Genomic DNA, 72,089 nt, shown 5'->3' with positions numbered 1-72,089 from the left:
ACCGATAAGGGAAGACTCAACCTACGATAACCCTAACCGTGAGGCCGATTCCTTTGGAGCGACCACAGTAGGACTGAGTCAACCAACGTCCATGGGTGTAAATATGGGTTTGGCAGATGAACTTAAGGGCATGTTCCAAACATTGCTGCATAGAGTTGACGCAATGCAGAATGATCATAATGCTTTAAAATAATATGTTATGAATTGATCGGCTTCGTTATCTCCACGACGATGATCGGTACCTCAAGAAGGACCAACGGTGGGACCACACTGTACTGATACCCTACAGGTTCATGTGCGACATGTTAGTGTCAATGATCCTCTTTTACCTATGCCTACACATCATCCCCCACCTTTTTACAAAACCTAAGACCGACGGTGGAGGAACCCGATAGGCAAGCAACACCAGTGCGCTTCATCAAAAAGGAGGATTGACACTTTAAGGATGAGGTTGATCCCTTCGGAGATGGTGATGGACATGCTCGAGGATTTAGAGAAGGAGATCAATATGCACAAAGGTTCAGACCTGAACCAAGGATCTTTCTCGAACCCGACGATGCTATTCGGGGTAGAACTACATGCTTGGACTTTCCAAAATTCCAAGGTGGTAATCCAACGGATTAGGTGTTTTAAGTTGAACAATAATTTGATTGTTAAGGGAGAGCAGAGGACGCAAAGGTCCAGATGGCAAGTTTTCACCTCCAAGGAATGACATTGCATTGGTATAGATTGGTTATTCATGGTGGAGGATTTACTAGTTGGGTTGACTTTTATAGGAAGATTGCACGTAGATTTGGATCAGCAGCATATAAAGATTTTACTGCTACATTAAGTAAGATGGTTCAGAGGATGACCGTATTGAAGTACCAAGCTGAATTTGAAAGAATTAGTAGTCGTTGTGAGCCACTTTGGTCCGAACCGACATTGATGAGCACATTCATTTTAGGGCTACGGGATGAGATACAAGCAGATGTTCGTGCTCTTTGTCTTACCACTCTTGAGGAGGCCTTTGAGAAGGCCGTGAGGATGGAGCAAAAGTATAAGGCTCTCAAGATGGCGGTAAAAATAAGTTGGGGCAACCGTGATGGATGGTTTGCACCTAGAACTCCAGCTGGAAATTCTACGGGTTCAATAATAGCGGTTGCGAGTGCTAGACCATGACCACCTTTGGGACCTTCTTCCGATAATAGAGGAGGCACTAGACCCCCCATTCGAACTCTCACACCTGCCCAGGTGGAGGAGCGAAGAGCAAAGGGCCTTTGCTTTCGATGCGATGAACGTCTCACCCCCGATTATTGGTGTTCCAAATCGATCAGGAGTGTGATGCTCATCAATGGTCTCGAGGAGGATGATGAGGTTGTTGGTGATGGAGAGTGTTCAGAGGAGATCAATGAGGAGACCGTTGAGGAGGGCACGGAGAAAGATATCCAAGCTGAAATATTGATGCATGCATATTCGGGTACTTCCGCACCGAGAACGTTACAGGTAGATGGACTCGTTAGAAAGCATTGTGTGCACATTTTTATCGATTCCGAGAGTACACATAACTTTCTAGACGAGAAGTTAGTGAGGAGATTGGGCTTGGATGCTGAACTGACCACGGGGTTTGACGTTATTGGAGACAGCACGAAGCTTAAGGCAGAGAGTTTGTGTCGCTAGGTTGGTATACGGGTGCAAGGACACGACATCATTGTGGATTGATATCCATTGGCACTATGAGGAGCGGACATTGTCCTAGGCACACAATGGTTACAAAGCTTGGGACCCATCAGTTTTAATTTTTGGAGTATGTGGATGTGATACGATCCTTCCTCGGCTATAGGCTCTGATACCAGATTGATACGAACCCTCTTTTGGTGCTATGGCTTTGATTCAAGATTTATACGATCTTGCACAGAACTTTGAGATCAGATCCCGAAATATCCCGCCGTTGGATCGCTGTGAAATTTTGATATGTTGTAGCCCCGGAAAAGAGCTTTCCAACGGATCTAGTTTCAGGCGAATCGGAGATGGGGATCTCGAAATATCGTTCGTTTAGTGGACGAACGTCAGGATACTCTGTTTTGGATTCCGTGGATGAAGGCACGAAATCCTAGGTAATGGTGGATTGTGGAGGGCCGGTGTTGATGGGGTGGCACCGGTGTAAAAGTGATGGTGGAAGGGTTATGGATGATGGAAAGGTTAGGGATAGCGATGGATAAATTGGAAGAAGGGGGAGAAGAGGGCCACTCCTAAGGGACTAGGGTGATTGGCCTGTCGAGGGAGATTAGAAGCGGCGTCGCCGGGGAGATTGAGGGAACGAGAGCGAAGAAGATGAAGGAGGCAAGGCAAACTCAATTCTCAATAATCAATCCTTATTTTGGTTGCCCTACACATACTTTTATAGGCTAACCAACAACTCAATCTTATCCTAAAACACAATCTTATCCTAAAACTCAATCTTATCCTAAAACTCAATCTTATCCTAAAACTCAATCTTATCCTAAAACTCAATCCAAACTCGAGACGACGTCGGTGAAGTCCGAATCGTATCAATCCACCACGCTTCCGCAACCTTGTCCTCAAGGTTTGAAATTTGGGAAGCGATCCATGATGTCTGCCTCTAGCTCCCATGTAGACTCGTCAGTAGGTTTGCCCAACCACTCAATCAGCACTTCAGTCTCTAATCTGGATCCTTGGCGTCTTCTCCTACGACTTAGGACTCGAACCGGCTCAGTGGAGCCATCTTCCTCCATTGGTTCGGGTAAGGTCGAACCCACTACATGGTTAGGCCCGATCTGGGCCTTCAATGCCGAGACATGGAAGACGGGATGTATCCTGGTTCCTTCAGGTAGGTCCAATCGGTAAGCTACTGGACCGATTCGTTGTAGCACTCGGTACGGACCATAGTACTTGTATCCCAACTTTTGGTTCAAAATTGGCCTCAATGTGGATTGTCGATACGGTTGAGCTCGAACGAACACCAATTGATCCACCTCAAATTCTCGCTCACGTCTGCCTTTGTCATGCGTTTGCTTCATGCGGTTTTGTGCTGTGGCTAGGTGAGTCTTGAGCCGTCTCAATGTTTCATCTCGATCAGCAAGCTCCAAGTCAAGCTCAGTCCTATCCGTCGCCGCGAGTCTATCGTAGGCACGCAAGACAGGGGGAGTGCGCCCATAAACCGCCTCAAATGGGGTCATGCCAATGCTTGAGTGATGAGCGGTATTGTATGACCACTCAGCCCAGGGAAGAAATTTGACCCAATCCTTTGGTCGATCCGCCACAAAGCATCGCAAGTATTGCTCTAGTCCACGATTCACCACCTCGGTTTGGCCATCCGACTCGGGGTGATATGCTGAACTAAGATTGATTTGAGTCCCTTGCAATCTGAAGAACTCGGACCAAAACTCACTTATGAAGATGCGATCCCGGTCTGACACGATAGTCCTAGGCATCCCATGCAAGCGTGCCACTTCCCGAACAAAAATTTCAGCAACCCTTTTTGCTGAAAACGGGTGAGACAATGTTATGAAATGTGCGTACTTGCTCAGTCTATCCACCACAACAAACACCACCGATTGTCCTCGAACTTCCGGCAGCCCCTCGATGAAGTCCATGGAGATATCCTCCCAAATACGCTCTGGTATCGGTAGTGGTTGCAGTAGCCCGCTAGGCTTGAGTGCCTCCGATTTGGCTCGTTGGCAGATTTGACATTCACGCACATACTTCTTCACGTCCGTCTTCATCCCAGTCCAAGTACAGTTTTGGGCCAGCCGCTTGTAAGTACGTAATACCCCTTCATGACCTGCTATAGGAGTATCATGGAAGTGTGCCATCAATAGCCTCCGTAGCTCTTCGTTTCGGGGTACCTTGATTCGCCCGTGCTCTAGTACTAACCCATTGCGCTCCTCGTGCTCGGGGTTGCTTGAGGGGTTCGCTCTCAACTCCTCCATGAGTCGGACCAGATCACTATCCTCTGCACTGGCTCTTCGTAGATCTGAAAAGAAAGGAAAAGTGGGTGCCGAGAAAGAAGCGAGCTCCCTTTCTTTTGAAAGTTCAAGCAGCGGTTTACTTCCATCCAACAACACTCTCTGATCATCTCTCCAAAAGGTCAATGTGAGGCTTATAAAATCAAAGGTCACGGGCCCCAAGCTCCGAAGCCATTGGGTCCCCAAAACAATATCGGCACCTTGCAAGGCCAATGGATAAAGATCCAATGTGAAAGTTTGGCCTTGCACCTTCAATTCTGCACCTCCACAAATAGAATCTGCTCGCAAGGTGGTGCCATCTCCAATCGTCACATCGAACCCTTCCGTGGGTTCCGACTCGAGCCCAATCTTCCTAAGGAGCCTCATGTCAATGAAGTTGTGGGTGGACCCGGTGTCAATCAAGATTCTCACTGTGGTTTTCTTGATTACACCGTTCACCCGCAAGGTCTTTGGCGCGGCTGTCCCCGAATAGGCGTCGAGGGAGATTTTGGCCATCGTGTCCTCCGCGTGATGTTGCTCCTCAACTTCTTCTCCTCGATGTCCAGCCACATCTGCACTTTCAGCTGCCATGGGTGGAAGATCGTGGCCTTCTCCTTTGAGTGGTAGCTTGGCAGGGAGCTGCAACGTCATCGCTGGTGATGAAGCTGTCGTGGTCGACTGTCGATTGACCGAGGAGAATGGTAGAAGATCGCTGGAGGCCATATGCGATTTCTTCTTAGTTGCCGACTCACTATGGTTGCAAAGGGAGCTAGTGAAAGGCCGCCCAAGTGTCGAAATTCGCGGTTTCGGATCATCTCCTTCACCACCGATGAGGATTCCTGATGAGGGATATCCAGCGACCAGGTGTGGCGTAGCCAGCACTTCGCGATTTGTCGACGAGGTCTCCGGTGCATGGAAAGATGTGGAGGTTCCGAGGGCTGCTACAATGGTTGAGGATCTCATTGTAGCCGGTGGCAGTTCGTTGCGGCTGACCATAGGTCGAGGTGTAGAATCTCGCTCTTGCTGGATAGCCGAACTTTCCCCTATTTTTGTGATGAACGGGGAGGCCGTGGAGGATGTTGGGTATGTTGTGGAGGGTTCCCCATGCTGTCTTGTGATTGCCTTTCTTGTTGAAAAAGGTTTCGTCCATGCCCGTATTTCCTGCATCATCTCCATCATTATTTGCTTGTTGATGGCAATCTGTTTGGAAATAGACCCCAACATGGATAGAACGCTAGGTTCTTCCGTATTCCTATTAGATCGAGTGATCGTCATTGGAAGCGCTTGTCCGAGGAACGGTGGCTCTGATACCAGCTTGTTACGATCCTTCCTCGGCTATAGGCTCTGATACCAGATTGATACGAACCCTCTTTTGGTGCTATGGCTTTGATTCAAGATTTATACGATCTTGCACAGAACTTTGAGATCAGATCCCGAAATATCTCGCCGTTGGATCGCTGTGAAATTTTGATATGTTGTAGGCCCGGAAAAGAGCTTTCCAACGGATCTAGTTTCAGGCGAATCGGAGATGGGGATCTCGAAATATCATTCGTTTAGTGGACGAACATCAGGATACTCTGTTTTGGATTCCGTGGATGAAGGCACGAAATCCTAGGTAATGGTGGATTGTGGAGGGCCGGTGTTGATGGGGTGGCACCGGTGTAAAAGTGATGGTGGAAGGGTTATGGATGATGGAAAGGTTAGGGATAGCGATGGATAAATTGGAAGAAGGGGGAGAAGAGGGCCACTCCTAAGGGACTAGGGTGATTGGCCTGTCGAGGGAGATTAGAAGCGGCGTCGCCGGGGAGATTGAGGGAACGAGAGCGAAGAAGATGAAGGAGGCAAGGCAAACTCAATTCTCAATAATCAATCCTTATTTTGGTTGCCCTACACATACTTTTATAGGCTAACCAACAACTCAATCTTATCCTAAAACACAATCTTATCCTAAAACTCAATCTTATCCTAAAACTCAATCTTATCCTAAAACTCAATCCAAACTCGAGACGACGTCGGTGAAGTCCGAATCGTATCAGGATGAAATTTAAGCAAGGAAACAAAGATGTTCGACTTGATAGCGTTCAATCTCCGCCAATTCCTACGATGCAGCCGATGGTGGGGCTGCCATGTGTGAGTGATTTGGCCTATCTTCTATAGTTAGGACCAACAGGAGATGAGCCTCAAATGAGTCTAGATACTACCATCGAGTTGTCTAATTTATTAGACAAATTTGTTGGACTGTTTTAGGAACCAAAGGAATTGCTACCAAGGAGAACGACGGACCATCGCATAAAGATTGTGCCCGAGGCTACACTAGCGAACGTGAGGCCATATCAGTATCCACATGTGCAAAAGAAAGTTATCTCCAAGATGCTAGCCGAGATATTGGAGCAATGCCTCATTCAACCAAGTCATAGCTTTTATTCATTGCCCATGCTATTCGTGCGAAAGAAGGATGAGACATAGCATTTTTGTGTAGACTGTCGGGCACTAAATGCTATTACCATCAAAGAGCGGTATCCCATTTCAGTTATAGCTGCTGGACGAGCTTGCAGGGGTGACTATATTCAGCAAGCCAGGGCCAGGTATTATCAAATTAGAGTTCACCCAACGGATGTGCATAAGACTGTATTTTAGACTCTTAATGGGCATTACGAGTTCAGGGTGATGCCTTTTGGTCACACCATTGCTCCAGCTACTTTTCAAGGCCTCATGAATGATATATTATGGCCTCTATTGCAAATGTATGTTTTGGTATTTTTTGACAATATTTTGGTATATAGCAGGATTGAATTGGAGCATTGGTGGCATTTGGAGGATGTGCTGAATTTGTTGAAGCAAAACCAACTGAAGATCAAAAAGTCCAAGTGCCTATGGAAGTACCACAAGTGGAGTATTTAGGTCACATCATCTCAATGGAAGGTGTAGCAGCGGATCCTCAAAAGGTAGCATGGATGATCGCTTGGCCTATTCCTACTACCACCACAGGATTTGAGAATTTGTGGGGTTGACCGGATATTATTGTCGCTTCATCGTCAAGTATGGCAAGATCGCTAATCCTCTCACTTCTTTATTAAAAAATGACTCTTTTAGATGGACGGATGCAGCCACTACTGCTTTTGAAAAACTAAACTCAACAACGACGATGATGCCCGTTTTAGCGCTACCGGACTTTACCAAAGAGTTTATTATGGAATGTGATGCGTCGGGAGTTGGCATAGGAGTTGTACCAATGCAAGGAGGACGTCTCATTGCCTTTCTTAGTAATTGGCAATTCTACATGCGGTGATAAAATGGATACTTATTTGATCCATAAGCGATTCATTATTTGAACCGATCAAATGAGCCTTCCATACTTCATGGGATAACATATTCACACTCTAGCACAACAGAGATGTGTCACAAAATTGCTGGGGTATGATTATGAAATTCAATACAAAAAAAGAACGGAAAATAGAGTGATGGATGCATTATCACGCCAACCCGATACTGCTGAGATTGCAGTCTACTCTTCTCCCACCTTTTCTTTTCTTGATTAGCTAAGGTATGCATGTACATCTGACCCAGATGTTTTGAGATTGTTATAAGAGGTGATGGATGATATGGAGTGCCATCCATAGTTAGAGAACCAAGGCAATTTGCTACTGGACCGCGAATGTATTTGGGTATCCGCAAATGATGGGTTGCGGCAAAAATTATTGGAGCACTTCCACCAAACTCCAGAGGCTAGTCATAATGGTGTCTTGAGGACTTATAGGAGGATATCACAGAGTTGCACATGGCTAGGATTGAGGAGGGATGTGAGGAGTTTTATTCGTGTTTGCGAAGTCTGTCAAAGGACTAAGGCAACCACATTAAAACCGGTCGGATTACTTCAGCCTTTACTCATACCAAATCATATTTCGGAGGATATTTCTAGGGATTTCATAGAGGGTTTTTCGCTGGTACGTGGATATTTAGTTATTTTTGTGGTCATTGATAGATTGAGCAAGTATGCGCATTTTTCAGCATTCACATCCATTTTCAACCAAGTTAGTGGCTGAAAGTTTTGTTAGAGATGTTGCTCGGTTATATGGCATGCCACGCATGATTGTCTTGGATCGTGATTGTGTATTTATTAGCGACTTTTGGACGGAGTTTTTCAGATTGTAGGGGACTTGATTGAACTTCAGTTCGGCCTACCATCCACAGACGGACGGCCAAACCAAGGTGGTCAATCGAGGTATTGAGCAGTATTTGAGGTGCTTTGTTGGAGAGATGCCAAGACGATGGTTGGAGTTCTTACCGTGGGCGGAGTGATCTTACAACACCGCTTACTACAGTAGCATTGACATGACTCTATTTAAGGCGATATATGGGTGCACGGCTCCGACATTACACGCTTATGATCAAGTGGCATCTACAGATCGGACGAAGGTGAACTTAGCTTTGATGGATAGAGACACCACGTTGAGGAGGTTGCATGCCCATCTTAAACTTGCTCAAAATCGCATAAAGTAAGTTTATTCTCTCTACCCTAATCTCCCTCCTCCCTCTTCACTAACCTACCACCTCTACCATTGGCAAGGTCTCTCTTAACTTCTAATACCCCTCGTCTGTCGAGCCCTCCCTCTTATTTAGGATCTCGACCACTTCTTCCATTTCGTCTTAATCACTTAAACAACATTACCCATCCACGTATCCTTATTGGCTTGACAAAGTAATGTCTTTGTCAAGCCAAAGGGAAGGGAAAAGGGCAGGTCTAGCCCCCTCTGCACAAGCCACCATCGGCGTGCACAGAGGGCCACCGCCCTCCTCTCTCTTTCTCCCTCACCCCCTTTTTCTTCCCCTCCCCAAGGTTCACTCCGCACATTTCCTTCTCCTTCCACTATTCACCCCCCACCCTTTCGATCATCATCATGATCGTCGCTGCAGTGTCGAGCCGATGAAGTCCTCATCATCATCGTCGATGAGTTTTCTAATACATTTAGTTTTCTTTTCTTATTCCATTAGTTGTTTATTTTTATTAAAATAAAATTCTTGTAGGTCGTGTTCGAATATGGAAGAGGTCGCATTTGAACGCCCTTGTGAACGCCTACATCAGGTTCGCAAAAATAGAGAACGCAAAATATGCGTTCGAACGCGGTCAGACGCGTTCGAACTCCTACATCATATTCGCACATATAGAGAACTCCTTTTGTGCATTCGAACGTGATCGGGCGTGTTCGAATGCGATTGTTGGGAATCTTCTAGAATTAAGGTTAATAATTATATTTTGGCTTGTTGGCTAGCCTCTATAAAGGTGTGGATGGCAACTAAAATCATTATGCTATTGGATTATTGATTTTTTGCCTCCTATCTTCTCTCTATTCTCTCTACCCTAATCTCCCTCCTCCCCCTTCACCAACCTACCACCTCTACCATTGGCAAAGTCTCTCCTAACTTCTAATCTCCCTCGTCTGCCGAGTCTCCCCTCTTTTTTGGGATCTCGGCCACTTCTTCCCCTTCGTCTTTATCCTTAACAACATCCACCATCCACCCTCATCTCCATTATCATCCATAACTCTAACATCCACTCCACCCATCACCACCACCATCATCCGCACTAAATCATAATTTTGTCCCTATTGCAGTTTGAAATAGTGAAGGGCGTACATACTAAAAATGTAGATTAAGGAGTTATAGATCGATTCCACTTGTTTTCATAATTTTCTAACTACGAGAGAATATTTAGTGAATATTTTTCCTTGATTGCGCAGATTGTTTCCTACAATAAATCTAGATCTTAAAAGAATTATTCCTTAGACCTATCAGGGGGTCCGGCGGCAACAGCAACGACAACAGTGGTAGGCCGGCGTCAGCAAGAGAGGGAGAGAGAGATAGAGAGTGAGTGAGTGCGAGAGTCAGTAAGATCGAAAGAGAGAAAAAGAGAAAGAGAAATTTTGAGGGAGAGAGAGAGGTAGTGGAGGAGGGCAAAGGTAGTGGCTGCGGCGGCACCAGGGCCCACCGCAGCCAACTAGCTCTGCTCGGTTGGTTGAGCCGACGGTTGTGGGCGCGCGTGGTGCCCTTAGCGCGTGCCAACAACCTGCATGCACAAGCTCATGTCATGCAACACTAATTTAATTAATTATTATCTTTTTTTCTTTTCTTTCTTTCTTTCTTTTTCTTTTTGTCTCTTTTTTTATACATTTAATTTAATTTATATTATTATTATTATTATTTATTTATTTATTTATTTTTATCTAGGTTATTACATATTCTTCCTCTATTTTGTTGGTGCAAAAGAAGGACAATAGCTAGAGGTTCTATGTCAACTATAAGGCAATGAACTCAATTATCGTGAAGAACTAGTATCCTATTCTAATCATTGAGGAGCTTCTTAATGAGCTAGAGGGAGGACTAGTACCACTATTGTGTATATGTAATAGTGAGATGCTCTTCGTAATGTGTTGTGGCATATGTGGGGCCCTATTAGGGTTATCTATATATTGTTGATAGTCGATATGAGTTATTCTTAATTTAAATGTTGTGGATAAATTATGGTGTTGATACATATTTATTCGATTGTCATTAACTAACCAAGTTGCCAAGTGCCTTTCACATGCCTTATGGGCTCGTGCTATGCACATGTTTAGAGTTTTAGGTGTTATAGAACACACCTGCCAAAAACTTTATATTCTAAGAAAAAGTAGAAATTACGCAAGAATTTGAAACCACAAATTGAATCCTAACAGTTCACCACGCTTCTCCCACCTTGTCCTCAAGGTGTGAAGTTAGGGAAACATTCCAAGATCTTTGTTTCTACCTCCGAAGTAGCCTCGTCAGTCGATCACCCCAGCCATTCAATCAACACCTCCATTTCGAGTTTGGCTCCATGTTGACATCTCCATTTGGCCAAGACCCTAGACTTGATCAAATGGCTTAGCCTACCTATGCCCGGCCCGGACCGGCTTAGGACCAACTTGGCCCGAGCACGAACTACCCATGGGCGGTACAGGCCAGCCCTTTGCCTGCCTAACCTGGCCCAAAAGCCTGCCCGTTTGGCCCGCCTATTCAGCCCGCCCGTTTGGCTCGCAACTAGGCCTGCCCGTTTAGCCCGCAACTAGGCCCGCCCATTCTGCTATAGTAACTTGCCCGTTCTGCTACAGTAACTTGCCCGTTCTGCTATAATGAAAACCAACGAAAATTTTGGTACTGTACCGTTTTACATTTTTTTAAGCACACCTTTAAAATCTTTTAATTTATTATTATTTTTTTAAATGGAGGAACATAAATATTTTTTTTAAATAAGCTAATAGTAAAAAAAATTCTAAAAATGGCTAAAATATGGGTTAGGCCAAGTTGGTGGGTCAGGCCAGCCCGGCCTGACCCGGCTAGCCTGATCTCTCACGGGCCAACAAGCGGTAACGAGCTAGACTATTCTAGCTCGGCTTGAGTGATTGGTGGGTCAGGCCATGAACAAATACTTAAGTCTGATTAGCCCGAAAAGCCCGGCCCGGCCCACCCGATGATTATGTCTACAAGACCCTCACGGGTTCGACTACCCCCTGTATCTCCTCTAAGGGCTTGGGTAGCTTGGTTCCCACAACTAGATCTGGTTCGATTCTTGCCTTGAGAATTGACACATGGAAGACCGGATGTATTTGTGTCCTGGCTAGCAAGTTGAGTTAATAAAACACTATTTCAACTCTCTCCTCAATACGAAATGGTCCAAAGAATTTGTGTGCCAACTTCTGATTTTGTAGTGGTCGCAACGTCGCTTGCCGGTACGATTGCACCTTCACATAGACCAAATCTCCCACTACAAATTCCCTTTCTTTGTGGCCCTTGTAGTACAGTTGCTTCATGCGACTTTGAACTGCTACCAAGTGGTCCCTAAGTCACCTCCTCAACTCATCTCTATCCATCAAACTGAGATCCAACTCCGTGCGGTTTGCTAGTGTCAACCGATCATAAGTCTACAAGACCCGTGGTGCTCTCCCACACATCACCTCAAATGGGGTCATCCTTGTGTTGGTGGGGTATGCAGTATTATAAGACCATTCAGCCCATGTGTAAGTAACTCAGCCAAGTCTTAGGTTGATCCCTGACAAAACAGCGAAGGTATTGCTCGATATGTCGATTGACAACTTTAGTTTGGCCATCCGTTTGAGGGTGGTAGACTGAATTGAGGTTCAACCGAGTATATTGCAATATGAAATAATGCATCGAAAAGTCATTGGTAGATAGACAATCACAATCTGAAATGATGGACCATGGCATACCATGGAGTTTAGCGACATCGTGAACAAAGATTTCAGTAATAGTTTTTGCTGAAAATGGATGCTTCAAGGCTGAAAAGTGTGCTCCTTTAGTCAGCCGGTCCACCACCACTAAGGTCACTAAATACCCTTTTGTCTTAGGCAAGCTCTCTATGAAATCCATAAAAATATCCTCCCAAACCTACTCAGGAATCGGCAATGGCTACAGCAAGCCCAATGGTTTCAATGTTTCAGCCTTTACTCGTTAGCTGATTTCGCATTCCTTCACAAACTTCTTCACTTTTGCCTTCATCCCTGCCCAAATATAGTTGCAAGACATCCTCTTGTATGTCCTCAAAACACCCTCATGACTCGCTATTGGAGTACCATGGAAGTGCTCTAGCAAACGAGCTCGAAGTGTTGAGTCCCCCGATACTCGTATCCGCCCGCGCTCCACCAACAAACCGTTGCGTGCATCGAGCTCTCGATGCTGTGACGGATTTGCTGCCACCTCTTGCAGCAGCCTACATACCTCTAGATCATTAGCACAACCCTCCTTAGATCCTCCAAGAAGTAAAAAATAGGAGTAGAAAAAGCCACAAACTCCTCAGAGGTCGGATGGTGGGATAGTGCGTCGGCTACCTGGTTTTCGCTTCCCTTCTTGTAGGTGATCTCATAATCATATCCGACCAACTTGGTCACCCATTTCTGCTATGCTAGGGTGTGTACCTATTGTTTAAGGAAATATGGCAAGCTTTGTTGGTCAGTTTGATACACTTAGTTAGAATCTTTTCTTATTGCATTAGGTGTTTATTTTTATTAAAATAAAATTTCTTTAGGTCGCATTCGAACGCAGGTGGAGTCGCGTTCAAATGCTTGTGAACCCTTGTGAATGCTTGTGAACCCTTGTGAACGCCTTGTGAACGCTTGCGTTTGTGAATGCCTTGTGAACGTGTTTGTGAACGCCCGCGTTCGAACGACTTGTGAACGCCTGTGTCGCGTTCGCAAATCTAGAAAAGGGGCCTTTTGAGTGCATTCGAACGCGATTGAGCGCGTTTGAATGCAATCGACGGGAATCCTCTAGAATTCGCGTTCGAACGATCGACGGGAATCCTCTAGAATTAGGATTTCATATTGCTTTAGGACTTGTTGGCTAGCCTCTATAAATATGTGGATGGCAACCAACTTCATAATGCTATTGGATTCTTGATTTCTTGCCTCTTATCTTCTTTCTAGACTCCTCCCTCCTCCCTCTTCACCATCTTCCACCTCTACCGTTGGCAAGGTTTCTTCTCGCTTCTAATCTCCCTCGACTATCGAGTCACCCCTCTTCTTTGGGATCTCAACCACTTCATTCCCTTCGTCTACTTCCCTTAATCACTTCCACAATCCATCCTCATCTCCATACCCATCCATAACCCTAATATTCACTCCACTCGTCACCACCACCATCACCCACATTATTCCATGTTTTCGTCCCTGCTACAGTTCGAATCTGTGAAGGGCATAAATACAAAAGTTGTAGATAAGGAAGTTATGGATCCAATAAATAGGTTTCATAATTTTTTGACTACCAAAGAATATCTGACAAATATTTTTTCACAGTTGCACGGACTACTTTCTATGATAAATTCAGATCTTAAGGAATTATTCCGTAGCCGATCTTTTGGTTCCAGAATCCATCAATTGGTATCAGAGCCTAACAAATTGGTATCAGAGCTTAACATAGTTCTAATCACAAAGTGCCGACCGATCAAGTAAGGTTGCCACTTCATAATCACATGTAAGATCACCATCATTTCCCTTTAATAAGTTGACAACTACTGGTATCTCTCCGTCAAAGCTTTGCTTAGGAAAGTAATAGGCCTTCCCTCCTACATCAACACAGCCCCAATACCCGTTCCCGATGTGTCGCACTCCATAATGAATTATTTGCTGAAATCAGGTAGGGCAAGAAACGGTGTTGAAATCATCACGACCTTCAAGTCTTCAAATGCCACAGTGGCTTTGTCCGTCCAATTGAATCTATCCTTCCTCAATAACGCTGTAACTGGTGCAGCGATCCTCCCATAATTGACCACGAACCTACGGTAGTAACTGGTCAAACCAAGAAAGCCGAGCAACTCGCGAGGATTCTTCGGCATCGACTAAGCCACCAAACAAGAGATTTTTCTTGGGTCTGCTGCCACTCCATTGGTTGAAATTATATGTCCAAGATACTCCAGTTGAGGCTCTCCCCATAGGCATTTGGAGTCCTTCACCTTTAGTTAATAATTTAAAATTTACAATCAATTTGGTTGGCTTGTTACTTTATTTACTAGTTAATAATTTAAATTTTAATAAATTTTTATTTAATTTAACTATTTAAACTTAAGGTGAAGGACTCTATCCACTAGGTTTGAATAGGGCTCAATAATATGCTCAATTAAAGCTCGAGCTCGATCTGGCTCGGCTCAAGCTCGACTCGAATTAAGCTAAGCTAAACTTGAGCTGAACTAACAGGCTTGAAATTAATTACGAGCTGAACAGGAGTCGGCTCACTCAGGCTCGGCTCATTTACATCCCTAGGTGGAGGGCCCACATGGCCATAGTTAAGTGCCAGTGGACTCAGCCCACCTCCAAGTGGTGATAGGTTGTTAGCTGACGCCGACAATGGGGGGGTGTGTGATGCCCCCACATCAACCCACCCATTATATTATAAATTTAATTCTTATAACATTAATATGCTACTATGACGAATTATATTTATGGGTTAAATGCATTTTACCCCCTATACTTATGCTCAAAATCACTTTACTCCCCCTGTATTTTAAAAAATATCAAATTAGTTTCATACTTATAATTAAAGTAAGATTGTTAGTTTTTTTGTCCAAATTAATGGAGTGCGCTCAAAATTTTTCTAAAATTGAATGGCGGGCTAAATTCCCTCCATTTTTAATTTTTTATGGACAAAAATATTCTTCCCCTCTCATATAAGTATTTCTTTCTCTTTCAAAAAAACCCACATGTTTTCTTCTCTTACTTTTTAGATTGTGCAACTATATAATAAGTATTGTTAAACTAAGATTTTTATAAAGTTTAATAGTTAAATCACATCTCGGAACAAGACTAATATGGGTTTTTAAAAAAGATTAAAACCATTTATTTTGCTTAATAAATATGACAGGGCATTTTAGTAATTTGGGGATGCTCCATTAACTTTGACAGAAAAATTGATGGCTTACTTTACTTATAAGTACAGGGACTGAATTGAGACTTTTTAAAATACAAAGAGAAAAAGTGATTTTAGGTATAAGTACAAGAGGGTAATATATTCAACGTTATATTTATTCATTAAGAACCCTAATTTGCTAATTGTAGAGTAAACATATAATGGTAAATCTTTTTCTTAAATTTCAAACCTCGAGGACAAGGTTGCGGAAGCGTGGTGGATCGATACGATTCAGACTTCACCGATGTCGTCTCGAGCACGGATACATTTTAGGAGTGTTTTTGTTTCTTATTTTAATGTTTAATTCTTAAGAAAAATAATTTTCTCTAAGACGCGTTCGAACGCGGGTGGAGTGAATCCGAACGCGGTTGTGAACGCCGACATCACGTCCAGAGAGTGTGAACTGTGCGTTCAAACGCGCTGTGAACGCACTGCATTACGTTCGCAAATCCAGAGAAATGGGAAACAGGTACGTTTCGTCGCGCGTTCGAATGCCTGCATCACGTTCGCAAATCTAGAGAAGAGCGAACTAGGTGCGTTCGAATGTGATCGGGCGCGTTCGAACATGGTCGACGAAAATATACTATTTAGGTTGGAAGAGATCGAATTTTAGCCAAAATGGGAGATCGTATCAAGCTGGTATCAGAGCCACTAGTCCTCGGACATGCGCTTCCTATGACGATAACCTGAGCCATGGTTGCACGGCGAGACGATGAAGAAGAGATTCTCCTAATAGAAGAGGGGGAAACGGTTGCGGGGACTTCCACTTACGGAACCACCCGATCTAATCGAAATACGGAAGAACCTAGTGTTCAAGCCGTATTGGGGTCTCTTTTCGAACAAATGGCCATCAATAACCAGATGATGATGAAGATGATGTGGGAATTACGGGCGATGAGGGAAGCCAAGCGAACGGGAATGCACCATCAACCCCACGACGCGAGTCTACTTCCATGAACCCACCGCCACCGGTTTAGAATTTGCAACCACAAGAGCCGCTACTGCCACCACCCTATGGGCGGAGGCAAGCAAGGATGGTTCCAGTAGGCCTAGTTGCAGGTGAACCTATCCAACGAGCGAACCACTATGGAGATCACCTTGGAGATCAAGATTCATGGGCGGGGCAATACGACTCGGAACCATGGCGAGTTAATCAAAACCGAAGGAGGGATCATCAACCATTCATGGTGCATCCTCCTCCAGTTAGACAAGGACTTGGACATGATCCAAAACGAGACAACAACATTTGTGGACAAATCATGCGTCTTGAATTCCCCAGGTTCAAAGGTGGCGATCTGATCGATTGGTTGTATAGAGTGGAGCAATTCTTCGCTTACCAAGGTACGGTGGAAGAATACAAGGTGACGCTTGCGAGCTTCCACCTTGAAGATGCGGCGCTTCATTGGTTTCGAGTAGCCAATTCCAATGAGGCTATCGAAACTTGGGCTGAATTTTGTGCTGATATCATGCAGCGATTTGGAGCGTCGGGGTATAAAGACTTCGATGCTCTCCTCTCGAAGGTGGGTTTCATGGATAGGCAAAGCAACAGATGCCTTCGAGGCCTTGAAGATAGCTATGTCTACCGCTCCGGTTCTAGCACAATCGGATTTCAGCAAGCCCTTTGTCATGGAATGCGACACTTCGGGTGAGGGCATTGGAGCAGTTTTGACGCAAGAGGGCAAACCTATGGCATATATGAGCAAAGCATTGTCAAACCAGTCGCGACAGCTATCCACCTACGAGTGCGTAATGCTAGCGATTCTACACATGGTTTACTATCCGCACAGACCAGCGTAGGTTACCCTACTTCATGGAGCAACATGTGCACACCCCAGCCTAGCAACGGTGGGTCACGAAACTCCTTGGGTATGACTACGAATTAGTCTACAAAAAGGGGATCAAGAATTGAGTGGCCGATGCCCTTTCGTGCCAACCGGACACAAGTGAGCTTGCCTCTTTTTTAGCACCAACCCTTCCTCTATATTCAGATATGTGGGGAACCAATGCAGAAGATCATATCATGGAGGAGCTTGGTCAGAGTTCAAAGATCGCTTCCCAAATTTCAAACCTTGAGGACAAGGTTGCGGAAGCATGGTGGATTGATACGATTCGGACTTCATCGATGTCGTCGCAAGCACGGATACATTTTAGGAGTGTCTTTATTTTTTGTTTTAATGTTTAATTCTTAAGAAAATAAGTTTTCTATAAGTCGCGTTTGAATGAGGGTGGAGTGAGTTCGAACGCGGTTATGAATGCCTACATCACGTCCAGAGAGTGTGAACTATGCGTTTGAATGCCGCGTTCGAATGTGCTGTGAATGCCTACATCGCGTTCACAAATCCAGAGAAATGGGAAACAGGTGTGTTCGAACGTCTGCATCACGTTCGCAAATCCAGAGAAGAACGAACTAGGTGCGTTCGAACGCGATGTACTGTTTAGGGTTAATTTTGAATTGTTTGGTTAGCCTCTAAAAGATATGGATGGCAACCATAAAGTCATTATTGAAGAATTGAGTTTTGCCTTGCCTCCTTCGTCTTCTTCGCTCTCGTTCTCTCAATCCCCAGTGACGCAGCTTGTAACCTCCCTCAACCGACCAATCACCCTAGTCCCTTAGGGGCGGCCCTCTTCTCCCCTTTCTTCCAATCTATCCAACACTTACCCTAACCCTTCCACCAACCATAACCCTTCCACCACCACTTTTCACCGGTGCCACCCCATTAACACCGGTCCACCTCGAACGACCATCATCTAGGATCTCGTGCCTCCATCCACGAATCCTGATCAGACCCCCCTAACATTCGTCCACTAATCGGATAATATCTCGAGATCCCCACATCCGATTTGCTTGAAACATGATTTTTTGAAAAGTCTTTTCTGGTGCTACAATATATCATAATTTCACATCGATCCGACGGTGGTATCTTTCGGGATTTATTTATATAATTTTGCCCTAAATCTAGTCCAGATCTGAAAATTGGAAGAGATCGAACCTTAGCCAAAAGAGGAGATCGTATTACATTATTCGTAGACTAATATAGGATCTAACTCGCTTGGAATATCTTTGGAATCTATCTCAATCTCCTAATCAGTCGGCTCCTCTTGAATTTCGAGATCCTCCCTGCACAGTAATGGGTCTAATAATTTATAGATAAAATAAACATAAAAATAATGAACTTATAGAACTAACTACCTTATTGTATAAATTAAGTTTGATTTTCTAGGTCTAAGTAGGTGACTTGGTTTCGCATTTATCCTTTCCTATTAATATATTATTTTGTATTAATTAAAAATGGTCATTTATGGTAAAATTAGAGTCATCCACATTTGTAAATATGTCAAAGATAATTGAAAAGACTAATAAATTCAAATGCCTATTTTAATTATGTATTATTCTTAATTATATTAATAACATGATTGAGAAAAATAAAAAAAATGTAGCTAACAAAAGTTAAAGAAAAATAAAAGACTAATAGTAACTAGCCTATGGTCCACATGTTGGGCTGGGCTCAAGGATTTACAAATTGGGTTGGGCTCAAGGCCCAGTCAGCATTAATGTTGAGGAAGTGGGCTATGGGCCTATCCATAGTCCACTAGGCCAAAAGATAGTTTAGCTTCAGGTGTGGGCCACGGCCCACACTGTAGCTGCCTAGACATTGGGTGGTCTGGGCTTAAGAGTCCAATCCCCCACACCAACCACAAAAAAAATTAGGGTGGACTGGGCTAAGGCCAATCCACCTTTAGTTACGAGTTTGGGCTACGGTCCACACTGTAACCCATAGAAGTCGGGTGGACTGGGTTCACAGGCCCAGTCCACCGCTGGCTATGAGCGTGGGCTGCGGCCCACCCTGTAGCCAACATAAGCTAGTGGGGGTTTGATCAACCTTCACCCAGCTCAGACTTCTCTAAGAATAGAGAGAGAGAGAGAGAGTTGCTGCTGTTGGTGATCCTCGTCACCGGCAGCCAAGCTCCACCAGCTCCCCAAAGTCAATGAGGTCGACTTAGGTTGCAGCCCGGTTTGAACCATCGGCCAGTGTGCCCGATGGTGAGGAATGAGGAACTCTTTGGCCGACGGCCATGGAGCTTTCTAATTTAGTGAAAAATGGGCTCGAAGCCCCCATCTTGAGTACCCACCTCTTCCTCGTGAAGAGATGAGTCAATCGAGGCTGACGAGCGAGGCCACCATCGCTAGTGGTGGCCGCTAGTGTCGCCTCCCACGCACCTTGTGGGTACCCATGGCAAGGGGCTCATGTAGGAAAACTTCCTGGATCGGTGGGTAGTCGACCCGAAGTTGTCGGCCGGCAAATTTCTCCGATGAAGGTAGTAATGGATAAATTATAATTAATCATGATTTACTAAGCAATATTCAAATTAAATTAAAGGGGGGAAGGAGGCTGACCCAATGATTGAGGTGAGGGGGTTTGATTGGTCGTCGACGCTCCGGTGACCCGCTGTCCGCGACGAGGTCTTTGGCGGCTCGGAAAGAGAAAAGAGAGAAAGGTGTGGAAGAGCGAGAGAGAGAGAGATTGCGAAGAGTAGAAAAGCCAAAGGGGGAGGGGTTTAAATAGAGATGAGGTGGAGAGGGGGGCGGAGTTCCACTCCGCTCCGGCACACTTCTCTCCCACCTCTTACAACTAACTACGAGAGGTGGGGAAGGAGAAGAACAAGTCAACGTAGGTGCCAAGCGCGTGCGTTGCGGTTAGAGTGCACACGCATGGCACGTGCGCTAAATTATTATTATTATTATTATTATTATTTTACATTGGTGTTACATTGGTAGTCCTGAGTTATTTTTGGTTTAGATGTTGTGGATAAATTTATGGTATTGATACAGGTTTATTTGATTGCCAGCATCTAATTGAGTTGTTAAGTGCCTTGCACATGCCGTGTGGGCTCATGCCATGCACGTGTTTAGGGTTTGGTTGTTACAGTCCAAGGAACGTTGGCTCTGATACCAGTTGTTACGAACCGGCCTAATCCGATCTGAAACAGTCTGGAGTCGATTAGGCTTGTAACTTTCGAGGGATCTGCAAATAATCTAACCGATGGATCTTCCTAATTTTGGATATGTTGTCACTATAAGAAAGAGCATTCTAACGAATCTAAGATCACAGAATTTGGACGGTTAGATTTTGAGATATCGACCGAATAGTGATCGAAGGTCAATTAAACCCTAACTTGATAGCTCTTCAATGGCTAGATAGATGTTAGGTTAAATCCCTAGTGTGAAAGGGCAGAAGTTGTTGTAGAAAAGGGGGTTTAGGAGTTAGAGGAAGCCGACCAAAAATTTGGGCGATGGAAGAAGGGGTGGGAGAGGGCACCAATGGCTAGAGACAGTTGAAAAGAAGATAAAGGCACAATGCCAATTTCAATTATCAGATTATACTCCAATTAGGGTTTCCTCTACATATTTATAGAGACTCACCCTAAGGACTCATCAACTAAGTTAAACAACCCTAACAAACTAACAATTTTCCCCGCGGTGCATTCAACATGCCCAATCGCGTTCAAACGCGCAAATACCATTATCTATCGTTGCGAACACGTCAGGCGTTCGAATGATCGCATTTGAACACGGGTCCCTAGCGTTCGAACGCCCCCTTGGCAAAAGGCCTTATTCACTCAAGCAAATATAAACTAGATAAATAGGTTCATCCCAATAAACCCAATGTCGCGAGTGGATCCAATCCGATCGAGTCGTATCAACCTTATGTTTCATTATCTACATAATAGTATATAGTAAATTGCTAAAAATACAAATATATAAATATGAATATATATATGATTATAATTAATAAAGTTGTGTATTAATTTAATAAAATAAATAAGTTATAGATATATTTATGTACAAATGCTTATCATTGTAATTAATTAATAATTATACTAATTACACTTAACTTATGAACATACTAGCGACTATATTTTTAAAACAATTAACTGCCAAAAATAATCTAATTTATTTTTTTTGTCATTAGACATATTCATAAATAGAGTGGGATTAATTGTTAAGCGTGGAGTTCATTAAACATTTTTTTCTCTCGAGAGTAGCTCAAAATTGAAATTCTTCGCATAAGAGTCTATGGATTAGCCCTTGTGTCAGATTAGTAGCCGCTGAATCTTAGAAATTATTTGGGTATTATTTTAGCTGGATTGATTTTTGATTTTATATATGATAAATTTTGTCATCATGAGCTTTATGTCTCGTGAGATTATTTTCTCGGATTCCAACACGTCATATCTCTAAGCCGGCGTGATAAATATCACATTATGATAAACATTATAACCTCAAGATATATAATATGGCAAATAAACATCCAAGCCATAATGTCATAACATAACATAACATAAGCAAGTCATAACAAGTCATAGTCAAATACCAATATAATGCAATCTAGGTCAGATCGGATCACATCATGAGTACATTAGGCTCAATGGATTGAGTCAAATTATCTTATTTGCTATTTAGTTTAGTTACAGCCTTAATAGATTAAAATTTTATTTAATTAGCTAAATCCAACTCTGTGCAGTTTCGAAAAAATATTCATAGAATATTTTACAAATATCCGAATAATATCAAACTAGTTAGATAATATCGCCAACCTTCAGATCTACAACTTTCGTATTCACGACTTCTCTAGATTCGGAATTTATTTGTAGCGAAATGAAGAGTTAATCCGAGAAGATAAGCGGTGAAATGAAGGGTTAATCCGTAAGACTGGTTTAATTGGTTTGTTAGAGTTTTAAAACCTAATTGAAGTAGAAGAATTTCGAATAATTGAATTGGCTTTGGCCTTTATCTCCTTTCAACTTGTCTCTAGCCATTGTCGATCTCTTCCAACTTCTAACCACCCTATTCTACATTAACTTCTCCCCCTTCACACTAAGAAGTAAACCTTACATCTATTTAACCATTGGAGGGCTATCAAACTAGAATCTAATTGACCTTCGACTACTAATTAGTCGATATCTTGATATTTAATCGTCCAAATCTTATGATCTTGAATTCGTTGGAAAATTCTCTCCAAGAGCAACATAGCCAAAATTCAGGAGGATCTGTTAGTTAAATTGTTCATAGATTCCTTCAGAAGTTACAAGCTTCACCGAGTCCAGATTTGTTGCGGATCGGATTAGACCAGTTCATAACACAACATGCTCTTGTCCCTTTTTGTTACAAATTGATATGAGATACATACCTAAGTATCGTAAAATAAAATTGTCCTAGGGGGAGAGTTGGTCATGGTGATGAATGTATGAGAACATATCGTCATATCTCGTGTCTATTCTCTCCATATGTGATGACATTAATTATATATAGCATGCCAATCATCCAACTGATCATGTCTCTCATGTAGCCACTGAATTGAAGACTCAATCCTGATCCAAGCGGTTAACATAGTCACTCAGAGTAGGTGCATTGTATTAATAGCTGGCTCATCCTCCTCATCATCTCCAACCACCATATACTCCTCAACACGTGGATGAACATTGCTAGCTAGATGTAATTAAGTTAATCTCGACACTCAAATTATATATAGCATGCCAATCATCCAGCTGATCATGTCTCTCATGTAGCCACTGAATTGAAGACTCAATCCGGATCCAAGCGGTTAACATAGTCACTCAGAGTAGGTGCATTGTATTAATAGCTGGCTCATCCTCCTCATCATCTCCAACCACCATATACTCCTCAACACGTGGATGAACATTGCTAGCTAGATGTAATTAAGTTAATCTCAATTGGACTCAAACTATAACCTCTATCCGATCTATAGGAATGCCACTTCATAATGAATATATATAGATGAACATGCCAATAGCAAGCTCTCAACTGTCTCTAGAAGCGATGGCACTCATCATGTAAATATAGATCCTCTATGCCAAGTCAATTTTCAATATAGTCTTAATGGCATGAATGAAATATATCCTTCCGTGATCACGTAAAGTTGTCCTATTGTTTAGACAAATGTATAGAAAGAGATGATACTGGAAAGCTGGTAAGGAGCAGTGAGATAATCCTGCAATGTCATCGTCTACTGAGGAAAATAATTGTTAAATCTAGGTAGACGGCTTGACAAACTAGAGCAACACTGACCTTGATAGTATAATAAAGAACACTTAATAAGTGAACAACAGGGTTAACATGCATGTAATCTAGGATATATATTTTCAAATTTGCATGCAAAGACAAAATATGACAAACTCTATCCAAATGACTTATTCAAGACAAGTACAATGATAAAATTGGGTAAATATGCAATACGATTCAAATCAATTTTTCATCTTAAATTGGTCCATGAACCTGGTACTTTTGGTATTTTTTTAATTTTATTTTTATTTTTCTGAGAACAAAAGCTAAGAAAAATATCAAAAAATGAAAATGATAAAACAAAACAAAAATTAATTATTAGTTCAATGATAAAAAATTAATCATGACAAAAAGAAAATGTATTGATAAAAATCTATGGGTTATTTGCATCGAAAACGCACTTGGTTTTAGATTTGGCAGCCTAGGATCATTTTTGGTTTTTCTTGCAGTTGAGGCTTTTTTCATATTTTTCATTCAACTTTGCCCTTTTTATACTCGAGTATTGCATTAAATGTCGCAAACAAAGAAAGCAATATTTTTTACGTGAAGGTGATTGACTGGACGTTGTAAGAACGGATTGAGCTGCTTCTTCTTCTTCCTCTTCTTCTTCTTCTTCTTCTAATTTGTGCATTTGGGAATTTATCTTCATCATTTTGTCTCGCCCTTGTTCATTCAATATATTCATAAGAATGGAACATCTATCTGACCATAATGTGAGGGTTTTATTTTACTATAATGGTCCTATTATTTTGGACGATAAGAAAAGATATTTTGCACTATGAGAGCAATTGTATCATTCACAGAAGTATAAGCAGATAATGCAGTTTGTTAGATTTGAAGTCAAAGTTCTCCGAAGTAATGCGAATCCCTCCAGGTGAGTTTGAAGTCTCTTTGAAGTATTTATTCCCTTTAGGCAACCATGATATATTTATCGATATCTTCAAAGATGGTGAAGTTGTAGAGATGTATGATCTATCACCATTATTTTATCAAGCTATACAAATTTTTTGAACGAGGAAAGAGAAGAATTTATCCGGGTGAATTAATATTTTTATGTTCGTGATTACATTGAACATATACAATAAAATTATTTTTGCTTACTTTAATGACAACAATGAATATAAAAGTCGTTATTAATTAACATATGTCGTACTTTAATAACGATATTCGCAATTTAGCTATGAATTTCGTAATTGAACTACAAATTTAGCTATGAATTTTGCAATTGAACTACAAATTTAGCTATGAATTTTGAAATTGAACTATTAGTTCAACTACGAATTTTATAATTGAAGTTTAAATTTAGCTATGAATTTTGTACTTGAACTACGAATTTAGCTACGAATTTTAAAATTGAATTATTAGTTCAACTACGAATTTTGTAATTGAACTACGAATTGAACTATGAATTTTGCAATTTAGCTATGAATTTCAAAATTGAACTATTAATTATCTACGGATTTCGTAATTGAACTACAAGTATAGTAGCTAAATTCGTAATTGAACTACAAATTTCATAATTGTACAATGTATTTAGTTACAAATTTCATAATTGAATTACGAATTTAGCTACAAATATCATAATTTAGCTACGAGTTTTCTTAATATTTAACATCATCATGTTATTAATATTATTTTAGGACAATCCAAATAAAAAATTCCATGAATGAGTAGCCGTCTATTGTTTCAAATCCTAGCAATATTAATTTGGATACTTTAGGGGCAGGAAGATTGTCTCTTCTTAATCATTCTACTGATCAACCCTTTGACTTAAATAGATAGTACGTACTCGACAGTGTGGTTGATTCTCCTGTACGTGATTTTAGTAACATTATCACAGCAAATGTTATTGATTCCCATGACGACAATGAGAATCTTGGTGAAGAATTTTCTATCATTGATTGTATCGATTCGTCTTTAAATGAGGAACCATATCGCAATCTTCAAGAAGAGTTCCCTATCTTTGATTCTATTGATCCATCTCTAATAGATGAAGGTAATGTGCTAATAAACTTGTGCGTCCAACCTTATGGTGATAATGAATATATTTCAAGTGCTGTTGATTATGTAAAATCTTATGTACAACATTTAGAAACCTTTGAAGCTGAAGTGACACAATATATCACATCAGATGATTTATTTATAGGACAGATATTTCGTAACTCATCAGAGTTTGCAAAAGCACTGAAATCATTTACTATCAAGCGTAGATTTGAATTAAAGCTTGTTAAAATTAACCCTCAGAAAATTATTGCCCGATGTAGTTTAAAGGAATGTCAATGGAAGATAAATGTTATAAAGCTAGCAGGTATTGATACATTCAGGATAAAGTATCTTATTGGACAATACACATGCAGTAGAGGTATATCTAGGAGGGATCATAAGCAATGTACAAGTTTATTCATACGCGATGAAGTGCATAAGCAGGTCCTAAAGAGTACTGAAGCATACAATCCGAAGATGATTCAAGTTGAAATGCAAAAAAAAAAATTTAGTGTTTTAGTAGGTTACTATAAGGCATATTACATTAAATAAAAGACAATAGAAGAGATCCGTGGCAGCTATGAGGAATCTTACAAGTGGTTGCAAGGCTACCTTCGTGAACTTAAAAAGAGAGGTCCTAATACTGTAACTAAACTTCAATGGGCTAACTGTGGACATTTTAAGTGTGTATTTTGGGCTTTTGGTGCATGCTTGCGTTCATTCAAATCACACTTATGGCCATTGCTCGGCATCGACGCTACTTTCTTAATTAGCAAGTATAGAGGTTGCTTACTTGTTACGACAAATTTGGATGATAATAATCAAATCCTTTCAATAGCATTTTGTGTTGTCGAAGCTAAAAACATTGAATCATGGACCTAGTTTTTATATCATCTTCGGGTATCAATTGAGCCGTTCGAGCATATGATGATATTATCAGATAAGCAAAAGGGGTTGATTCATGCAGTGAATGATGCATTTCCTAAAGCTTATTATGGATATTGTATGGTGCACCTTTCTCGAGACTTTTCAAATGTTCCAAATAGTTCTCCTCAGTATAATAAGTTTTGGGCAGCAGCACAAGCTTATAGGGAGATAGAGTTTAATTACCTCATAGAGCAGATGAAACAAGAGTTTTCTCAACAGTATGCTTACATAAGTAAAATTCTTATAAGTATGTGGGCTAATTATTATTTTTCGGGTAGAAGATACTTTACACTAATAACCAACATGTTTGAAAGTCTAAACAATGTTATTTATCAATCGAAGGCTATGCATATACAATATTTGATGGAGATGACAAGATAAAAGATAGCTGAATTCTATTTTAATCGAATAGCACTTGCTGAAAAATGCAGTACTCGTATGGTTAAAAAAATTGAAGATACTCTAGACATTTCTCATGAAAATGCTCGATTTGTCAATGTCATTCCATCCTTTATTTCTAAATTCTAGATCAACACCTTTGATGGAAGTTATGTTGTGAACATTGAAAAAAGAAGTTGTAGTTGACGTGCATGGGATATCCTTAGAATTTCATACACACACAGTGTTGCTGCTCTAAGCTTTAGGCATCTTAATCCTTATGAGTTCTGCGAGAGATATTTCACTAAAGAAATATATTTAGCTACATATTCAGACTCAATTTCACCTACTACATCAAGGAAATTTTAGCCACCGGGTCCCTCAAATGAGATTGAAATGCTATCTCCCTTAGTGAGACTTTAATATGGTCGAAAGCAAAAAAAAAAGGAAACCATCGCAGGATGAAAACCAAGGAGTACAGAGGAAGAAGTGCTCGAACTGTAAAGAATTAGGACACAACTCTAGGTCTTGCACGAATCCATAAGCAATTTGTAATGGAAGCTTACAGTCACTTGCTATAGCGTATCAAAATCTAAATGTGCATGTGTTTATTTTTGTGTGTCTATGATGTGTTTTGAAATCAATGCATTTTATATATAATGTGTTAGGTTCTTAAATTTGTTTTATACATGATGTGTTTAGGTTCACACATATTTGTCATAGACATGATGTGTTTAAGCATCAATTGTTTATTAGTGTTCAAGTTGCTTCAAACATATCAATAAATTTCATAAGTTAAGTACGAATTATTTTGGCATAACAACGAATTTCACCAGTTTTGCATATGGGTTAAGTAGAAAGACAGTTTATCAGTCAGTACGAATTTTGCTTCAAACTTATGAAGCGATCAATTATTTTACTAGTGTTCGAGATGCTTCAAACATATCAAGAAAGTTTATAATTTAAGTACGAATTCCTTTGGCATAACAATAAATTTCACTGGTTTTCTATATAGGTTAAGTAGAAAGACAGTTTATCATTAAGTACGAATTTTGCTTCAAACATATCTAGGATCAATTATTTTACTAGTGCTCGAGATGCTTCAAGCATATCAACGAAGTTCATAATTTAAGTACGGATTCCTTTGGCATAATAATGAATTTCACTAGTTTTCTATGTAGGCTAAGTAGAAAGATGATTTATCATTAAGTATGAATTTTGCTTCAAACATATCAACGATCAATTGTTTTACTAATGTTCGAGATGCTTCAATCATATCAATGAAGTTCATAATTTAAGTACGAATTCCTTTGCATAACAACAAATTTCACTAATTTTCTATGTAAGTTAAGTAGAAAGACAGTTTATCATTAAGTACAAATTTTGCTTCAAACATATGAAGGATTAATTGTTTTACTAGTGTTCAAGATGCTTCAAACATATCAACGAAGTTCGTAATTTGAGTACGAATTCCTTTGGCATAATAATGAATTTCACAAGTTTTCTATATAGATTAAGTAGAAAGACAGTTTATCATTAAGTATGAATTTTGCTTCAAACATATCAAAGATCAATTATTTTACTAGTGTTTGAGATGCTTTAAACATATGAAGGAAATTTGTAATTTAAGTACAAATTCCTTTGTCATAACAACAAATTTCACCAGTTTTTAATGTAGGTTAAGTAAAAAGATAGTTTATCATTAAGTACGAATTTTGCTTCAAACATATCAAGGATCAATTATTTTACTAGTGTTCGAGATGCTTCAACCATATCAACGAAGTTTGTAATTTAAGTACGAATTCCTTCGGCATAACAACGAATTTTACTAGTTTTCTATGTAGGTTAAGTAGAAAGACAGTTTATCATTAAGTATGAATTTTGCTTCAAACATATCAAGGATCAATTGTTTTACTAATGTTCGAGATGCTTCAAACATATCAAGAAAGTTTGTAATTTAAGTACAAAATCCTTTAGCATAACGACGAATTTCACCAAATTTTTATATAGGTTAAGTAGAAATATAATTTATCATTAAGTATGAATTTTGCTTCAAACATATCAAGAATTAATTGTTTTACTAGTGTTCGAGATGCTTCAAATATATCAACGAAGTTCGTAATTTAAGTACAAATTTCTTTGGCATAACAATGATTTATAGTATATTGTAAGAACAATTCTTAAATACTCTATTTACATTTAATACTAAAGATATAATAGCTAGTGTTTAAGGATGATGTATTTAGGTTCTTAGATTTGTTTTATACATGATGTGTTTAGGTTCATACATGTTTGTCATAGATATGATGTTTTTAAGCATCAATTGTTTACCAATGTTCAAAATGTTTCAAACATATCAAAGAAGTTCATAATTTAAGTACAAATTCCTTTAGCATAACGAGAAATTTTACAAGTTTTGTATATAGGTTAAGTAGAAAGATAGTTTATCATTAAGCATGACAATAAGGAAAAATATTGAGATAATAGTAGTCATCAGAGGAAGAGTCAAGAACCATATAAAACATGTGTTTCTTGGCTAAGATTTGAAGATGTGCAAAATATCCAATGATGGTCACCCAGCTAAGAACCACATAGAACATGACATATGCTACTTCACACATGTTTATTGACTAATAAGACTTAGTTAGGTGATTTTCGTTGAACATTTTACACATGAAAAAAAAAATTAACAAATATGTTGCACGAAGAGTATAGTACGTTTCTACTCTTTCTATATTGAAATGAGGAGTATTCTCTTCGTTAGGCTAACTAACAGCACTTCCAAAATTTTGTCCATCCGTCAAAAATGACTAGATGATTTTTTGGTGCAAATAACCCAAAATCTATCAAATAAAAGTAGCTCAATTAAATCCAATCAAATCTATCAAATCTCACGTGGAAACTAATACTTAAATATAAAAAATATGAAATCTATTTAAAAATTCAAAGTTAGAGATTAAAATTTTAGAATAATTCCACTTAGAACTCCTAAATTATTATTATTTTCTATGTATATTTTCTAAAGCTTTGTTTACTGCATGCATCCCCTGATTCAATTTTTTTTAGTTTAAAAGTTAGTATAGTTAATATTTTTTAGTTCAAGGAGCGGACATGTGAATATTTTCTTAGTTTAGAAGTATATAGGTAAATAAAAAAATTCAGAGAATGTGTCAAAGACAGTAGTGACAATTTTCCTAAAATCTTTTCAAAAAGCTCCCCCTAGCTCCCCACCTCATGGATCTATCTGAATGACCATCCCAAAAGGGTGCAATGACACTTCTTTTCTAACCCAAATTGTTCTAACCTTGTAGCTTAGGCTTTTGTTTTCTATAGCTCTGTATTCCAATGAGTAACCAGTTTGTATGCTTGATGCTTTTTCTACTCTTTCCATATTTTCTTCCCAACATATACTCAAAGCTGATACAAATATCATGCATATGAAACCTATGAAAACATCAGTATGTGTCACAAGTAGTGAGAGGAATAAAACATTTAGAACTAGTATGACTTTTTATTATGCAATTATGACAAGTAGAAATATGAAAGTGATAAATATCACCGCTCTTTCCATGTAGGTAATATATGCACGGAGGCATTTTAACGGGACCGGTTTTCCTTATGATTTTTCTTTTAAGCTTCTAGACGGTGATTTAACTTGCGTGAAATAATTTAGATTCTAACTTTTTTGTCTTCTTAAGTAAGTTATCTCTAGAACTTGATTGCTCATAAATTTTGATTTCTATAAATCAAGTTTTATCCAAAAAATGTGCTCTTTCATATTTAAGAGAAAAGAAAAAGAGATAGAAATCTCTAATTTTTTATATAGGGTTATCTTCTCGTCCTGTGTTTTTTCAATCACAGCTCTAAGATCTTCAATTTGGTTTGAGAGGCACATCCTTTTGACATTCGCTGCTTTTAATTTTTATCGTCATCTTCATATTGGATTTTTTTCAATTTGTTTTTAATTTTTTATTATCATCTTCATATTGGATCTTTTTCAATTTGCTTTTAATTTTTATTGTCATCTTCATATTGAATTTTTTTTCAATTTGTATGATTTATAGAACAATTATTATAGGCAGTTTGAAGGTCGGTGCCTTTGTCCTCGTCATCCTCGCTATCTGATTGCTCACCTGTAAAAGATGTCTAATATTATTAGTAAATAACAAATAGTACATGCAATGTAGTTATCATAATTCTGGATTCTTATTCATTAAAATTATTAGAATCATCACAAAGTCACTTTCAATGCCTTGCCATTATTCTTTTTATTTCAACATTCTTTTACAAAGCGTCTATAACCATGACACTCAAAACACTTTCAATGCTTTGCCCTTATGTTATTCTTTGTGGTTTAATCTTCGGCTTAATCCCTTTTGGAGTAGGTGTTCTTCAAGTTCTTTCCTTTTCCACAGGTCTTTCATTTTGTGCTCCTTGTACTGGTGTTAGTATTCCTAAAATAAATAAATTTTTTTTCACAAATAAGGCAACTAATTCAAGATTAATTCCATCATTATAATTAATGTATTGCTTTTTGAGAGATGAAAGAGCTATAGCTTTTATCCTTTTAGAAAGTAAAATATGTGGACTCATAGTTTGCAAATTACCTATCAATTTGCAACATTGTTTAAAAAGTAAAATAAGTTTTTTTTGAAACATTTTTTAAAAAGTTTTTGTTTATTTAATTTATCCTAATTATTTTAAAACTATCTCTGATTAGTCTATATTAATTAAATAATAATTATAGAGACTTGGATACAAGAGAAAGAAAAGGATAACTAAGAGACAAGAAGAATAATAAGAAGCAACAATAAAGAAAAAGAACAAGAAGTAACATTAAAGAAGAAGAAGCATCACCATAAGAATAAAAGAGAAAAGTAATAATAAGAAGAAAAGTGTAAACATTATTTTGGTATTTAAACTATAAATTTCTAATTTAGCACAGTTTTAAAAAAATATTCAGAATATTATCATCTGACGTTCAAATATTATGAAACTGTTTGGATAAAATCGATGACATCATGATTTATAATTTTTGTTTTCATAGTTTTTTCAAGTTAGGAATTTATCTATGGCCAAATGAATAATTTCTATTTTAAGTAAGATATTATGAATTATAGTTAGAATTCCATACTTAAAAGTAGAATTTCGTACTTAAACTATAAATTATTCATTTCGCCATAGATAGATTTCTAATATGAAGAAACTCTGAATACAAAACTTATAGATGTAATCGATTTTATTCAATTAGTTTATTAATATTTGAAAGTTAGATAATTATCTTATTAATAATTTTTTAAAACTGTATTATATTAAAATTTTATAGTTTAAGTACTAAAACTATGTGAATCGTTCTTTTCTTTTTCTTCACCTTCTCTCTTTTAATAATTCTCATTCTTTTTTCCTAGGCAACTTTCTCTAATCACTATTAAATTAATACAGTAAAAAAATAATCAGAGATGGTGATAAAATAATTAAGATTAATTAAATAAACAAAAAATCTTTATCAATGTTTCAAAAATAAAACTTTATTGATGTTACAAATAAATTATAGTATCTGCTTTAAAAACTTTTGAATTATAGTTAGAATTTGGTACTTAAACTATTAATTATTTGTTCCATCGCAAATAGATTTCCAATCTGAATACAAAAGTTGTAGATTATAATGTCATCGATTTTATCCAATTAATTTTATAACATTTGGACATTTGATGATTATCTTCGAAATATTTTTCCAAAACTACATTGAAGTAGAATTTTGTAATTTAGGGATGAAAATTATGTAACCCATAACCTTTTCTTCTTCTTTTTATTCTTCTTTTATGCTGCTTCTTATAGTAATCACCCAAATAGTAAATAAAAAAAAATTTGCTGGGCATGAGGCCAACCACAGCGCATGCCGTGGCAACGGTGGAGGTGGGACCCGGCCCACGAGCCACTTTTCTCCATGTCGCGGCGACGCGTGAAGGTGGGACCTAGCCCACCGACCACTTTGACGTCACCGCGGGACCATCTCTCTCTCTCTCATTTTTTTTCTCTCTCATCCCCTCATTCTCTCGACCTCTCTTTTTCTCTCGGCCCAGCACCTACTAGGTTAAGGACTGTGTAGCTTTTTTTAAATATAAATATATATGTATATATATATATATGCATATTATTGATTACTATTTAAATTATAATTGATTGTGTTATTAGTTTTTTTTAGTTAACCTAATGTATTTAATTTATATGAATTAAATCTAATTATATTATAGTTAGTAAATAAATCTAATTATATCATGTTTAGCAAAATACCTACAACATAAATTACTATATTAATCCTAACTAGGTATAGTAATTATTAGGGTTATGTACATATATTCTTATGTAATTATTTTACAGTAACTTAATCTTATTTTCTTAATTATCAAAGAGAATAATAGATAGATAATTATGTTTTAAATACACTATTAGATAATATAATTATAGTTAATAAATAATAAAATAAATATAGGAATGAAGAGTATATGATTACAATGATAAATTATCTTTTAGCTGAGTTAATTTTAATTAATAAAAAGACTAACATTGTATGTTATAAATAATTTCAGATTCTAACCACACTGTTCAAAGATCCCATAGACTTAGCTATGGAGGCCCGATCGTTATCGCAGCTGCATGAACATTCGTAAAATTCCCGAAAAATTTTACAACACCCGTGACTCATACGAACTCCTTCTAACTCCGCCTCATTTTGTTCTTTCTCCTCCACACTCATGGCTGCTGCGCTCTCACCTGCTTCTCCTAAGCTCACCTTTCGGCACAGTGAGTTCATTGGTCTCTGTCTTCTTTTTCTCAGATTTGTGTGTGTGTGTGTGTGTGTTTGTGTGAGTTTGTGTGTGTGAATTTGACTCCCTAGAGTTAATATTAGCTGGAATGAACTTGGATACAAGGGTCCATCTATAGAGACCCATCCAGTCTTTACAAACACGATCGCTGATAGCTAGACTAGCGATCTTGCAATTTGATCTCCCAATTTGTTGTTCATTCACATAGGCCTAATTTACTGTATTTCTTTTGTAATTACAACTTCTATAAACGTTTATGTCCAATACGAACTGCCAAGATCTCATCTCAAGTACCGCAGATAAACTTCCGATTTGGGTTGATTCATACATTAGAAGCTTTTGAAGAGTTGAATTGCGTGGTCTCTTGTTTAAAATTCCTTAGTTCTATCCTTACTCACGAAACAGACATTAGACTGTAGCTGTTGGGTTTTCCCACCTTATGAAGATATTAGCCCAATTGACTTTGGAAATATTGATGGATTGATGCTAGATTTTCATGGATGGCAAATTCTCCTTGCGAGTTTGTTGGAGTATAAAATATAAAAACCATCGTTCTCTAACAGTTTTAGTTTTTCAAGTTACTGATGAGTTAACGGAGTTGAAGAAAGAGTAAGTTCGTCATGAAATATTGAAAATTTTCTCCTGTATCAAATATCAGACTCAATATGATCTCACAAGGTGGATACACAATGTTTCAGTGCCAATAAATTGGTTTGGACTCGCACATATTTAGGCATGAGAAATGCACACTTATGGGTTTGGACCATGGAAACTAGTTTTGGCCGATTCCGATCCAGGCAATGACAGGTTTCTGCTTGGTATTAGTTAGATTGGCCGATACCCGATCCGTTTTGGGTCAAGATTGATTGTATTGGCCGATTTCGACCCAAAATCAGGAGAGACAATAGAGAAAGAGAGGAGAGTGAGAGAAAGAGAGAGAATAAAGGAAGAAAATAGCGGATCTAAGGTTGTCGGAGGTCGACGGAGCCAAATCTATATCAGAAGATTTCGCCGAATGTTGATGGAGGCTGGAACTACATCGGAGAAGCATGGCTTGAGGGAGAGAGAGAGTGTGGGAGAGGAAGGGTGAGAGTGCTAGGGGAGAGAGAGAGTGAATCAGATAGGGAGAGAAGAGGTGGTCCGTGAGGGAGAAGGAGAGGATGAGGGAGAGAGTTTCTTTTAAAGGAGAGTTAATAAGAGAGAGAGTTAGTGGGGGAGAGAGTTTCATAAGAGAGACAGAGAGAGTTGGAGAGAAACTTTGATAAGAGAGAATTAGTGGGAGAGAAGGTAAGAATTTTTTTTATTTCACTTATGTAAGTGATCTCAGGTCTAAGTTCGGTGAACCCAACTTCCATACAATAGAGTTGAAGGACAACTGTATAGCTAAGATCTAAGGGCAAATGTGTGTTGCTCTTGTGGATCCAAGTCCTGTGTCCTGCCTGTCCTTCGTAGGCGGGCTAGCTGTTCCCGATAAAAAGTTTTAAAGGTTTAGCATCTGCACAAGAAAAGCTATCATTCGTAGCATGTAAGGTGTTGAAAATAAGACCAGTTAATGCCTCCTAAGAAAGTACCGCTTCTTTCGAAAAGGTATTGTGCAGATGCAAAGACAAGTCGAGGGAGAGAGAGTGTGATGGGTAGAAAAGGGGAGAGAGATAGAGATTGAAAAAATAATATTTATTTTTTCATTTTTAGACTTTATATATGAATAATTTATTTTTATATCTTATTATTATTATTTTTAAAAAATTTACAATCTTTCTATATTTTAAAAGTTATTTTAAAATACAAGCCGATATGGACAGCCGATACATATTGTTTTTTCAGACGGTTGACCTTGATCCTGATTCCGAAACTTGGAATCTTGGTTTGGACTTACCAATGTTGTTCTTTTCTCTCTACACCTCATGCATGTCTAATCTAATTAAAGAAGAGGTTTTAGGATAAGTGAGTGAGGAGGGCTGTCATGTACAGGTGGTAACTAATATAATCAAGGATTTTCCTAATTTTATTTCACATGTGGCCTAAAGTCTAGACCAGTTCAGAAGCTATGTATGTCAATTGCACATGCAACGTTCATCGTTTTGTTTCTCATGGGCAAATTCTTAATCCATTCTAGCTTTTAAGACAAAATTCAGATTTTAGCGTAGGATCATCATTCTCTTTCCAACGTCAATGTCTCTTTCCTTTCTTTTCTTCTCTTTTGATTTGTTCACTCTTTTCTATTTTTCATTTTATACTTGTTCAGATATTCTTCCTTCTACATTAGATTCTAGTTCGTGAAGATCTTTTACTGTGCTGTTATGGAATCATTGAATTTCTTCAATCCATTAAAATCTAGCTTCCTAGAAATTATTGCAACTTAAACAAATAACAGCAGGTACAAATCTTCTTTTTATCATTGATAAGAATTAAGTTAGTTTGTGTGTTGATTATGTGATAGGAAGTAGATTGTTACGGCTCTAACAGCTTCATAGGCGTAGGAAACTTCAAGCCACCCTGCGGTTCCGTTGCAATCTAGCAGTCCGAGACACGGCTATGTGAATCTCCCAAGGCTGGAGATTTAGTGATTACTAATCTGCAATAGTGAACAAATGAAAATAAAAAAATACAACCGCTCAACACGGGGATATACTCACCTTCGATGACTTACCAAAGGAGGGGGAAGGAAGGCCTCTTCCCCTCTTGAGGAACATGTTCTACCAGGTTATTTAGCAAGGGTATAGTTTATCAGCTTTCTCATGAAGCATAGTTTGATGATCCAAGCTCAAGAAAATGATAGACTTCTATTAAGAGAAATTAAGACGTGCAGCATACAAATATACAAAATACAAAATGACTTGTTTTGTTTAATTATCCTCGTTACATTTATTAGATAAATCTTTTCAATGCCAAACAGAATTGTGTCGCTCTAATTATCGAAGAGTTCTAGGGGATTGTTTATAGATTTAATGTAATTTTAATACAAAAGTTTGAAAACAGTAGAATTTCTAAATTATTTATAGATATATGTTTTCTCGATCTTTATTAAGCCACCTCATTATTCTTGCCGAGCGATTTGGAGCAAAAAGCCCTTCAAATTTTCAATTGGCAAAAATAGGCCCCTCTATTATTGAATTGCAAATTCAAGCATTTTTTATTGATTTAGACTAATTTACCGTTTCTCTAACCAATCCAACCGTTTAATTTCGATGCATACATTATTAAAAATTAGAGCGTATTTTTTCATAAACAATACGCGTAAATTATATAGGTGATACATGATGTTTTTTTTTAAATCTTGATACGTACATCGTTGAAAGTTGCAGCGTATATTTTGCATAGGCAATATGTATAAATTATATATGTGATGTATGTTTTTTTTTGAAATCTCCATACGCAGATTGTTAAAAAATTGAGCTTATATTTTGTATAGGTGATGCATATACGTTACATAAATAATGCGTGACGTTTTTTTTAGGGCACGATAGTCTTCTTGGAATTTGTTGGGGTTAAATTAATAAAAAATGCCCGAAATTACAATTTGATAATGAGGGGCCTATTTATGCCAATTAGAAAACTAAAAGACTTTTTGTTGTCAATCACCCCATCCTGCCATATCATAATTTTCCTTATCTCTTCTCTCCTCACCCATTTTATCAACCCCACCCAACTCTTTTCCTCTCCTGTCCTCCTCCCCTTATTCCAAACCCGCAGTTATCTTTCTCCTCTCCTTTCCCTTCTTGTTCCACCACCACCACTATGCTCCTCCGATGTGTGATTTTGGAGGGGCCAAGGAGAGAAGAGGAAGAGGTTGGTTGGGGTAGCGTATGGAGAATGTGGTTTTAGTTGGGGGAGATGGAAGAGTGGTGAAGAAGACGATGATGTAACGGAAATGGATGAGGTGTCAAATAAAAAGGAGAGAGAAAAGCTAGATCTTTAAATAATTTGAAAGTGCTACAAAATTTTCAATTTTGTATCAAAATAATATGAAATTCCAAAGAAAAGTCACTTTAGGTTTTTTTGATCGATGAAAATTGAGTCTAATGAGGGACCATTGGGTTTAACTGCTCTTTTCTAGGATATCAAGATAAGTTTTGCCAAGTGCTAACAATAATAGTTGACATGGGTGCTTCATTGATTGATTGCCAAGGCGTGATATGCTGTTTCTTAGTTCAATGCTTAAGAAGTTACATGTTTCTCCAGAACTCCATAAGAGTTGAATATGTGATTAGAGAGCATAGGAAATCTCTCATCTGCAGAGGGCATAACTGTCACGACCCGAAATAAGAATCATGACCGGCCATGCACCTTAATATGCTTGAGATACACGAAGTCTTATTAATACTTCCCAAGCGTACGATGGCAAAAAAAAAAAAAAAAAAAAAAACGAAGAAGATCTGCTTTATAAAATTTAAACTAATTGCAATGATTATAAAACAATGTCATTATTTTTGAGTCTCTAAACAAAATAAATTTAACTGCTAATCTAAGCATAAAATTCAAAAGAGCGGAAAAGTAAATAGGTGGATCCTAAGTGGAGATGGAGTCCGGGTACATTTCGCTCAGTCGCCACGCTGACTATTACCTGAGATAGATAAATAAATAAAAGAAAACAAATCCATAAGCCAACAACTATAGCTCAGTGAGTGGAATCCACTCAAAAACCAAATAATTTCTAAATTATATTAATGTTTGAATAAAATTAAACTAAATTAATAATATTCATAACAATTTACAATAGGCATGCTCTTTAAATAATGACAATAATAACAATAGTGAGTCATAACTTGTAACCTTGCATAGTTTCAACATATTAATATCTTTTCAATATTTGTACTGTCATATGTCTTAATGGGTCTATACCCTGTGGATCCACATCAACTAGAAGTTACCTCGAGATGACGCTCGGGACTTTTCTTCATAGCTGATTCAGTTATGATCATCAGATGGTATCACTATGTGATCAACACACTCTGTTTTTCTCACTAACCGTTGAGAGAAGTTAGAGTCACTTATGAAATTTCTCATTCATCCTAGGATTGATCCCTAACCTCGCCAGAGTCACCTAAGAAAGTCACCGCAGTGATCTGATTTAGGACTTTCTCCTGGACTTCCAGATAGACTTGAATCATCATGGAAAATCGTAAGCGATTTATATCGGGACTATTCTCTAAGTCGTACCAATACTAGTCTCATTTTTTCTTTTCACTAAAATTTAATATTTGCACAAAGTATGGTGATGCGCTATATAATGATTAAATGCACACAGAAAATATAACAATTAAATTTTTACACATAAAGATGAAATAAATAAATTTACACACAGAAAATTTACATGGTCTGACAAGGTACGAAATGTAATAAAAATAAATATGTGAGTGAACCCACTCACCTGAGTCTAGACAAGACAACTGAATCTCAAATCCCTAGCTCACGTGTTAGAAATCACCACCTTTAATAATAAATAACAATAACATTTTTAAATAAAAAAAATTAAAATTTTTCTACAATTTAACTCAAAAATTAATAATTTAGGTCAAAATAAGCCCAAATCAGTTAGACTGGGCTGCAGTTGACCCACAGCCCACCTAACCAACACTTAAATGAATTGGGCCTAAGGCTCAATTTAATTAACTAATAGAACCGGGTCGGGTTCCTTGGATTCGGATCCAACTCGACCCGAATCCAAAAACATAAAGGGAGAAGGCCCGAGTTTGCCTTCTCCAAACCGAAGGGAATCGAAGGGCGAGAGAGAGAAAGAGAGAGAGAAAGAGAGATGTCGGCGGTCACTGCCGACGACGATCCCTCGGCCGCACCCTAACCTCCCCGACACTCTTGTGACCCAGTAGACCATGAGAGGTGGAAGAGGAACCGTAGATGACGGTCGACAGCTTGACTCCATGGCCGGCGGCCATGGAGTCGTCTCTTCCACACATTGAGCCATGAAGACTTCAGGGAAGCGTGCCTGCGACACGAGGTCGACGATGCGAGGCTTTGGCACACGAGCAACAGCGACCTGAAGCCGCCGGCGAAGCCGAAATCCCACAAATCAGGTATTTTTGTTCTAACCTATTAAACTAAAAGTAAAATTGAGGGGTGGGAGAAGGTTTACCAAGGAGTTACGTGGTGGTCTCCGATGGCTTCGATGGCACTCTGGCAGGTCGATTCCATGGCGTGACTCCGACGGTGAGAAAGAAGAATGCAAAGGAGGAGAGGAAGAAGAGAGGAGGCAGAGGGGGATTAAGGGGGGAGAGAAAAATTAGGGTTTAATTTATAGGGCAAAGATCCAAATCTGAATTAGATTTGGATTCCATGAGATTTTCTGTTGCGCCTCGTTGCGTGCCAGAGAGGGAGAGGGGAGGGGGTTGCACATGCAGAGCACGTGCACCCTCCTCTCAAACTTTTTTTTTTTCTCTGGTTCTCACAATAACAGAAGGAGATCCTCTCTGGGTTTATCCATGTTTTGCAAATCTTTATAGTCTGTGATGATAATTGTATTCTGTTCCTGTTGGCAATTAAGATTAATATTTGGTCATCCCAATTCCCAACATTAACCTATGTGATCAGATACAATTTTGGTTCTGAATGAATCAGATATATAATCATATTACTATACGAAAAAGTCGTTTAGATTGAAATGCAACTCATTCGAATTGTCATTTCTGCTTAAACAAAATTGAGGTGTCAAGCTATCATTCTCATTAGGAGAGGCTGGTGACCCACAGAACACCTTTTATTTCAGTTGAAAGATGTTCCATAGGACAACAAAATTTCTTCCTTTTTCATAATTTATTTGCTGCCTGTCTATTGTTATGCCGATTCATGTGTACAAACTGCCATAATATATTTTCTGAAGAATATTTTCTGTTATTTATTTCTATTTTGGTTTTAGTGTTCTTTAGTATAGTCTCATGCATGAGAATCCAAATGAATATTAGTGTTCTTTAGTATAGTCTTATGCGTGGGAATCCATATGAATATTTATGCAGTTTTACATACATAAAGTGAAGAATCTGAACTTCTCTCTGTTTACTTTTTAGGTCCTGACAAACAGTCAATTTCATTTACACTAAAGCTGCAGCATGTGTTGCATAAGAGCCACTGGTGTCCGAGGGCCAGTACAAATTCTGGTGATGTAAAGGTGGAAATCCCAAAACAATGGTATAATCTTGTGCCAGACCTTGCAGTGAAACCTCCTCCACCTCTGCATCCAAAGACTCACAAGCCACTGAATCCTGAAGATTTATCTCCACTTTTCTCAGATGAGTTGATTAAGCAAGAGATAAGCAATGAACAATACATCAGTATCCCTGATGAAGTTATTGATGTATACAGGCTTTGGCGTCCAACGCCTCTTATCAGGTTTGTATTGTAAATTGTAAATTTTCATTGTTAAAAGGGAAACTGTAGGATTATCTTGACAAATGGACTGCAGGGCTAAGAGACTTGAGAAATTGCTTGAAACACCTGCTAGAATTTACTACAAGTATGAGGGTACTAGTCCAGCTGGATCACATAAACCCAATACTGCAGTTCCCCAAGCATGGTATAATGCTCAACAAGGTGTGAGAAGTGTTGTGACAGAAACTGGTGCTGGTCAATGGGGTAGCTCTTTGGCCTTCGCATGCAGCCTTTTTGGTCTGAATTGTGAAGTAAGTCAATTAGGTTGCCACAAAAGAGTGCTTCCTTTATGAGGATTGATACATAAGTACAGTTTTCAATGTTGTTTGTAGGTCTGGCAGGTGCGTGCATCATATGATCAGAAACCTTACCGGAAACTGATGATGCAAACATGGGGTGCCAAAGTTCACCCATCACCTTCCAGCCTTACTGATGCAGGAAAAAAGATCCTTCAATTGGATCCTTCAAGTCCTGGAAGTTTAGGAATAGCAATTTCAGAGGCTGTAGAAGTAGCAGCGACACATGATGACACCAAGTACTGTTTAGGGAGTGTTCTGAACCATGTGTTGCTACACCAGACTATCATTGGTCAGGAGTGTCTGCAACAGATGGACACAATTGGTGAGACACCAGACATCATCATCGGCTGTACTGGTGGTGGGTCTAATTTTGGTGGACTCGTATTCCCTTTCATTCGCGAAAAGCTGGAAAGAAAAATAAATCCAGTTATTAGAGCTGTGGAGCCTGCAGCATGCCCATCGCTTACTAAAGGTGTTTATATGTATGATTATGGTGATATAGCAGGGATGACACCGTTGATGAAAATGCACACTCTTGGGCATGATTTTGTTCCAGATCCAATACATGCAGGTGTGAATTCTTGAGATGGTATTTAGTTCTTGTTGTTGTTTATTTGTTCTTTGTTGAATAACCAGTTCAATGTGCAGGTGGTCTTCGCTACCATGGAATGGCTCCACTTATCTCACACATTTATGAACTGGGACTTATGGAAGCTATTGCAATTCCTCAGACTGAATGTTTTCAAGGTAACTAACTGCTAGCTATTCTTCATAAATTGATAACAAAAACAAAAACAAAAACAAAAAATCAGTTATTTTCTTCATTTATCTAAGTTTCTGCTTGTTAGAGAATAAAAGAATAAAAGTAGAGAAAGTGTTTCGTTAACATGGTATTATAGCATGAGGTCTTGGGTTGAAACCTTCTAGGCCTATATATCGTTCAAAGTATAAAAGCTTCACCTATTTAATTCAAACCAACTTCTTGGCTTATTAAAAATTTCTCAAGACTAGGAGTGAGGGGGACCGTTAAGAATATAAAAGAATAAAAACATTGTTCCCTATCAACCAAGGTTCGAAATTCCCTCATTAGGAGCTCTTCTGATGAAGAAATTGAAGCAGCTATCAGGTGTCTAGGACCCGACAAAGCTCTTGGACCTGACAGTTTCAATGTGAGGTTCTATCACTCCTTTTGGGACAATTTGAAGCCTGCTATTTGCCTAACTTTCAAAAAAAATTCTCCTCTAGAATTTTGGAGCCTGTCATAAATCACTCCAGCATTGTCCTTATTGCAAAAAAACAAGAGGCTCTTTCAGTAGGCGACTACTGGCCGATTAGTCTTTGCAATGTCATCTACAAAGCTATTGCCAAGATTATAACTCAAAGAATGAAACCCCTTCTCTCTAGCATAATCTCTCAAGTTCAGTCTGTCTTTATCCCTAGAAAGCAAATAGTAGATAATCAAATCATCGCTCAAGAGATGGTAAATTTCTTAAAGTCCTCCAAGAGCAATGTCAGTTCTTTCATGCTCAAAGTTGATCTATCAAAAGCCTTTGATAGGATGGAGTGGGGCTTTCTGGGGGACTGTTTAAGGCTCCATAGTTGCCCATCACAGTTAATCAAGCTGATAGTTGGCTACATCTCTTCTGTCACTTTCGAGGTTATCTTAAATGGAAAACCTAGCACCCATCTTGCCTAGCCGCGGTCTTTATCAAGGTTGTCCCCTGTCTTTCTTTCTTTTTTTTGTTTATCATTGGCTCCAATTTCCTTTCTCTCCTTCTACTTGAGGTGCAAAAGCTGAAACTGTACAAAGGCATAAAACCGGCTAGAAGTGGACCTGTCTTAATGCATCTTCTCTTTGCGGATGACCTGCTTATTTTCGGCAAAGCTAGTGCAAAAGAGGCAGAACAACTAAACTCAATTCTAGCAAAGTATAGTGCAATCTCTGGCCAAGAACTTAATATGGAAAAGTTCGCCATTATGTTTAGCCGACGAGCCTCCCCTCAAAGTCGGGCTGAGATGTTTCAAATCTTCAACGCCAAAGCTCTCTCTCGGTGGGTGACAAGCACCTCGGCAACCCGCTTTGGACCTGTCGATCAAAACTTAAAGTGCTCGGCTTCATTCTGGACAAGGTGAAAGCCAAGCTTGCAGGCTAGAAGTTGAGGATCCTATCGCAAGCTGGAAGAACAGTTCTGGTAAAATCAATCTTAAGTGCTATCCCGGTGTTCTTCATGTTTGTTGTTACCTATCCCAAAGTTCTCATAAAAGAGATTACCTCAGTTATGAGGAAGTTTTGGTGGTCCCACGACCAGGGTTCAAAGCCTTTTCACCTCAGGTGCTGGGATCTTCTCTGTAGGCCGCTCTGATACGATCTCCCCTTAGGCTAAGGTTCGATCTCTTCTAATTCTTTGATCTAGACTAGATCTGGTACGAAACTTTGTAATAAGATTCTAAAAGATGTCGCCGTCGGATCGGTGTGAAATTTGGATATGTTGTAGCCCCCCAAAAAAGAGCTTTCCAACAAATCAAGTTTTAGACGAATCGAATGTGGGGATCTCGAGATATCGTCCGATTAGTAGACGAACATCAGGGGTTTGATCAAGATCCGTGGATGGAAGTATGAGATCCTAGATGGTGGTGGTTGGTGGAGGACCGACGTTAATGGGGTGGCACCGGTGAAAAGTGGTGGTGGAAGGGTTATGGTTGATGGAAGGGTTAGGGCAAGTGTTGGATAGATTGGAAAAAGGGGGAGGAGAGGGTCGCCCCTAAGGGTCTAGGGTGATTGGTCGGTCGAGGGAGGTTAGAAGCGGTGTCGCCGGGGATTGAGAGAACGAGAGCGAAGAAGATGAAGGAGGCAAGGCAAAACTCAATTCTTTAATAATGATTTTCTGGTTGCCATCCACATCCTTTAGAGGCTAACCAAACAATTCAAAATTAACCCTAAATAATATATTTTCGCCGACTGCGTTCGACGCAAAATCGCCAACTCCCGTCTTTCTTCCAAACTAGCAGCACCGGTGATGAGTAGGCACTTTTACTCTGTTGAATAATCCCTTGCTCGAGCATTTCCATCACCAATTTACTGATCTCTTTCTTCTGGATATGCGAGTACCGATAGGGTCGGACATTTGCTGGTTCAGCCCCCGGAATGATCTGGATGAGATGGTCGTGCCGATGGGTCGGCGGTAGTCCTGGGGGTTCCTTGAAGAGATCCTGGAACTCCTGCAGCAGCTCTTGCATGTCAGCGGCTATTTTCCTTGGTGATGGATGTTCTGGTTCAGCAACAGCTATTTGCGATAGTAGAGCTCGGTCCCCTACACAAGGAAAGCCCACAAGTGGTTGCAATGTCGGCCCTTGCCGCGGTTGATTTCCATCCAGCAGCACCTTTCGACCATTCCTCCGAAATGTCAGTGTAAGGCTTGAGAAATCAAATGTTACGGGTCCCAAGCTTTGAAGCCATTGAGTCTCCAAAATAATGTCGGCACTTCGTAAGGCCAACGGATAAGGATCCAATGTGAAAGTTTGGCCTTGCACCTTCAATTCCACACCTCCACAAATAAAATCTGCTCGCAATGTGGTGCCATCTCCAATCGTCACATCGAACCCTTCCGTGGGTTTCGACTCGAGCCCAATCTTCCTAAGGAGCCTCTTGTCAATAAAGTTGTGGGTGGACCGGGTGTCAATCAAGATTCTCACTGTGGTTTTCTTGACTACACCGTTCACCCGCAAAGTCTTTGGTGCAGCTGTCCCTGAATAGACGTGGAGGGAGATTTCGGCTATCATGTCCCCCATGGGTTGCTCAGCTACTTCTCCTTGATGTCCAGCTACACCTTCATCTTCATCTACAATCTCGTCCTTAGCCTCCTCCAATCAGTCGGTTAGCATCACCGATCCCATCAGTTTAGCACAGCGATGCCCGGGCACAAACTTCTCATCACAACGAAAGTATAGGCCTTTGGCCCTTTGTTCCTCCACTTGAGCAGGTATGAGTGCTCGTGTCAGAACCAGAAAAAAAAATAATAATAATAATTCGGGGTTGAGAGAGGAGGGTGCACGTGCTCTACACGTGCAGCCCCTCCCCTCTCCCTCTCCGGCACGCGACGAAGCGCAGAACAAAAAAAAAAAGAAAAAAAAATTTCATCTAATCCTAATCGGATTAGATTTGATCCTCTTCTAAACTATAAATTAATAAACCCTAATTCTCTCTCTCAACCCCCCGGCCTTCTCCTTCGTTTTCTTTCTTCTCACCGTTGGAGTCGTCGCTGTGGAATCGGATCGCCGGAGCACCGCCGGAGCAATCAAAGACCACCATACGACGCGTCGGTAAGCCCTCTCCCACCACTCAAAATTAATTTCAGTTTAATAAGGTAAAACGAAAATACCTAAAATTAGAGTTCTCGGCTTCATCGGCAAATCAGGCCGGCCGATGGCTTCGGGTCGCAACCGCATCGTCACCGGAAGCTTCGTGCTCCAAGCCCGGTGTCGGTGATGTCTTCTAGGGAGCCCTCGTGGCTCCCATCGGCGTCGGCCGTTCGTGGTGGGTTCTCTTCCACTTAGAGAGAGAGAGAGAGAGAGAGCCGAGAGGTTGAGGGTGGTCGTGAACTGCCGCCGACGGGGGGTCACCGGCGGTCACCCTCTCCCTTGATCCCCTCTTCTCGCGTCGGTTGTGAGAAAGGAGAATATGGTTGGTTGGGCTCAGGTTTAACTCGAGCCAACCTTTTTTTTTTGTTTAAGTTCGAGTTCGGGTCGGGTTTGGATTTCGGATCCACGGACCCGACCTGAATTGGTTAATTTGGATGGGCTGCGGGTTGGCCCGTAGCCCAATCCATTTTCTTGGCTGGGCCTTGGCCCAGCCCGATTGGCCTATTCTTTTGGATTGGGCCGGGCCAGAAGTAGCCCAGCCCAATCCAATGGGTAATTAAACCTATTTTAGTTCTTTTTAGTTTTTAAATTTTAAAAATAGTGATATTATTCAATTTAAAATTTTGATTATTATTTATTATTAAAGGTGGTGATTTTAGTACGTGAGTTAAACATTTGAGATTTCGGTTGTTTTGCTTAGACTCAGGTGAGTGGGTTCACTCACATATTTATTTTATTATATTTCATACCTTGTCAGACCCTATAAATTTTCTGCGTGCAAATTATTTATTTCACTTTTACGTGCAAAAATTTAATTGTTACAATTCCTGTGTGCAAAAATTTAATTGTTATATTTTCTGTGTGCATTTAATCATTATACTCAGTGCATCATCATACTTTGTGCAAATATTAAAATTTGTGAAAAGAAAAATGAGACTAGTATTGGTACGATTTAGAGAACAGTCCCGATATAAATCGCTTACGATTTTCCATGGTGACTCTAGTTTATCTGGAAGTCCAGGGGAAAGTCCTAAATCAGATCACTGCAGTGACTTTCTTAGGTGACTCTGGCGGGGTTAGGGATCAGTCCTAGGATGAATGAGAAATTTTATAGGTGACTCTAACTTCTCTCAACGGTTAGTGGGAAAGACAGTGTGTTGATTATATAGTGATACTATCTGATGATCATAACTGGATCAGCTATGAAGAAAAGTCCCGAGCGTCATCTCGAGATGACTTCTAGTTGATGTGGATCCACAGGGTTTAGACTCATTGAGACATATGACAGTATAAATATTGAAAAGATATTAATATGTTGGAACCATGCAAGGTTACAAGTTGACTCTATTGTTATCATTGTTATTATTTAAAGAGCATGCTTATTACAAATTATTATGGATATTGTTGCTGTTAGTTTAATCTTTTTCAGCATTAATATGATTTAAATTGGTTTTTGAGTGGATTCCACTCACTGAGCTATAGTTGTTGGCTCATGGATTCTATTTTTTTTATTTGTTTATCTATTTCAGGTAATAGTCTGCGGGCGACTGAGCGAGATGTACCCGGACTCCACCTCCACTTAGGATTCACCTATTTATTTTTTCGCTCTTTTAGATTTTATGTTTTAGATTAGAAATTTTATTTATTTAGTTTAGAGACTCAAAAACATTAACATTGTTTTATTTTTATTGCAATTAGTTTTAAAAATTTAATAAAACACATTTTTATTTTATTTATTTATTTTGCCATCGTACACATACCTCTAGGTGCGTACTTTACATCTTGGGATAGCTTTAAGGTCTGCTCGAGGAGGCACCATCGCAGCAGCGGTTCTTGGTACTCCAGTAATATTTCTCATCGCTATGGTTGGTTGAGCTTGATTGCAGCTTCCTTGGCTCGTCCAACTTTGTTTAAGGGGTAACTTCATGGCTCTATGTTTGTCTTTCATGAGCACTGCATCTTCGAAGGCCTCCTTTAAGGTTCTAGGCCTTAAAGCCCTCACATCAGCTTGTATGTCTCTCTGCAGCCCGGAGATGAAGGTGCTGCGAAGTTGCTGATCCGTCCATTGGGGATGACACTTGCTACTTATCCTCTCAAATGCTTCTTGGTATGCCCCAACCGTGGTCTTTTGCACCATCTTTGAGAGGAGAGTATCGAAGTCTTCATGTCCCGACGCTCTAAATCGCCGTGTGATATCGGCACAAAAGTCAGCCCAAGTTTGGATAGCCTCAATGGCATTGGCTGCTCGAAACCAATGAAGCGCCGCATCTTCAAGGTGGAAGCTCGCAAGTGTCACCTTGTATTCTTTCGCCATACTTTGGTATGCGAAGAATTGCTTTGCCCTATACAACCAATTGATCGGATCGCCACCTTTGAACTTAGGGAATTCGAGATGCATGATTTGTCCACGGATGCCGTTGTCTCGTTCCGGATCATGTCCAAGTCCTTGTCTAATCGGAGGAGGATGCATCATGGAGGGTTGATGATCCCTCCTTTAGTTTTTATTAACTCGCTGTGGTTCCGGATCGTATTGACCCGCCTACGGATCTTGATATCCAAGGTGATCTCCATAGTGGTTCGCTCGTCGGATAGGTTCTCCTGCAACTGGGCCTGGTGTAACCATCCTTGTTTGCCTTTGCCCATAGGGTGGTGGCTGCAGCGGCTCTTGTGGTTGCAAATTCTGAACTGGTGGCGGTGGGTTTATGGAAGTGGACTCGCGTCGTAGGGTCGATGGTGCGTTTCTGTTCGCCATGGCTACCCTTGCCGCCCGTAATTTCCGCATCATCTCCATCATCATCTGGTTGTTGATGACCATTTGTTCGGAAAGAGACCCCAACATGGTTTGAACACTAGGTTCTTCCGTATTCCGATTAGATCGGGCGGTTCCGCGGGTGGAAGTCCCTGCAACCGTTTCCCCCTCCTTTATTGGGAGAATTTCTTTTTCATCATCTCGCTGTGCAGCCATGGCTCTGGTTGTCGTCATAGGAAGCGCGTGTACGAGGAACGGTGGCTCTGATACCAGCTTGATTCGATCTTCCCTTAGGCTAAGGTTCGATCTTTTCCAATTCTCTGATCTGGACTAGATCTGACACGGAACTTTGTAATAAGATCTTGAAAGATGTTGCCGTCGGAATTTGGATATGTTGTAGCTCCAGAAAAGAGCTTTCCAATAAATCAGGTTTCAGGCGAATCGGATGTAGGGATCTTGAGATATCGTCCGATTAGTAGACGAATGTTAGGGGGTTTAATCAGGATCCATGGATGGAGGTACGAGATCCTAGATGGTGGTGGTTGGTGGAGGATCGGCGTTAATGGGGTGGCACCAATGAAAAGTGGTGGTGGAAGGGTTATGGTTGATGGAAGGGTTAGGGCAAGTGTTGGATAGATTGGAAGAAGGGGGAGGAGAGGGCTACCCCTAAGGGTTTAGGGTGATTGGCCGGTCGAGGGAGGTTAGAAGCGGCGTCGCCGAGGATTGAAAGAATGAGAGTGAAGAAGACGAAGGAGGCAAGGCAAAACTCAATTCTTCAATAATGACTATTTGGTTGTCATCCACATCCTTTAGAGGCTAACCAAACAATTTAAAATTAACCCTAAACAATACATTTTCACCAACCACGTTCGAACGCGCTCGATCGCGTTCGAACGCACCGAGTTCGCTATTCTCTGGATTTGCAAACGCGATGCAGTCATTCGAACACATGACCGAATGCGCCTGTTTCCCATTTCTCTGAATTTGGGAACGCGATGTAGGCATTCATAGCGCATTCAAACGCACAATGCACACTCTTACAACTACGTTCACAACCGTGTTCACAACCACGTTCGAACGCACTCCACCTGCGTTTGAATCCGACTTACAAAAAACTTATTTTCTTAGAAATTAAATATTAAAATAAGATACAAAGACACTCCTAAAGTGTATCCATGCTCGAGACGACATCGGTGAAGTCCGAATCGTATCACGCTCAACCTCGGGGGTTTGGGCTTTAGAAACCTCGAAATGGTTAATAACAGCTTACTTCTCAAACTAGCATGGAGAATGATATCCGAGCCACAGTGTCTGTTGGTGCAACTTCTAAAACCGAAATATTTTTCAAACTGTTCCTTCTGGGAAGCAAAATTGGCGCCCCTGTCTTCTTGGTTGTGGAAGGCCATCCTGAGCAACTAAGGAAAAACATTCTCTGGGAGGTGGGTGGTAGGGAAAACATCCACCCGCGATTGGATCCCTGGCTCTCGATTTCTCATTGTTAGCTACACTCTTCCCTTCGTCCCAGCTTAATGGTCAACAATCTTATGGTAAATTAACAATGGAATAGCGACTTGATCACTGCCCTCTTTGCCCCTGAAGAAGTGGCTCAAATCCGAAGAATTGTACCGGCTTAAGGTCCTTCAGGTAGGGAGGATCGACTAATCTAGAAGCTGTCGACAAAGGACATTTTCTCTACCAAATCTGCCTTCTGCTCCCTTTCAAAAGGAAGTTGGTTAAGCTCTACATCTTCCCAAGACATCGAAAAAATCTGGAGACCATCTGGAATTGCAAAATCCCCCTCCCCCCTCCCCTCTCCCCAGTGTAAAAAGTTTCATTTGGAAGGGTATTGTTGGAGCCCTCCTAGTCAGAGTTGCACTCCATCAGAGGCTAAAGGATCTGGATCCAACCTGCCCTCTCTGCGGTAACACACTAGAATCTACGGAGCATGCATTACTTCACTGCAACTGTGCTAGAGTGGTTTGGTTCAGCAGCCGCCTTGGACTCAGAATAGAGAAAGAAGGCACTACTTTGGATAAATGGCTACATGTCATTTGTTCTTCTCTCCCCGACCAAAATGACATAGCTTATTGCTTTGCTATCCTATGAAGTCTTTGGAAAAGCAGGAACAACTTCATTTTCAGAGGTGAGAAACCGTGCCCGAGGAATGTTCTCTAGGTGGCTGAATCGATAGCTGGTAGCTATCTGCCTTTTCTATAGTCGGCTTCGTTCCTAGACCCTTCTCCAGCGTTCGACCAGAGAATGCTTACAAAAGTTGATATCCAGCAGGGTGGCCTAATCAGCTGGTCAAACGCTTTGGAGAGGCTCCAACGTGGGTGGAATTGGTATTTCTCTTGCTATATTTCCCCGTCGACTACTAATTAGGCAAAGCTATCTTCCTTGACCATTATATTAGCACCCTCCATGGAGAATCATTAGCTTTGCAGGAGCTCCTCAAAGCCGCTAAGCAATATTTGGCCGGTGGGAATGTCTGGTTATTCATGGACTATCAAAAGTTAGTTAGGATGTTAGAGGACTAGGACCAATCTCGTGTGGACTGGTCTGTCGCTCCTATAGTAAGCGAGTGCGTTCGCTTCATCTCAGAAAACTCGTCGCTTAAAGCTTGCTACACCAGTAGAAGCAACAATGCGATAGCAAACTACTTAGCGTCTTTCGCATTTACAAAGCGAGTTTGTAAGGAGTGGGTTAATCTGATGCAGGACAACATTTTGATTGTAGAGTTGAGAAGAAGAAGTAGGGAAAAATAATCGAACCCGTGGAATCTGACGTTGAAATCCACTAACAAATACTCAATATTCAAAAACTCTCAAAATATTCATTAACCCATAAAAGATGATTACAAGCCTTTATATAGGCAAAATAAAGTAATATGCAAAATAAAGTAAAAGGCAAAAGACGAAAATAGCCCTAGAAGATGACTAGTTACAACCTTTGTTAAGCCAAAGGGCCACGGGTGCATCCCTGTTGTGCCTATGAGAATAAATGTGATGAAAAGTGGTGTCCCCACCAACTCTCCCCCGGTGGAAGAAACTCGACCAAGTCGAATAGCTCTGATAGTACTCCAAAATGTCAGGGTCAAGTTGCTGTAGCTTCTCGCAAGTGATTCATGTACAATCAGACTTTGGTCACCTGTGCCATCGAACGAGAAAACGGTGAACCCTTCTTCTGTAGTAAATGTTATTTGATCATCTAAAATAGCGTCTATCTTTTTTTGTGATGTGGATGGGAAATGAGAAGTGGTATGTGGCACAGCAGGGATGTCTCGAAGGGTAGTAGATGTAGCATAGGATTTGGTGGAGATGTGCATAGGTGGTTGGTAGGGTGCTAGATCCTCAATATTACAAGTACAACTAATGTTATAATCAGGGAGAAAATAAATGACATAAGCATTAACACCTACACGTTTCAGAACTTGGAATGGTCCTACACTACGGATGTACGGGAAACACAAAGCTTGTTAGCCTTAAACAGGTAATCGTCCTTGAGGGAATAACTGTCCAAAGCTAAGATCGGATCAGTCAGCAAAGTGAGAATGATTTTGCCAAAGTCCGGGCAAGTTGTATAATCCTCATTTATTTTGTCAAACCCAGTGATTTTGATGCTAATGGCAGACAAAAGGTTAACCCTTTGGTTAAGTGCATCATCCGCCTTATTCTCAACCCCAGCTTTATGTTTGAGTACAAAAGTGTATTGTAAGAACTCGATCCAATGAGCATGTCTCGAATTTAGCTTTTTCCGAGAATATAGGAACCAAAGAGCTTCGTTGTCAGATTAAAGCATGAATTTATGCGGAAGTAAATAATGGTGCCAATAGCATAAAGCTTGAATAACCGCATAAAATTTTTTATCGTAAGTGGAGTACTTTTGCTTGGCCTCATTTAGTTTTTTGCTGAAATAGGCAACAGGATGGCATTCTTGGCTAAGAACACCATCGATCCCGATGCCTGAGGCATCACATTCCACCTTGAAGGCTTTAGAAAAGTCAGGAAGACGCATTACAGGCGCTATTGTCATTTTCCTCTTAATTTCTTCAAAAGCCTTATTTGTTGCCTTACTCCAATAAAAATCTCCTTTCTTCAAGCAAGCAGTGATTGGCGACATGATAGTACTAAACCCTCGAATGAAGCGTCGATAAAAAGTAGCAAGGCCATGAAAGCTGTGCACCTCATGAATATTTTGTGGTTCCGGCCAATCAACAATTGCCTTGATCTTTTCAGGGTCGGCGCAGACTCCTTCTGAAGTAACCACAATCCTAAGAAGATGACTTGATCGACAAGAAAAGAACACTTCTTCCTGTTGCCATAGAGTTGAGTAGCACAAAGCACTAGACAGATTTGATGCAAATAGTTCAAATAAAGCTCTTTTGATCGACTATAAATCAAAATATCATCAAAATACACCACAAGAAATTTTCCCATGAATGGGCGAAGCACTTGTGTCATAACACGCATGAAAGTGCTTGGGGCATTTGATAAACCGAAAGGCATTACCAACCATTCATACAACTCGTCTTTCGTCTTAAAAGCAGTTTTTCATTCATCGCTTGGGCGAATTCGGATTTGGTGATAACCACTTTTAAGATCGATCTTAGAGAAAATTAAAGCTCTCGCCATCATATCAAGCATGTTATCAAGTCGTGGAATGGGAAAACGATATTTTACTGTTATTCTATTGATGGCTCGACTATCGACACACATAAGCCAAGGCCCATCCTTCTTTGGCGTGAGCAAGGCAGGCACAACACAAGGGCTTAGGCTCTCGCAGATGAAACCCTTCATAAGAAGTTTATTTACCTGATGTTGTAGTTCACCATGTTTTTTGGGGCTCATTCGATAGTGTAGCAAGTTTGGGAGAGAAGCTTCAGGGACCAAGTCAATTGCATGTTGGATATTGCGCAAAGGAGGCAATTGGTCCGGTAGATCATCCGGGAACACATCTTGAAACTCATTTAGTATAGGAGTAGATTCGTCGGATGATGGAGTGAGGGTAGTGCTCCCAACTTCACGAGCCACCAAGGCAAACACAATAGAGCCTTGGTTTGCTTCCTTTTCAAATTCTTTAGAATTTATTATGTGCAAACCCTTTTTACTTAGAATATTTTTCTTGTTATCTTTATTAATTATTTTAGAGTGCATAGGATTTATCTTAATCTTTTTGCCTTCTAAAGTGAAGGAGCATGAGTTGGAAAGCCCAAAAATAGTTACATCATGATCAAATAACCAAGGGCGGCCCAAAATGATATGCCCTACATCCATCGGCACAATGCCACATCACACATCTTCCTTATAAGAAAGGAATGTGATAGGAATGAGACATCTCTCATTTATAGCAATGGAAGAATCATTTACTCAAGATACCTTATAAGGATTTGGATGAAGTGTAAATTTTAACGCCAAGCGAGATACAACGCTAGAAGAGACGGCGTTAATACAACTCCCACTGTAGATGATGATTTTGCAATCTTTGGTCCCACATTTAATGTAAGTGTGGAATATTGTATTCCTTAGCCAATCATTGGTCTTCCAAGGTTGCATTAAAGCGCAACGAACGGCACCAACAGTATGGTCTCCATAATCATGATTTTTGTCACTATCTTGGACATCATTAGGGTCAGGTTCATAAACTTGTTCATCGAGCTCATCTTCCCCGATAGTGTCATCCTGTTCCCTAAGATAAAGGGCCTTTCGAGGATAGTTTGAGGTTACATGACTAACTTGTATGCATTTGTAACAACGACGGGGCTCATTAACAGGTGCAGTTTCATGGAGGGGCCCTTTCCTTTGTTAGGTTAGGCAGGTGCGACAGTTTGGGTAGTTTTGGTAGGTACCTATGGTGGTGGAGCTTTTACACCAGTAGGTGCGTAACTGGGAGGGGTGCGCCCAATTGGTTGCCTAGGCAATTGTTGCCTATTAACCATCTCGTAGTTCACGCTAGAGTGTAAGCCTGATCCAAGGAGGTAACTTCCCGGAAAACTAACTCTCTTTGAATGTCGTCGTTAAGGCCACGCCTAAAATGACTCAGGGTCATCTTCTCATCCTCCATAACATTACACCTTAACATATATTCCTCAAATTGGGAGACATAATGGCTTACAGGCTTATTTCCTTGTCTAAAATTATTCTATTGATCCAAAAGGTCACTAAGATAAGAATGTGGCAAATATTTTTCTTTCATTTCATGCCAATGAACTATGGGAGGTTGGTTTCGTCGCACTAAAAGTTGCTCTATACTTTGCCAAAACAGTTTGGCTCGGCCGACTAGTTCCATTTGGGCAAATCTAACATGTCGATTTTTCGGTAGATCATACCACTCAAAGAAGTGGTCCATCTCACAAAGCCGGTCAGTAAATACAGCAGGATCTAAGCGATCGTCAAAAGTTAGGGCATCCATTTTAATATTTTTTATAATTTGATCGTCATGGTTTTGAAATTCTCTAAAGGCGACATTGCCTCTAAACCTTCTGTTATTGTGACAATCAAATGTATCTTCATAATAATTGTGGGGTTCTCTCTTAGAATCTCTCATGATGCGGGTAGTATGGGGCCTGTCGATGGGTCTCGATATTAGGAGCGGCACGCGTGGCACTCATGTTGGACGCATCGACGTCACTCTTGGTCTCATGTTTGTCATGACCCATCTCAATAGCTTCAAGACGAGCATTGAAGTCGTCCAATCTAGTCGTAATGGTTTCAATGGACTATTGTAAAAATCGACGAAATTCTTTCATGATATTGGGTTCCATAATAGACTAGGATGATGGGTGAGACTCTTTTACCACATAATGTGTCTCTACCACTAAAGAAATAAATGCAATAAATGAATGATGATATGCAAGCTAAGAGATCACAACGAATAATAAGGGAGTAATAACCTAAATAACCTACAACCACTTATAAAGTTTTCAGTAAGAGCCGGTCAGACTCAGTAGAAAAATTGCAAATCAGTAGTATAAGCTCCCGAGATCGAGACGGGGACTATAGATATGTCAAGACTTTCCCTCTAACCTAGCTAGTTCTACCGTTAATATTAATTGTTTTAATTTTTTTTAACAGCAAAAAGAAGTAGGTAGGCAATAGCAGGCTCAAGCGCTTGTCGATATGAAATAAATGAATTAAGCAATGTAAATAGGTAGGTAGTAGTAGGCAATGACAGGCTCAATATGGTTATAATTAACACCAACAGAAAGACACTTGCTATTTTAAGACTAACAAATAACAATAAAGAAAGGATGGATGTTATCGAATGTCGCATGTCCACTGAAGATGGTGGTCGTGATGATGATGGTCGTAATCCGACAACAACGACGGTGGCGATGGCTGCAGTGGCAGGGACAGCGGCGGCGGCGATAGGGGGCTGTAAGAATGGCAACGGCGGTTGCAACGACGGTAGTGGCAGGATCGTGCAGGGGCTACAGTGACGGTAGCAGCAGAGCGACAGCGATGGCGGCAGGGGTTGCAAGAATGGTAATGGCGGACGCAGCATCGGCTGTAACGACGGCAGTGTCTGTAGGGACGGTGATACATTTAGTTAGGGTCTTTTCTTATTGTTTTAGTTGTTTATTTTCATTAAAATAAAATTCTTGTAGGTCGCGTTCGAACGCGGAAGGGGTTGCGTTCGAACGCCCTTGTGAATGCCTGCATCAGGTTCGCAAATAGAGAACGCAAAATGCTCGTTTGAACGTGGTGGGGCGTGTTCGAACACCTACATCACGTTCGCACATACATAGAACGCCTTTTGTGTGTTCAAACGTGATTGGGTGCGTTCGAACGCGATCGGTAGGATTCCATTAGGATTAGGGTTAATTATTGTTATTAGGGCTTGTTGGCTAGCCTCTATAAAGGTGTAGATGGCAGCTAAATTCATAATGCTATTAGATTATTGATTTCTTGTCTCCTATCTTCTCTCTATTCTCTCTACTCTAATATTTCTTGAAACACCCAATCTCCAAATACATGTGTAAACCGCGTGGATAAATCTCCCTACGTGGTGCATCACATGACTTGTTAGTAATAGGATTTCACAAAACACATAGTAGCATAAGTTCATACCATAAATAAACTCAATCGTAAGAGTCTAGATACAAGTTCCACAGGCCACAATAAGCCTTCAAGATACACATCCAAAATACAACTCTAAAGTCTAAAATACAACGTCAATCATAATGCCCTCACAGGGGCTCAATACAACTAATAGACATAACTGAAATAAAAAGGCAGCTACTCATCGCTATCTGCATCTGCGTCCCCTAGCTCTGAAATAATACCACCAAGAGGTGGTGAGCACACAGCCTAGCGAGTAGAATCCACAATTTATAACAATGAAATCATAGGTTCATATCCAATGCATGCTTATAGTTGCTAGCAATAACAATACGCTTGTCTAGATGACTTACCATGAGTTACTAAATCCATGCAATCAATAAAGACTACACGTCACTATCTTGGAACATGCTAGTTTCTAAACGTATTAGGATAAGTCCTCACAGATATAAAGCTTGATATAATTTTTTATTCATACGAATCTCAATCATAGTGTTTATATGTTATGCATAGCAATAAAAGAGTAGTTTAGTCATCTCATGCTCACCAAGGCATTAATCATGTTTTATCATAGCTCACCGAATTATTCACCACAGGGTAGATACTCTCAAGAAAATTATCTACCACATAACCATCCATCATCTCATACATCGAGGGGGGATATATATACATTTAGCGGTAATGCCACCCACACATGCATTGCGACACTACATGTGACTGGTTGTCTGTGGCCATCAGACTAAGGACTCTGGTCGTGAGCTCATATCTCACTCTCTTTAAATCATCACCGCCCTCAGTGGGAGAATCAAAAGCCCTCAGCTCATCAATGGATGCTCTAACCTTGCGTCGTCGGGTATCGCTAGAGATATATCCTCGCCTCACAATCAAGTTCTGACTATGTAGTATAATTACTCGAATGCCACACAGGCTCTCGACCTCAAGTGTAGGCCACTAATAATATAGTCATATAAGATACACTCTACCCTTAACCCTGAGCTGAGTGAGTAGGGGCACTGCCTAGTCAGAACCCAACTACTAATGATAGGTGGAAGTGGTACAGTGTCTGTGAGTGTATAAGGCATATCATAGTTATCATGATCGTTACATTCTATATTTACAACAGATATTTATGTAAGAGTTTATCATACTGAATATATGTAGAGCATCGTTACACTAATGCATATGCTAGCATTCTCATAATATCATGATGAGTAAACTATTAATAACTGCACATGTCAAGATACATCATAGTACACTAGATGCATGTATTAATACTAACAATTCTACAGTGTCATGGAAGGTATAATAATTGTAACTATATTATTCTAGACTTGTATCATCTCTACTCGCCTTGGGGGCTCTCCACAGTGCACTAAATCTCCTCAGCTAGCCGGCTCCTCTGGAATCCCAAAATCCTCCTCACGCAGTGTCAATCCTATTAATTCACGCAAGTAAGACCATACGTAAGATTAATGAATTAATAGAATAAATTTCCTTATTAGATAACTTCAACCAACATCTCGGCATCTCTCCAACAAAGCACCCTCAAGTACTGCTCAATGTCTCGATTGACCACCTTGGTTTGGCCGTCAGTCTGTGGATGGTAGGCCGAACTGAAGTTCAATCGAGTCCCCTGTAATCTAAAAAACTTCATCCAAAAGTCGCTCATAAATACACGATCACGATCTGAGACAATTGTGCGTGGCATGCCTTGTAACTAAGCAATATCTCTAACAAAAATTTCAGTTACTAACTTGGCTAAAATTGAATGTGACAATGCCGAAAAATACGCATACTTGCTCAATCTGTCAACCACCACAAAAATAACAGAATAAACCAATGAGAGACCCTCTATGAAATCTATAGAAATATTTTCTCAAACACGGTCCGGCATTGGTAGAGGCTGTAGTAATTCGGTCGGTTTTAATGTGGTTGTCTGAGCCCCTTGACGGACTTCGCAAGCACGAACAAAACTCCTCATATCTCACCTCAATCCTGGCCACGTGCAACTCTGTGATATCCTTTTATAAGGCCTCAAGACACCTTCATGACTAGCATCTAGAGTTTGGTGGACGTGATCCAACAATTTCTGCCGCAATCCATCATTTGCGGGCACTCGAATGTATCCGCGGTTCAGCAGCAAACCGCCTCGATTCTTCAACTCTAGATGGCGCTCTGGATCATCCAACACCTCTTATAACAATCTCAAAATATCTGTGTCAAATGTACATGCATAACTCATCTTATCAAGAAAAAGAAAAGTAGGTGAAGAATAAGCTGTAAGCTCAGCAGTATCGGGTTGGCGTGATAGTGCATCCGCCTCTTTATTTTTCGTTCCTTTCTTGTATTGAATTTCATAATCATACCTCAGTAATTTTGTGACCCATCTCTATTATGCTGGAGTGTGAATATGTTGTCCCATAAAGTATGGAAGGCTCTTTTGATCGGTTCAGATAATGAATCGCCTACGGATCAAATAAGGTCTCTACTTTGTCACCGCATGTAGAATTGCCAACATCTCTATTTCGTAGATCGATAATTGTTGAGATTTTTGTGATAAAGCCTTACTAAGAAAGGCTATGAGACGTTCTTCTTGCAATAGTACAGCTCCTATGCCAACTCTTGATACATCACATTCCATAATGAACTCTTTGATAAAATCCGATAGCGCTAGAACGAGCTTCGTTGTCATTGCTGTTTTCAGTTTTTCAAAGGCTGTAGTGGCTTCATCCATCTATCTAAAAGAGTCCTTCAACAAAAAATTGAGAGGAGCAGTGATCTTGCCATACCCGACGATGAAGCGACGATAATATCTGGTTAGCTCCAAAAATTCTCGCAATCTTGTGGTGGTAGTAGAGATCGGCGAAGCGATCATGCATGCTATCTTTTCAGGATCCGCCGCTACACCTTCCGCTGAGATGATGTGGCCTAAGTGCTCCACCTGTGGTACTCTCTACAGGCACTTGGACTTTTTAATCTTCAGTTGGTTTTACTCTAATAAATTCAGCATATCCTCCAAATATCTCCAATGCTCCATTTCAGTTTTGCTATACACCAAAATGTCATCAAAGAATACCAAAACATACCTTCGCAGTAGAGGCTGAAAAATATCATTCATGAGGCCTCAAAAAGTAACTGAAGCATTGGTGAGACCAAAAGACATCGCTTGGAACTCATAGTGCCCGTCCGAGGTCCGAAATGCAGTTTTATGCACATCTGCCGGGTGAACTCTAATTTGATGATACCCAGCTCTCAAGTCAAGCTTGTTGAATATGGATGCCCCTGCAAGCTCGTCCAACAGCTCCTTTATGACCAGAATGGGATATCGGTCCTTAACGGTAATAGCGTTTAGTGTCCAGTAGTCGACACAAAAATGCCATGTCCCGTCTTTCTTTCGCACCAATAGCACGGGCAATGAATAAGAGCTATGACTTGGTTGTATAAGGCCTTGCTCCAATATCTCAGCTACCATCTTTGAGATAACTTCCTTTTGCACATGTGGATACAGATATGGCCTCACAATCTTTATGCGATGGTCCGTTGTTCGCCTTGGTGGCAACTCCTTTGGTTCCTCAAACAGTTCAACAAATTTATCAAATAAATTAGACAACTCAATGGTAGTATCTGGACTCATTTGAGACTCGTCTCCTACTGGTCCTAACTGAAGAAGATAGGCCAAATCACTCGCACAAGGTAGCCGCACCATCGGCTGCATCGCAGGAATTGGCAGAGACTGAACGCCATCAAGCCGCACATCTTTGTTTCCTTGCTTAAATTTTATCCATATGCTTCGGAAATCAAAAGTGATGGATCTCAAGCTTTGTAATCACTGAGTGTCAAGGACAATATCCGTTCTTCGCAGCGCTAACGGATACAAGTTCATAGTGATGTCGTGTTCTTGCACCCATATACTGACCCGACGACATAATCTCTCCGCTCTAAACTTCGTGCCGTCTCCAATAGCAACGTCAAACCTCGCGGTCCGTTCAGCATCCAAGCCCAATCTCCCCAGTAACCTCTCGTCTAAAAAGTTGTGTATTCCCGGAATCGATGAGGATGTGCACACAATGCTTTCTAACGAGTCTGTCCACCCGTAATATCTTCGGTGCGGAAGTACCCAAATATGCATGCATTGATATTTTCGCTTGGATATCTTCCTCTGCGTCTTCCTCCACGGCCTCCTCATGGACCTCGTCTGAACACTCTCCATCACCAACAACCTCTTTGTCCTCGAGACCATCGATGAGTATTACACTCTCGATTGGTTTGGAATACCGATGACCAGGGGTGAAACATTCATCGCATTGAAAGCAAAGGTCCTTCGCTCTTCGCTCCCCCACCTGGGCAGGTGTGAGTTCGAACGGGGAGTCTTGTGCCTCTTTTAAGATCAGAAGAAGGTCTCAAAGGTGGTTGTAGTTTTAACACTAGCAGCCATTGTTTTTGAACTCGCAAAATTTTCAGCCGGCATTCTAAGCGCAAACCACCCATCTCGATTGCCCCAACTTGTTTTCGCTGCCATCTTGAGAGCCTTGTGCTTTTGCTCCATCCTTATGGCCTTCTCATAGGCTTCCTCAAGAATGGTAGGATAAAGAGCACGAACATTCGCCTGTATCTCATCCCGCAGCCCTAAAATGAATGTGCTTATCAATATTGGTTCGGGCCAAGGTGGTTCACAACGACTACTAACTTTTTTAAATTCAACTTGGTACTTCAAAACAGTCGTCCTTTGAACCATCTTGCTTAATGTGGCAGCAAAATCTTCATATGCCGCTTTCCCAAATCTACGTGTAATCTTTCTACAAAAGTCAGCCCAACCGGTAAATCCTCTATCACGAATAACCAATCTATACCAATGCAATGCCATTTCTTGGAGGTGAAAGCTTGCCATTTGGACCTTTGCGTCCTCTGTTGTCCTTTGACAATCAAAGTATTATCTAACTTGAAACACCCAATTTGTCAGATCACCGCCTTGGAATTTTGGGAAGTCTAAGCGTACGGTTCTCTCTCAGATAGTATTGTCGGGTTCGTGAAAGAACCTTGGTTCAGGTCTGAACCTTTGTGCTTATTGATCTCCTTCTCTAAATCCTCGGACAAGTCGATCATTATCTTCGAAGGGATCAACATCATCCTCTAAATGCTAATCCTCTTCATCGACGAAGCGCATCGGTGCTGCACGCCTCTCAGGTTCCACCACCGTCGGTCTTGGGTTGTGTATTGGAGGTGGGGGATGGTGTGTAAGAATAGGTAAAAGAGAATCATTGATATTAATATGTCGCACCTAGACCTGTGGGGTATCGGTTCGATGTGGTCTCACCGTTGGTTCTTCTTGAGGCATTGATCTTCGTCGAGGAGATGATGAAGCCGATCAGTTCATGACATTCCTTTAAAGCATTATGATCATTCTGCATTGTATCAACTCTATGCAGCAATGTTTGAAACATGCCTCTAAGTCATCTGCCAAGCTCATATTCACACCCATGGACGTTGGTTGACTCGGTCCTGTCATGGCCGCTCCAAAGGAATTGGCCTCACGATTAGGGTTATTATGGATTGAGTCTTTCCTTGTCGGTGTGTTCTCCATTGATCTCCTTGTTGATGCCATCTTCCTTGTTTCAACCGTTAATGGAGGTCTGTGGTTCGCTTGGCTCTGATACCAATGATAGGCTATGGAATGATTCCTTCAAATTTTGAATTTATTGTAGAAAGCAGTCCACGCAACTGAAAAAAAATATTTACCAAATATTCTCCTGTAGTCAGAAAATTATGAAACTAAGTGGAATCAATTCGTAACTCCTTGATCTACATTTTTCGTATTTATGACCTTTGTAAATTCGAATTGCAACTCGGACGAAATTACGATTTAGTGCGGATGATGATGGTGGTGATGGGTGGAGTGGATGTTCGGGTTATGGATGACAATGGAGATGAGAGTGGATGGTAGATGTTGTTTAAGGGATAAAGACGAAGGAAAGAAGTGGTCGAAATTCTAAGGAAGAGGGAGGACTTGACAGACAAGGGAGATTAGAAGTTAGGAGAGACCTTACCTATGGTAGGTTGGTGAAGAGGGAGGAGGGAGATTAGAGTAGAGAGAAGATAGAGAGGTAAGAAAGCAATATTCCAATAGCATAATGATTTTGGCTGCCATTCACATCTTTATAGAGGCTAGCCAACAAACCAAAATAATAATTATTAATCTTAATTCTAGTGGACTCCCATCAATCGTGTTCAAACGTACAAAAGGCGTTCTTCGTCGATGTGAACGCGATGCAGGCATTCAAACGCGCCCGACCGTGTTTGAATGCGCATTTCATGTTCTTCGTTTTTGCGAACTTGATGCAAGTGTTCGTAAAGGCGTTCGAACGCGACCCCTTCCGCGTTCGAACGCGACCTACAAGAAATTTATTTTAATTAAAATAAATAACTAATGCAATAAGAAAAGATCCTAACTAAGTGTATCAATCTCTTTCTCAATCTCTCCTCTCTCGGACAGGCTAGGGCACCCAACGAGGCGACGGCGAGCGGTGATCGGCGATGAGTAGCTCGACGTCGAGGTTGATGGTGAGCAGCGAAGCTATTAGGAGGGGTGCCATGTGGCACCCCTCGTGCGGTATGCCGGTACGCTGCCGACATGGCTATCCATGTGTGCAACTAGCAATATCCTTGCCTTGTTTAGGGTCTGCTAGTGCTTTTAGCTTTTCTTAGTTGTCTCTAGAATTTTTCAGATTTAGTGAAATATTGCTCCATAATGGTTATTGATTCTGTTGATACTCGAACAATACTCACCCAAATTGGAAATAGATATAAGAATTGTGTTGTGCAGCTTTAGAAAAGATAACAAACTAATGGTCTTTTGTCCCAACTACGTAAGGTTGATGTTAGAGTGTGAAATATAAAAATCATTGTTCTCGAACAATGTAAGCTTTGAAAGTAGCTAGTGAATTATCATGGTATTAGAGCAAAAGTTCTAAGCTCAAATCATATTAGGCTCATTTATTATTTAAAAATATAAAACCTCCTCCTATTTAATTTAGGTCTGGGTCTCTTAAAATGTCTCAACCCTAGAAGTGGAGAGGAATATAATATATAAAAATTACCATTATCTAACAATTTAAGCTTTTAAAATGGATAATGACAAGAATTTCCTTGCCGTCAGCACAGGACATGTCAGAGAATCAGTATCACCAAAATGTCTACTGTATTTCAATCTTCACTGACACTGATTCTCTTTCGGGTCTTTTCTCTTATTATAGCTGCTGTACAATTTGCTCGCACAGAGGGCCTGATTCCAGCTCCAGAACCAGCTCATGCTATTGCAGCAGCAATTAGAGAAGCATTACATTGCAGGAAGACAGGAGAAAAGAAAGTCATTCTGATGGCTATGTGTGGTCATGGCCATTTCGACCTTGCTGCCTATGATAAATATTTTCAGGGAAACATGGTTGACCTATCAATCTCTGCCGAGAAGCTACAAGCTTCTTTAGCTGCTGTTCCTCAAGTTGTATCCTAAAATACAAGGTAGATTCAGCCAATCTTTCTTTGCAGTTCGAATCCGAAGCTCGTTCCCAGACAAGATTACGTGAAGCTCGTTTCTGAAGTTCGAGACATTCTTGGTCAATAGCTTGAGCTATTCTTTTTGTATCAAACATAAAGTTACTTCAACTACATTGTCTTCTACAACTTGATTTCAAGGATATTGACATCATAAAGTTTGAAATGCATATCTTGCTGCAATTGAGAAATGCCTGTGTCGCATCCTGTTAAAAGAAAAAATCATATCTGCTCGGTTGATCACAGAATAATTTGTTCGTACTGCTTGGCTATTACGAGAAGAATAATCTCGTGTTCCATTTATCAATAACCGCCGGGCTATTATGAGAAGAATAATCTCGAGTCCTTTTTCATCCCTAGAACACAATAGAAAGGTATATGAGTTCATATATACTTCCACATAACTTCCAATGACCAAAACGAAACTCAACGACAACAAGCCATGAATCCCAGCGAAAAGGAAAAGTAAATGTCAAATCCCCACAAAAATAACTCAAGTCTTTTGCTCTTCTCTAACATGGGTTCTGATCAGGCAATTCATAGATCCTGTAACCAATACAAATACAGAGAAACCACCAGTAATGGGATCTCAATACTGATGGAAATCCCATGATCAACAAGGTATTCAAATTGTGCTGAATTCAATTCAGATCCCTATAACTAAGGAAGAGCAATTATTATAGACATGTTCTCTCAAGTACTACAATCAATTGAGGCATTTCAAAAGATTCGCTAATACCAAACAAGAAAAAACTGAAAGTAATGTTAGTAAGTTAAAAGAAAAAGGAAATAGATTCTAAGACAATTCAAAATGATGATTGGACATCAAGCTGATCATGTCAGCATCATTCTCAACGTGACATTATTCAGGTTACCAGGAAATTAAATCCCATATACAAGTACAGATGGTTGATGACGCTCTCCATGAGCTGATTAGTTACAAATGTTAGAATAAAAGAATACGATCCAAAATACAGAATTAAATTCTATAAATGATCGAAAACTAAACTCCCAACGATCATCATACCTCTAGCCATTGGTGTTCAAATTCACACTTCAAAACTTATGATTTTTCTCACGTTAGATTTGAATCTTCTAAGTTCTTAAACACTCTAGTTTGATGGTGTGACTTTTTTGAATTGAGTGAATAAGCTTAGGGACTAAATCCACTATATATAGCCTAGCTCCCATCAAGCTTTATGGCTATGAGTTACTATATTGAAAATAAACGTTCATCTTATGAGAAATTTTTTATCTTAATCAATAAGAAAAGTTCCATCTCAATCAATGAAAAGATCTTCATCTAATCAATGAGAAAACATTCTAACCATTATGAATGTTAGTAATAAGAGAGGGAAACGTTTGGACCATAATAAATTGGGTTAAAAGAAAAATTGTTACATTCTCCCACTTGGTCCATACGTTTGACCTGATTGATGCCTTAACTTAATCTCATTGATTATTCTTTTAAGAAATAAACATACGAATCATGGCGATAAGTCCTCTAATAACAAGTATTATCTTCCATGTATTACAATATGTTTAGTTCTCAAGTATTATACTTTATGTGGTAACACTTAATGAATAAGCCTTATGTTTATTCTTGGTCCTATGAATTTTCTCAAATACTTAATGTGCACATTAATATGAGAAAACATCATAATTAACAAGAGTTTCATTCATAGATTGTATATATAATTACATAGTGGAACCAAGTCCCATTTTCTCTACATGATCCTTGAATTTTAATGGTGGCATGCCCTTAGTTAAAGAATCGGCGATCATTAATTCAGTGCTTATGTGCTCAATGACTACTTTCTTTTCCTTAATACGTTCCCTTATGTTTAGATACTTAATGTCGATATGTTTACTTTGACTTCCACTTTTATTATTCTTAGCCATAAAAATAGCAGCTGAATTATCGCAAAAAATTCTTAATGGCCTAGAAATAGAATCCATAACTCTAAGCCCAGATATGAAACTGTTAAGCCATACACCATGTGAAGTAGCCTCAAAACAAGAAACGAACTCTGCTTCCATAGTAAAAGTAGCAGTCAAGATCTGCTTGACACTCCTCCATGATACAGCTCCACCGGCTATCATGAAAATATATCTAGATGTTGATTTGCATGAATCAACACAACCAGCGAAATCAGAATCTCAGTATCCAATTACTTCCAAATTATTTGTCCGTCTATACATAAGCATGTAATCTTTAGTTCCTTGAAGATATCTCATTACTTTCTTTGTTGCTCTCCAGTGGTCCATACTTGGATTACTCTGATATCGTCCTAACATTCCTATAGAAATACAATGTCAGGTCTTGTACAAACCTGAGCATACGTCAGGCTTCCCATAGCCGAAGCATATAGAATGTTATTCATTTGTTCTCTCTCAAGATCACTCTTTGAGCATTGGTTTAAATTAAACTTATCACGCTTTGTAATAGGAGCTGCACTCGGTGAACAATCTTTCATCCGAAATCTCTCCAAAACTTTATTAATATAGGTTTCCTGAGATAGATCTAAAATACCTCGAAGTATGTCTTTATGAATCTTAATGCCAATGACATAAGACGCCTCACCCATATCTTTCATATCAAAAATTTTAGTGAAAAATTATTTCACTTCATGAAGCAAACCATTATTATTGGTTGTAAGTAAAATATCATCCACATATAGAATAAGAAAACATATTTTACTCCCACTGACCTTCTGATATATGCATTGATCCATGGGATTTTTAACAAATCCAAATAAAGAAAGATTTTTAACCTCCTTTTCTAGATCTTCATTAAGAAATACTGTTTTTACATCTATTTGTTGTAACTCAAGATCAAAATAGGCTACTAATGCCAATATAATTCTCAAGGAATCTTTCTTAGATAAAGGAGAAAAAGTCTCTCTGTAATCAATTCCTTCTTTTTGAGTGAATTCTTTAGCAACAAGTCTTGCCTTATATCTCTCAATGTTACCTAATGAGCCCTTTTTAGTTTTAAAAACCCATTTACAATTTATGGCTTTTGCACCATCAAGCAACTCAACAAGATCCCAAACTCTGTTACTCTTCATTGAACTCATCTCATCTTTCATGACATTGTACCATAATTCGGATTCTTTGCAACTCATGGCTTGTAAAAAAGACTCAGGATTATTTTTGGCTCAAATATTACAGTCAGATTCTTGTAGGTATATTACATAATCACTAGGAATTGCTGACCTCTTAATTCTAGTAGATCTTTTTAATGTCATACTATCATCTTTCTGAGAAGTATGAGGTTCAACTTGTTGTTCAGAAATTTCATGCATCTCTTGAACAACCTGATATATTGGACTATTGTCAACAGCTTGAAGACTTTCGATGATTGGTTGTTCAACACCAATTTGTACTTGAGGGGTGCTGTGAATAATTAACAATCTATCACCTGAAGTGGAAGGTTGAGACTCTAAATGATCAGTATCAGAAATTATATTCTTGATTTAATCGCTCTCACTCATCAAGTCATATTCAAGAAATTTTGCATTTTTTGATTCTACAATCCTAGTGCTATGAGATGGACAATAAAATTTATAACCTTTAGACCTTTCGGTATATCCAACGAAATACCCACTAATGGTCCTTGGGTCAAGCTTTTTCTCTTGTGGATTATAGATCATAACTTCAGACGGACATTCCTAAACACGCATATGTCGCAAACTCGGTTTCTAACCTTTCAATAATTCAAATGGTGTCTTTGAGACAGCCTTAGTTAGAACTTGGTTTAATATATACACTGCCATCTTTAGTGCTTTAGTCCATAAGAATTTAGGAAGATTGGAGCTGCTAAGCATACTCCGCACCATGTCTAACAATGTTCGATTTCTTCTTTCTGCCACACCATTCTGATCTGGTGAACCAAGCATGGTGTATTAGGCAACTATCCCATGCTCTTGAAGAAACTTAGCGAACGGACCAGGTGCTTGTCTATCTTTAGTGTATCTACCGTAGTACTCTCCACCTCTATCTGATCTCACAATTTTAATTTGTTTTCCTCATTGTTTCTCTACTTCAACCTTAAATATCTTGAAGACATCTAATGTTTCATTCTTATTATGAAGTAAGTAGAGATACATATATCGTGAGTAATCATCAATAAAGGTGATGAAGTATCTCTGACCATATGAGTCCACATCTAGACTACATATATCAGTGTTTATGATTTCTAATAAGCCCAAACTCCTATTGGCACCCTTTTTGGACTTATTGGTCTGCTTCCCTTAATGCATCCAACACATGTCTCAAAATTAGTGAAATTTAGAGTATTAAGTACTCCATTATTCACTAATCTCTTAATTCTTTCTAGGGAGATGTGTCCTAATCTCCGGTGCTATAATATAGAGGAGTCCTCATTAATATTACACCGTTTAGTGCTAGTGTGAACATGCATTGAATTATAAGTGCCATTATTTTGCAAATTAATACTATAAAGACCATGAGACAAAATACCATTCCCAACACAATCAAAATTGTAAAATAAACCGAATGATGTGTTTGAAAAATTAAAGGAATATCCAATGATACAAGTCTGGAAATTGAAATCAAATTTTGTGAAAAACTTGGAACATAAAAAGTTCTATTTAATTGCAAAACAAAGCCACTACTTAAAGTTAATAAACATGTTCCTATAGCCTTCACATGTGGTTTCCTTAGGTTTTGCATACCCTGCAAAGAGTTTGCAATATGGATTGTAGATCTAGAGTCAATCCATCAGGTGTTAATATTAACATTAACCATATTAGATTCATAACAAACAAATGAGGTTGGATTACCTTTATCCTCAAGCTATTTCTAAAATTTGGCACATTCTTTTTTCGTATGTCCTTTCTTTTTACAGAAGAAACACTTGGTCTTTTTTTTTATATCAGTTTGGGGTGGTGTTTTACCCTTCCCATTCTGATTAGCTTGAGTCTTTCCCTTCTTACGGATTGTAGTCAGCATTGCACTTTCACCTAGCTCCATCACCGACCTCTCTTCTTCTTGAACACACATAGTCATTAACACATTGATTGACCATTTTTCTTTATATGTGTTGTACGAGATCTTATAAGGCCCGTACTGTTGTGGGAGAGTGTTCAGGATATAGTACACTAGGATGGTTTCAGACATCTCAACCTCTAGTTTCTTAAGTTGAGCCACAATGTCCCTTATTTGCATGATGTGCTTACGCACACTTTTGACATTAGTGAGCCTTAGAGAAGAAAACTTTATAATTAGAGTGTTTGCTAAAGCCTTTTCTGAAGTGATGAACTGGTCATCAATGGCCTTAAGTAAGACTCGAATATTTTCATGTTGATCTACTGAACCACGAATACTAGCAGATATTTTAGTCTTAATGAATACCATGCTTAGATGATTGGATCGCTTCCATCGTTCATAAAACGCAATGTCCGCGGAAGAGCTAGTAGCAGTGATTGCAGGTGGTTCATCTTTTCTTATTGCATAATCAATGTCCATCCACCCTAGATGAAGGGGAACTCTCTCCTTCCATATTTTATAGTTATCCCCTTTCAATTCGGGAATATCACAACGGATATCAGATAAATTCTCAGGTCGTGAAGCTGCATTCAATATTATATGCTTATGTTAAATTGAGGCATAAATGAAATTATGCTTTACAAATGTAAATCATACTTGAAAAAAAAAAAGAATCAAATGACATAAAATTTGCCTGTGGGCTAAATTTTATTTCAATAAGATTCATTCTCTTTATGATAGAGTTTCTCAAACTATCTTAATTCATAATTCTATGGGTATATTATGAGCATAGTTTGATATATATATATATTTTAAACTTTATGATAAAACTATCAAATTATCACTTAATTCATAATTCCTGTGGGTAAGTTATGAATAATTTGATATCCTATCCTAATTAATTATTTAAATATAATAAAATTTCCTATGGGATAAAATTTATTATATTTAAATAATTAATTACAATTAATGTCTAAAATTATTTTATGTGATCTTTAAAACTATAAAATATAATTTCATTTAATTAAAGATGTTGTGGCTATCATTTAATTAAATAAAATCATATAAGTCACTTATTAGACATAATATTCTTTATTGCATATATTATGTTCATACCAAAATTGCATGCATTAATTTAGAACATAAATATTAATTCATGCAATACATAACAGCATTATCGATCAATTTGCACAATTTAATTCAACTTAAAATTACATATATTATTCTAAGCATAAATAAATAACATATGCAAGCAATATAAAATAATGCTTAAGAATTAAATTCTATAATTATATAAATCTCAAAACTATTATTTTTCTAAGCCAAAAAAATGGTACTATCGCAAAATGATGGAAAATATCATTTTTGTAAATTATGGTCATCTTCAATCTTTATCTAGGTCATATAAACCTAGTTTAGACCTAGAAATTCCAGCATCACAACTCAGGCATAAATTCAATGTTTTGATGCTAAAAACTTATTCCTTTATTTATTTATTTATTTATTATTATTAAACATAAAATATTTATAAAATCAATATCTTAAGGATTTCTAACTTTAATTTTTGCATCAAAAACAACTCAAAAGGAAACTTTAATTTATGATAAAAATCTTGGCCGCAAATAGAAAAGAGCATAGAGGTTATTTATAAACACCAAGGCAGAGATTAAAAAGTGCTCTGATACCAAATGTTAGAATAAAAGAATACAATCCAAAATACGGAATTAAATTCTATAAAGGATCGAAAACTAAACTCCCAAAGATCATCATACCTCCGACCATTGGTGTTTAAATTCACACTTTAAAACTTATGATTTTTCTCACGTTAGCTTTGAATCTTCTAAGCTCTTAAACACTCTAGTTTGATAGTGTAACTTTTCTGAATTGAGTGAATAAGCTTAGGGACCAAATTCACTATATATAGCCTAGCTCCCATTAAGCTTTATAGCTATAAGTTACTATATTGAAAATAAGCGTTCATCTTATAAGAAATTTTTTATCTTAATCAATAAGAAAACTTTTATCTTAATCAATAAGAAAACTTTCATCTCAATCAATGAAAAAACCTTCATCTAATCAATGAGAAAACATTCTAACCATTATGAATGTTAGTAATAAGAGAGGGAAATGTTTGGACCATAATAAATTGAGTTAAAAAAAAAATTGTTACAACAAATTCCCCTCAAGAGTTCAAGCTTTATGTAACTTATCTATGCGTAGCGTTCCGTGAGGAGGTTCATAAGCACCTCTGGCACAAGTTGGAGTTTGCTTTGATCCATAGTTTGGAGGCTGTGAAGATCCATAGGGTGATAGTCCCTGTACTGCTGCATATGGATATGAAGCTTGAATAGGCAAACATTATTTCCACTTGCTGCAGCTGCCTGAGGTCCTCCTGATAGTACTCTAGCAGCATCAATCCCAGATCCTCTAGAAGCTTCATAGCCTGTCCCTATCGATGCTTCATAGCTTCCAGCCAGCAACCCTAGAAGCATCAGAGGTTGAATTCCTAAAGCCATCATATGTGGGGCCTCGCATTGCACCATATCCAGCCTTGGGAGGAGCGGGTCCAAGCTAGGTTTCCACCATATGAAGCCACATTACCAGAAGGGCCATGTCCCTGTTTCTGAATTAGAATTTAATGAACTACATTTTACAAGACGAAGAACAAAATACGGCATAGGAACTGACTCATAAGGATTTAATAAAAGAGTAGCGCAAGCTGATGCCTCTGGTTGAATGCTATCAGTTTAATATAATATTATCATGAGTACAAGATTGCCAAATTGCTTGGTATTAAGCAAAAACAACCAAACCTTTTGTATCAATCATCTAGGGTATGCTATATAGATGAATTTTCCTTTATTCATCTCTATTCAATGCAGGAATTTAGCAACAACGACAAAACCTTTTGTATCAATCATCTAGGGTATGATATATAGATCAATTTTCCTTCATTCATCTCTATTCAATGCAACGATTTATCAATTAACCGCAATCATATCTATGTTAATTTTGGGCTTCCCTCACTCTCAAGGAACTTTATACTTGAATGAAATCGGTCCTTAGTGATCCAATATATCGTGTATAATCCAAACATTAGTGTCAAGGA

General features: G+C 39.4%; 2 protein-coding genes across 4 annotated transcripts; both read left to right on the top strand.

Annotated features, from left to right (window-relative positions):
• The first annotated feature begins 24,318 nt into the window (after positions 1-24,318).
• On the top strand, positions 24,319-26,751 carry LOC140766878 (uncharacterized). Its single transcript, XM_073106550.1, has 4 exons — positions 24,319-24,334; positions 25,301-25,887; positions 25,999-26,238; positions 26,326-26,751. Exons 1-4 carry the CDS (start codon positions 24,319-24,321, stop codon positions 26,749-26,751), a joined length of 1,269 nt encoding a protein of 422 aa, XP_072962651.1.
• A 6,610-nt stretch (positions 26,752-33,361) lies between these two features.
• LOC140767753 (uncharacterized) lies at positions 33,362-64,158 on the top strand. Of its 3 annotated transcripts, none has more exons than XM_073107782.1 (6): positions 33,362-33,552; positions 40,595-40,916; positions 40,990-41,206; positions 41,288-41,825; positions 41,903-42,001; positions 63,670-64,158. In XM_073107782.1, the coding sequence occupies exons 1-6, from the start codon at positions 33,504-33,506 to the stop codon at positions 63,924-63,926; spliced, it is 1,482 nt and encodes a 493-aa protein (XP_072963883.1). In that variant the 5' UTR covers positions 33,362-33,503; the 3' UTR covers positions 63,927-64,158. The 3 variants fall into 3 exon arrangements, with proteins under 3 accessions (XP_072963883.1, XP_072963882.1, XP_072963884.1); XM_073107781.1 differs by having other exon boundaries at positions 33,362-33,564; XM_073107783.1 differs by lacking the exon at positions 63,670-64,158 and adding an exon at positions 47,143-47,292 and having other exon boundaries at positions 33,362-33,564.
• Positions 64,159-72,089: the final 7,931 nt, after the last annotated feature.

The sequence above is a fragment of the Typha angustifolia genome, chromosome 9, assembly GCF_048772165.1.
Source record: "Typha angustifolia cultivar Huaian chromosome 9, ASM4877216v1, whole genome shotgun sequence".
Classification (NCBI taxonomy): domain Eukaryota; kingdom Viridiplantae; phylum Streptophyta; class Magnoliopsida; order Poales; family Typhaceae; genus Typha; species Typha angustifolia.
Note: the sequence above shows the minus strand (reverse complement) of the source record. Positions and strands in the feature narration are given on the sequence as shown.

Excerpts from the sequence above, each read along its gene's own strand:
- LOC140766878 (XM_073106550.1), top strand. Across the intron at positions 25,888-25,998 it reads GCGATGAAGTGCATAAGCAG|ACAATAGAAGAGATCCGTGG; the intron begins GTCCTAAAGAGT and ends ATTAAATAAAAG. Across the intron at positions 26,239-26,325 it reads AGTATAGAGGTTGCTTACTT|TTTTTATATCATCTTCGGGT; the intron begins GTTACGACAAAT and ends TCATGGACCTAG.
- LOC140767753 (XM_073107781.1), top strand. The coding sequence starts at position 33,504 with ATGGCTGCTGCGCTCTCACCTGCTTCTCCTAAGCTCACCTTTCGGCAC. Across the intron at positions 41,207-41,287 it reads TTTTTGGTCTGAATTGTGAA|GTCTGGCAGGTGCGTGCATC; the intron begins GTAAGTCAATTA and ends TGTTGTTTGTAG. Across the intron at positions 41,826-41,902 it reads TCCAGATCCAATACATGCAG|GTGGTCTTCGCTACCATGGA; the intron begins GTGTGAATTCTT and ends TTCAATGTGCAG.